The sequence below is a fragment of the Equus przewalskii genome, chromosome 32 (assembly GCF_037783145.1).
Source record: "Equus przewalskii isolate Varuska chromosome 32, EquPr2, whole genome shotgun sequence".
NCBI classification, from domain to species: domain Eukaryota; kingdom Metazoa; phylum Chordata; class Mammalia; order Perissodactyla; family Equidae; genus Equus; species Equus przewalskii.
In genome coordinates this window covers 2,693,577-2,765,665 of record NC_091862.1, presented here as the reverse complement: position 1 = coordinate 2,765,665, position 72,089 = coordinate 2,693,577, and the positions used below count along the sequence as shown (strand labels likewise).

The following is a 72,089-nucleotide window of genomic DNA, read 5'->3' as shown; positions in this document are numbered from 1 at the left end:
TGTGCTTCTGTCCAACTGTAGGGTAGACTTATGTTTGGGTTTTCTTGCTTGGGACACATACCTATAAAAAATTAGCTGGACTTTGCTTGCCATTTTGATGTGCGGTGTACCTTCCACTGGCTTTTAATAAAACACCTTAGATCCACTCCCGCTCCCTGTGAGATTTAAGTTTTAAATATTTTACCACGATTTTCCCCAACTAACAACAGTGATTCCTTGCCCCTCATGTGCAGTCTTACAACTTTTCCTTCTGCTTCTGTTCAACCTCTTTTTGAAGATGACAGCTCACAGCACCTAAATTATGGATGATTCTATTTCTCCTCATGCAAATTTCATTAGTTTTGCAGAAACACCAATCGTATCTCATGGGCAAATCTGAGAGTATTTTCTTAAAGTCTCAGCAATCTAGGAGAACATGATGGTTTTGCTGCTGTGGACAATCCTAGCGGGAGTGCAGGAGGGGGCATGACAGTCAGGAGAAACTAAACCGCCAGTTTGACCTTGAGAGAGAGATTCCTAAAGAGTCAATACTCACTGACATTATCCTGTCTCCACAGAAGGGCCAAGCGGGCCAGGGTTCTCCCTCCGCCCCAGCACACCCACCCTGAGACCCCAAGGGGGATGGAGCCCATCTGCACGTTTTTCATGGCGTTGTTGCCAAGAAAGAGGATGGGAGGGTGGCATGAGGACAGAAGTAAGAGGCCTACAGGGGTGGGTGTGAGCGCTAAGTCAGTCTGAGACCTAACTGTGTTCCAACCTGACAACGCAGCTCACCTTGGAAAGCTGAGTCGTGCAGAACCGAAGCTTGTACCTCGAGGGACGGAGGGAGGAACACCCGACCAACTTCTCCGTTGCCTAAACTTTATTGTCTTCTGGAAGTTTTAGGATGTTCTGGGCTGGTCTGCACCCCTGACATTTTATAAATGGAACCACATCCGAACGAAATGAAGGGTTCTGATTATGTGTAGATCAGGCACAGGGTATCATGAAAGTACTCATCATCAGCAAGAAGCAATGTAAAGTTTTTATAAGAGAAAAGTAGAAGGTGATTAAGCTAAGTAAATGTGTGCATGTATATATTCATGTGAGTATATATACGTGCACACACATATATACACACAAACACACTCACGGCGCACATGCATCTGTTAATACATAGTCACAGAAGAAAAGAGCATTAGCGTACCATGAGGGCCCCCAAACTGCCAACTTAACAGCACAGATGGTACATCCAGGATCTCGTGTTCTCACTTTGTTATGTAAGAAACACAGTCACGGCTCCGTGGTTGATGATATCACACAATGTGCTTTGTTCCACGACCAACATTTCCATGCGCGTGTGGAAAAGGCCCTTCCACACCAGTCTGTGTGCAGGAGGAGCCCATTTCCACTGCTGTCTGGGGTCACCTGTTGTGCTCATTGAAAATGACACCATCAGACTGGAGATGGATGGTGAGGATTAGAACAAAGGACCGCAGTGGAATTACCATGCCATTGAGTCAAGGGGAACTGATGATTTTAAAAGCACAGTGTAAAAATGCGCATATGATGAATTGCATTTGTAGAATGATTTATAGTTGATAAAGCACCTTCATATGTTGAATGGGCTGAATGTTTGCGTCCATCCAAAATTCCTGTGTTGAACTCCTAACCCCCAGTGTGACGGTGTTAGGAGGCAGGGCCTTTGGGATGATTTGGTCATGAGGGTGGGGCCCTCACAGATGGGATTAGCACCCTTATAAAAGAGACCCCTGGAGAACTCCCTATCCTTTCCCGCCATGGGAGGACACAGGGGGACGTTAGCACGCTGCAACCCAGAGAGGGCTCTCCCCTAACTGTGCCGGCACCCTGCCCTGGAAGTTTCAGCTTCCGGAACTGTGAGAATAAGCTTTTGTTGTTTACAAGCCACTCAGTCTGCTGTATTCTGTTACAGCAGCCTAGACAGACTAGGGCACATGATGATCTGTTTGACAAGTACGGATGTCACTGGAGTCTCCAGCTGCCCTATAAGGAACGCATGAGCATCTGCATTGTTCAAACAGGAAACTGACGGCAAGGTGTCTGTTTAATTGACTGGTCTCCCCAAAGTATGGCTGGGAGATGGTGACACTCTGGTCCAGTTAGGGTTCTTTGATGACAGGCAGTAGCTACAGACTCCTGCTAACCCACGTGTGACGGGCATTTGTTGGTGTGACCCCGCAGGATCAAGGGAGAAGTGAGAGCAAAGTCAGAAAGGATGGGAACTGGAGCACAGGAATTCATCATCAGCTCCTTTAGGACCCTGACATTGGAATACATAAACTCCGACAATTCTCTTCAGTCTTTGAGCCAAATCCCAGGGGGAAAGCTTGTGGTGGCCCCTTCCTGGCCCAGGGACAGCAGGTGGTCAATCCCACCAAAATGTATTTGTAACCACTACAGGCAGAGACAAGCTTTTATTTTTCTTCTTCTTTTTGACCTCCCATTTTCTCTTAAAATTGATTCTGTGATGCTTTTTTTTTTCACCATTCACCTGGATGAAATTTGGACAAATCCCAGGATTTTTCTGGTTACTCTCAGATTACAAAATGTTCTTCGGTCAATTTTAATTGCAAACACAGCCTGCTCAGCCATAAATATGCCCAGCCTAGTTTAGTAATCGAATTTTCACTCTTGATTTAACACTGGAGCTCTCCATGCCTGATGATGGTAGGGTGTCTCCGTCATGAGCTGATTGCTTTTTGTCTCTTAACTGGGCATTTCTTACACTGAGCAGGCAGAATCCAAAGATGTGCCTTAGGGGCGGAGATGAGGCATTTCCACCACCTGCCAACTGTCCCTTGTAACCAGAACTGCCCATAAATATCCCCAAAGACCTAGCATTGTATTTCCCCTGACTGGCAACTCCAGGCTCAGGGACCTGGCTGAAGCCGCAGAAGGAAGTCTGAAGTTCCAAAGCAATGGGGGCACGAGGGAGGAGGGACCGCTAACCAGGCATAAAGGAATGCAGGCGAACTTGAACCCCTCACCCCAAGGAGCATGTGCTGCTTATGCATGAAGTGTTCCAAAGTTGAACGGCCGAGTTCCAACTCTTCCTTGTGAAAATAATTGCTCATCAGCGCACTGGGGAGTATCTGTCGAGAGCTATGGCGTGTGTTTTAAAGCCCAGAAAAGAAGAGGAATCCAGTCTTGGCAGGAGGGGCACAGTTCCAAGAGTTACAGACAAGGGAGGAGTTCCATGAGCAAATACGGCCAAGTCACTTACGTCCGCAGAAAGGTAGTTGGGGCCTCTACAAGAATATTTCACAACGAGAGACATGAAGTCCCTGAAAAATGTACATCTTTCATGTCTATACTTTACTCTGGAGCTAAAGAGAGGGTGCTAGAATTAAATGAAAACCTTTTATCAAATATATTTTCAAAACAGATGTGGCCCACAATAAATAAATCGTCGTCAGCCACCCTGGCGTCTTCCTAACAAGGACTGGAACCGTGGATTGCAGCTCGATTCACAGGAAAGCGGTTGAGCCGTTGTTTCATCGCTGGCACTTGGGGCGTTCGACCTCCTCGATGACCTCGGTGGCAGTGACTTGGTTGGAAAAGGAGGTCAGCAGAGAAGGAATTAAAAACAGGGTGTCAAGCTGGATTAACTCACCTTTGAGGAGAGGCAGATTACAACTGGGGAGTTTGGAAGAGAAATTATAGAGTGCTATAAATTTCCTCTTAAGGAAAAAAACAACACCTCCCTTGCTGGAATGAAGTTCCCATTGGCACAGGCTCTGTTCCCGCACCCAATGGTAACACCCAGAAGTCAGGCTGGTCCTGAGCTGGCCTGGAAGTTTGGGTCAGTCTGAGCAGGGGCTGGTGAGCCATGGCGAAGAGAAGAGGGATGACCACCAGCAGTGGAGGTCTAAGTTGGGATCCAGAGGTCCTGGGTTCTGCTTCTCAGAGGATGACCGGAAACAATGGCGGAGCCCACCGGGGTCTTGAGCAGAACTGCCAGACGGCTCCAGTGCATCTCCAGAACCTCACCTTGCTCCTCTGCGCCTCTCCCTTTCCTTGAGACCTTCCTCCTGGTCTCAAGAAATCACCCGAGATTGGTGGAGCGAAAAGAGCCGGGGCCCGAAGTGAGCAGACCTGGGCTCACATCCCCAAGATGACACCTACCAGCTGTGTGGCTTTGGACACAGTCTCTGTGAACTGCCACGTTGTCCTCCAAGAAGGAAGATGACAACACCGGCCTATTTCACAGGGCGGTTGGAAGATTCCAATAGAGTCACGGCCGTGAATTCGCCTCATGCACCGTAAGCCCTGCAAAGATTCTAACCACAAGGATTTCGCTGTGGCATAAATATGTATCACTCAGCTCGGGCTGCCACTGCTGTGACAAAGAAAACCACAGACTGGGTAGCTTAAACAACAGACATTTATTCTCTCATAGTCTGGAGGCTGGAAGTCCGAGATCGAGGTGTCGGAAGGGTTGTTTGCTCTGAGGCGTCCCTCCTTGGCTTGTAGACAGCCATCTTGTAGACGGTGTCTTCACATGATCATCCCTCTGTGCGTGTCTATGCCCATTTCCCCTTTTCATAAGAACTCCAGTCATACCGGATTTGGGCCCACCCAATGACCTCATTTTCGCTTGACTACCTGTATAAAGACCCTACCTCCAAATAAGGTCCCCTTCTGAGGTACTAGGGGTTAGGACTTCAATGTCTGAATTCTGGGGAACACTATTGAACTCACGACAGAATGAATTTGCCCAGCAATGTTCATGATATATTTTTTTAATTGAAAAACTGGAAGCCATTCATTGCCCAGCTTTATAGGAATGGCTCTCAGTCTGGGCTACTGTTAGAATAATCCAGAGAGGTTTTAACATCTTGCTGCCTAGGCCACTGCCCATATCAGTTAAGTCAGAACCCTTAAGAGTGGGATCCAGGCATTGGTGCATTTTAACACTCCCTAGGTACCGAGTTCAAGAACTACTGCCTTAAAAAGACTCGAGGAACTGGGGTGATTTGGTTTTGATAGGGCAGACATTCCTCTCCCGGGGACTTCCCTTCTCTATTGGAAGTTTGGGAGCCCTCTAATTCTTGACTAGGTTTTAGATGAGTCAAAAAGTTGGAGTAGAAGCCAGATAACAGTCTCCATAATTAAACGAACGAAACTACTGCATGCACAGTAGCAACACAGCCCTGGGGAGAGATGCTCATTCAGTGCCCACCATCAGGGAAGGGGGTGGCCATCCAAGCAGAAACTGGATGCGGGACAGCGTCCCAGAGGCCTACAGAGGGGACTCGCTCTCCCTCGTCTTGTCAGCAAAGCCTTCAAGATCTCTCGGGGGCTCTCTGTCTGGTACCCTGCATTGAGATGCTGCTGCTTAGGGATCAAGGAGGTGAGGGGCCTTCGCAAGATGCCCGTGGAGTGGTGCCAGCCTTCAGGGAGAGAGCGAGGCTACCTCGGGAGGGTACGTGGAAAAGGCAGGCTGTGCACCATCATGTGGAACCTGGAGTTGTAAAAACCCAAGGCATGAGACATTTTCTACTTCCTGGGCCCCTAAGCCCTACCTTGATTTTTAGTAATTCTTTTTGAAAGTTCCAGTAATGTCAAAGGGAACAAAGAGAGGTGTTTCCGCCCACCCCAGGACCAGGGCTTCAAAGGGAAACGCCACCCCTGGGGACCTGTAGGGTGGCTGCAGCCAGGTCAGTGATGAACCCCGTGTTGAGGAACCCAGAGGACAAAGGTGGACTCCTTGCCCAACCGCCCCTCCTCAGCTGGACCTCCTCTCTTCCTTCCTTCCTTCCTTCCTTCCTTCCCTCACTCATTTATTCGCCCCATACTCACAGAGACCTCTCAACGTGCCAAGCCTGTTCCACACCCAGAGGGAAGGAGTGAAGCAGATGGACCAGATCCCGTCCCCTCGGAGTAGACGGACAACAAGCGAGTCAACGAATCAACAGACATCAGCTTCAGGGGGTGAGAAACACTGTGAAGGAAACTAGAACGAGGCAAATGGATAGAGAAAGGGCGGGTGGGAACCGGAGAGTGGTCAGGGAAGACGTGAATAGAAGGGTGACAGAGCTGAAGCGCATTGTTTGGGCTCCTTCTAGGAAGGGTGTTGGTGTTTCCTTAGCAGTTTACAAAGCGACTCCCAGCGTGCCGTGTGAGGTCAGGCCCACAGTGACCCGGAGCGTGGAGCAAGGCAGGTGCTGTCCTTCTCTTTGACGGGTGAGAAGCCTGCACAGACCGCTAAGGGACGGGCCAGGACTCAGCCCTGGGCTGTGGCCCCACCATCACCTCATGTTTCATCCAATCCTGACATCATGTCCCCCCACCAAATGGGGATGAAAGGAGAAAGTAGCCGATCGAGGTGACCGCAGCCTCCGGCTGCCCTTTCTGCCGGCAGACAAAATCCCTTCCGTCATTTCTTCTTTCTGACTTTATTGGGCTTTGTTCACAAGACCCCTCAAATATCTGAGCGGTTTCCTATGATTTGAGGAGCTGGCAAGCTTCTTAGCTGGCCATCAATTCTGACATCTGTGTGTTCTGTTTTGTATGTTTTTAAGTGGAATTTACATTCATATAACTGAATTAATCATTTTCCTTGATTCATGACATTTTTCTCATCCTTGGTTCATACTGGACTCTCCTGCCCTCTTGCATTTTATTTATTTGTTTATTTGCTTTTACTAATATAAGGAAAACCCAAGACTTACACCACTTGACCCGAGAACTTCCACACTGACAACTCACACCCGTGTGTCCCCCGCTCTCCCATTCTCAGCCCCACTGTTCTCTAACCCTCCACCTGCCCCACAGGTAACACTCTTCTGAATCTTGAGTTTATGGATCTCCCGGTGTTCTGCAGTGTGAGCAGGGTGTGTGTGTGTGTGTGTGTGTGTGTGAGTGAGCCTAAGGAGGAATATCGTATAGAAGATTTGGTTGCTTTGGGACTTTATGTTTTAAAAGGTATTCTTTCTTTCCTTCTTTTTTTTCTTTGAGGAAGATTAGCCCTGAGCTAACAGCTGCTGCCAATCCTCCTCTTTTTGCTGAGGAAGATCGGCCCTGAGCTAACATCCGTCCCCATCTTCCTCTACTTTATATGTGGGACGCCTGCCACAGCATGGCTTGACAAGCGGTGCCACATCTGCACCCAGGATCTGAACCGGTGAACCCCGGGCCGCCCAAGCAGAACGTGTGCACTTAACCGCTGCACCCCGGGCCGGGCCTAAAAGGTATTTTTAAAGCCAGTAGTCACCAAAATTCAGACTCTGAGCCTGTAGGAACTCATTAGAAATGAACTCATTAGAAATGCAAATTCTTGAGTTCTCTCAACCCCCCAGACCTACTGGATCAGAAACTGTGATTTGCATTTCTCTGATTACTAATGAGGCCAACAACCTCTTAATTTCCTTACTGGGTGTTTGTGTTCACTCTTCTCTGAAATGCCTGGCAGATTTTCATCCTTTTTTTCCTACTGGGTTGTTTATCATTTTCTTATTAATTTTCGTCCTTTATATATTCTTGACTCTGATTCGGGTTAAATGCATTGAGAGTAATTTCTCCTATTTATAGTCTGTGCTTTCTTTATGCTGTTTCATAATGAACAGAATTTCTAATTTTAATATAATCAAATGTATTATTTTTTTGTAGGTAACACTTTTTGGGTCTATTTAAGAATTCCTTCCTTACCCTGAGGACAGAAAGAAATACACCTGTATTTTCTAGTAAAGGTTTCAAAGCATTTGCTTTTGATATATAAGCCCTAAGACCTTCTGGAATTGCTTTGTATGTGGTGTAAGGTAGGGGTCCACATTCATTAGTTTTTCTAAATGAATAATTACCTTTTCTGGATCCATATGTTGAATTATTCCTCTTCTTCCATCTGAAACGCTATGACTCCTCTGCTGGATGTCTGAGCTCCTATAGCTGTGGGTTTATTTATGGCTGTCGATTCTGTTCCATTAGTCAATTTCTATATTCTTATATCATCAGCAACTGTGTCAATGACAATAGCTTCATAACAAATGTTGATATCTGGTAAGCAAGTTCCCTCTCCCTCTGTTTTGACTATTCCTGGGCCTTTAATTTTTTTTTTTTTTTTTTTTTTTGCTTAGTAAGATTGGCCCTAAGCTAACATCTATCACCAATCTTCTTCTTTTTGCTTGAGGAAGACTGTTGCTGAACTAACATCTGTGACAATCTTCCTCTATTTTGTATGTGGGATGCCACCACAGCATGGCTTGATGAGCAATACGTCGGTCCATACCCGGGATCCAAACCTGCAAACCCCGGGCTGCCCAAACAAAGCATGCAGAACTCTAACCACTACGCAACCAGGCCAGCCCCTCATAATTTGTTTTTCAAAATCAGTTTGCAAAGCTCCACAAAAAAAGTCTTATTGGGAGTTTGGGCTTTTGTTAAACTGATAGATCAATTTGGGGAGAATTACCACGTCTAGCATTACGTCCTGAGACTTCCTACAGTAACCCGATATTTCAGTTCAATCCAGCATCCTCATTTTCAAGCTTTTGCTCACGTCCTTTCTCACCCCATCGCCTAGAACACAGCTCTTCTCTCCTCCTCGTCCGCACTTCCCCGCAGCTCAGCTCTCCCTCCTTCCTGAGGCTTTCTCTAAGATCTCGACCCCACGGGATTTCTCCGTCCATTTAAGACGCAGCGGTGCCAGGCAAAGGGAGCTCTGGTTAATGTTAGCTGTTATAATTATTATGTCGAGAGTTTCCTGATTCATTGCGAGATTTTTTGGAAGGGCAGTTTATTTTCTCTTACCTTAAACATTTCCCCCAAATTACTATAATTCTTAAAATTGTCTATTATTTTCTGAAACCACAACAAGGAGGAGGCAGAGGAGTGACTTCTGAGAAGTCGTCCCACACATTCCCCTCCCAGGAGATCCTCCTGGGCTTAAAATGCGAGGCTGCTGCTTGCTGATGGACCCCGAGCCCAGTCCAGGGCATTTCTCCAGATCTCCGTCGACTTAGATTCTGAATATTTTCGAGATGAGAATCTAGTCCATAAACAACCAGTTCCCTTTTAATAACTGTCCTCTCTACATGGTATATAAAGTACCAGACCAGAGAATCCGGAGGGAAGAATTTCATGGGTCAGTTTAAGTGCACTGAAGACGCGTTAAAGACGACTCATAATTTTTGTTTCTGTCGGTGTCAAAATTCATAAATTTGCTGTTCTTGAGTCATTGGCTTTGTCTCCAAAACAAACTCACCTACCTTTTGATCACCTTATACACGATCTATGCGGGATTATCTGAAGTTATAAATGTTAAAACGGTCAAATTTTAAGGCATCAAAAGGTTATAAGAAATAAAACCTAGCAAGCGTCTGTGTTTTTGAGATGCATTTCGTGAGCCATAACAGAAGTGCCAATATCATTTAGTTTTCTTCAATTTAGAAATAAATTATTTGGGGGAAAAGAAAGTTGTGGGTTAAAGGCAGTTATTAAGATTCTTAAGATGGATTGTCATAGTAATTCATGTAATAAAATTTTTAAAAATCTCAAGTTTGAATCCTAGTAAATTTCACTTCCCCCAGAATGGTGGTTAGTAAAAAGTTGTCCTAAATGCAACATGGGTCACCAATTGTCAAGCAGTAAGAATTCATTAAATGCTCTAATGCTAAACTGAAAATAATTCAATCTCATAGAACTTTATGATTTGGAAACTATAACACGATCTCCAAAATGTAACTCAACTTAGTACATATTCACTTGAGGGTGGACGTCAGGTCTGAAGATGCTCAAATGAGCAGGACCCAGGCCTCACCTTCAGCTGCTCAGGCTGATGCTCCCAGGCCTCCTTCCTGACATCAATTATCATTATGCAATAATTAAAAATACCCCCATTCTTTCTTTCCGATGGTTTGGATTCTGTACCCACTAGAGTATTGATTAGCAATGAGTCTTGATTTATGGAGCATGTTGCGTATCTACTGAGCTTCGGTTATTTATCTAAAAGATAAGGGGCATCCGTGTGACCTTGGAGCGTTGATGGGGTGAAAATGCAAGAGCACTTTACAACTGTCTTAAAAACGAGGCAGACCCCACGCTTCTGAGGGATGGACTATCAATCCTTTATTAGCTGTGGTCTCATGAATCAGTCAGCAAACGCAGCCCTCCCTTGCCCAGGGGTGATGGATAGCGAAGGACCGAGGAATCCAGATGAAGAAACAAGGAGCTACTGCAGGAAAGACATTCCTGAGCAACGGAATAAAGAAGATGGATGGAGGAATGTCGCTATCAAAATACAATGTTTGTCTACGGTTTGGTAAGAAGACCCTTATATTCTGTTCCAGAAACCACAGAATACGGGCTTAAATTTGGTGGGCCCCAAGGCTGACTCAGACTGAGGCGTGAAATTCCCATTGGGTTGGATTAGGGATCCCTCTATGACGATCTTAATGCTTTACCCAAAGGGAATGACAGGTCTTGCTATATTTATGGAGATGCACATCCCAGCTCTTCTGGATTTCAAATATTTTGTTTGTTTTCAGACCAATCCTCCAACATACAAATTGAGACTTTGATTTGGATGCTCTACTCAGGGGCTATCACTTGTGAAAGGTTTAGTTGCACCATTGTAGCATTTGGTGATGGAAACATAGGAGAAAAGCCCAACACAGGTATTTTAAAAACTACGAGAAACGGGCAAGGAAGGGCAGAGCACATCTGAAGCAGGAGGTGACTATTAAAGCCGCTTTTAAAAATAGAGTATTTGCCCTTCAAAAGAATCCTTCCTACTGTGAGGTTCCTACAGTGAGGTGCCCCTTTGCATGCAAAAAATAATTCAATTTACCAAACAAAGAAAAGGTAGAGGTTTGGATATGGCCAGGACGCGGTCCCTGTAACAAGGAGACTGTGCACGTGGGAAAGGCCTCTGCTTTGTGTCTTTTCACTTCAATTCTGGATTGATTTTTTCAGACAAAGCAACAGCAACAACTATTAGAACGTGAAATCAATGTTGCTGCCAACAGAGCAAAACGTTTAAATCAGAATTTGGGTTTCTGTAAAAGGAAGTGAAGAAATACAAGGGTAGTATAACAAAAAGAACCGTGTTCCTGAAAAAAATTATTTTGTGGTGGAATAAGTCTATTTAACTCCATCCTATAAAAAAAGACAAATCTTTTACAGAAGTGTTCTAGGAACGGTGGTTGCTACTTTATAGTTGACTTATGAAAACAGCAGTGCAGGAGAAACGGTTCTAATTGTGTAGCCTCCATCAGTTATGGTCTCTGAAGCTTTTTATGACTTTGCCATTCAAAGTTCACACATGATCTCCTGTTTAAAAACACCCAGATAGGGGCTGGCCAGGTGGCATATCGGTTAAGTTCCCCAGCTCCACTTTGGCGGCCTGGGGTTTGCAGGTTTGGATCCCGGGCGTGGACCTAGCAGTGCTTGTCAAGCCACGCTGTGGTCGCATCCCACATCAAGTAGAGGAAGATTGGCACAGATGTTAGCTCAGCAACAATCTTCCTCAAGCAAAAAGAGGAAGAGTGGCAACAGATGTTAGCTTAGGGCAAATCTTCCTCACCAAAACAAACAAACAAAAAAAACCCTGGGTAAAAGTTTGACCACCTACTTAGTTACCCTCATACCAAGGTCCTCAAGAAGCAGCTGACAGAGAAATAGTGGTTTCACTACTGTATTGGACAAAGGACCATAAAAGTTCCAGTTCTTTGTTTTAACCTTAAGTACAATCCCTTCTTCAAAAAGTAGACCATGTGACCCGTAACGTAGCAGATGGCTATTTGTTGAAGATTTCACTGCCGCGTTCTGCCGGTGATCACGAAGCCGTCCCTCGTCATGATACGACAGAGCCACCTCCGAAGGAAATGAAATACCTTTCCTGACCTTTGAGAAGTAGAAACGGCCGTTGCTCGCCACCTTCTGATTAAATTAAGGCACGGAGACTAGACAGAAAGAAGGACGAAGCCGAAACGAGGAACTGAAACACTCAGTGCAAATACGTTTCCTCGAGGGAATCCGAAATAACAAGGACGCTGAACGCCTGCCCATCAGAATACTCCTCTTCCTCCCATTCCTACTGTGAGTCCAGAAATAAAAACCATGGCCATACGACAGTTCACGGGCTGCAACGGCCAGAGAGAGAAGAAACACGTTTCTGAATGCACACGGATGGGCCATGTAAGAGTGACATTAAGGATACTGATGTCGTGTCTTAAGCTTGTTTAAGAGTTTCCTTAAGTGTGTTAAACAAACAGTGATGTGGAGAAGGAGAAAGCTGGCCTCAAAGGCATCCTGGCCGCAGAGGGGAAGGACAGCAGAAGCCGAGCCTGAACTCTGGTCTCCGGGGCTGGAAGGCGAGGGCATAACTGCCGTCTCTCGAGGTTCTGGTAAACAGTGCCTGGAGAGAGCTGGCTGAGAGTGGCTGCAACGCGCAGCTACAGATGGCAGCAAGATCTTCAGGAAGGCAAGCTTCTGCAGGAACGACTATAAGAAATGCCTTTGATTACGAAATGCAATTTCCCCAAGAGCTCAGAGAACTACCACGTGTTTTCCTCCTATTCGTCCTCGTGAGGGATTTGGGAGTTCATTAGAGGCAGGTGTTCTGGTGCCTCCATTTGTTCATTTATTGCAAAATGAAAGCTCACGAAAGTTAAATACAGCCCTAAACAAGACAGTGTATATCTCAAATACAAACCCACCCCCTCCAGTTTTTATTTACTTTTCTACAGCTAGTCTATGCCTGAATATCCCGCTCGCCGAGTAACTGTGAAACCAGAGGTAAGGTTGCTGGATTTGTACAGGATACTCAGTTAAATGTGAATTTCGGATAAATGACAAATACATGATTAGTATAAATATGTCTTTTAGGTTATTTGGTACATACTTACATTTAAAAAGTTGCCCACTGTCCATCTGAACTTCACCTTTAGCTGAGTGTTCTGTATTTTATCTGGAAACACTAACAAGAGGAAGAAACCAGCCAAGGAAAAAGTCGATGTTCTCTTGTCTTTATCACCAAGAACTGATTCTTTCAAGCCACCAGCCCTTCATTAAACTCCCGCTGCAAAAACTCCGAGCAGGGCCTGTGATGTCTGGCTTTTCTCCTTGGAAGGCACGTGGATGGAGGGCCCTTCCTCTCTGTGTCCCCCATCTCGTGGGTCTGATGTGGATGTCTCTATAGCACAAAGTGGCTGCCACTTCACAGCACTTCCCCAGGGGCCGTGTCTGTCCTTCTCTCGAGGCTGCCCAGACTCTAGCCCCAAGCCCTTTTCCAGGGCTGAATGATGAAGCATAGATTAACTCAACCTAAGCTGACCCAACCCAAGTCTTCTTGTCACCAGATGTGGACCCCAATTCACTTCTCTTGTCCTGCCTAAACTCTAACCTTCATGTTTGACTTACAGCTCTCGTCTTCTTGAAAGGCACAGGCGTTCCTTCATCTGACACCTCAGGGCCTTGAGCTCATGTGGTTTTCAGCTGTGTTCCAGGAACATAGCTTTAAGTGACAACCTTCTGGACCCAGCAGCTCTGAACAGGACTAGGTCAGCCCAGACCACAACCACAGACTAGCACCTGCACAGATAGGCAGGAAGTTGTACTAAATTAACCTGCCCTCATTCACATCGTGAATTCCCCTCCTGTGGGAGGGGCGAAGCAGCCATTTTTAGGTCGCGGGATGAATACAGAAGCATGATTTCAAACCACGTATGCACAAGCATGTGCCCACCTCTGCATGCGATGATGACATTTCCCCTTTGAATATTTATCCCCCACCCCAAATAAAGATGCCCACCTCCCTGTGCTTGGGGCGGGGGGCACTGCTTTGTGAAATTATTCCCTATGGGCTCCATTTGTCTTTGCTGCATGCCGCAAATAAAAATTTGCTTCGTGAAACAACTACTTCTGGTGCAATTTAATTTAGTTCCCAAGAAGGGACCCACGCTTGGTCCTATAACACTTCCACCAAAAGCTCTGAACTTCTTGGCACAAGACAGCCTTTCTCTTCCGGTCAGGGAGCTGTTATTAGTTATTTTTAAACTAAAATATCATTATAAATTTTGATCTTTCAAGTAAAAAAAAAATACAGTGTTTTTCACTCAGTGCATAGTAAACGTTTATGGAATGAATGAATGAATAAATAAGTGGGTCAAATTAAGAAAGAGCGCAGTTTCCACTGAATCAGTAAGTGATGCTTCCTCAATCATATTGCAACCTCTTTTTAAAAATATGAACTGCTTCCTAGATGTTAAAATGCGGCTCTGGCTGAAGAATAAAAAACAGTCTGCTTGTTCGGGCACGCTTTCCTTTTTACCTGATTTCCAGTTTTCTCTGCTTGCTGCTGCCATGCTGGGAAGGTGGGCCAGCATCCTGTGTTGGGTTAAATTTGAGTTAAAGTCAATTGAGCTGAGAGTGACAGGTCAGAAGTGAAAGCCCCTGGTACACCCTTCCTAATAGATGCTGATTTTTACTGAATGAATGAATGAATGAATGAATGCAGAGAAGGAAAGTGACCAGCAGTGTCGCCACCAAGTAAACATCAGTTCATGCTTTCCAGCTCCACCCATTACCAAAAAATACTCCAAGTGTCACAAGAAAAGCCATGTATACCATGGTTATTAAGAAGTGTTTCACTTTGGTCATCTGGCTCTAGTTCTGAAATTAAGTGTATCCACTTCCTCCGGCTACTGTAACAAAGTGCCACAAACTGGTGGCTTAAAATGACAGAAGTGTGTTCTCTCACTGTTCTGGAGGCTGGAGGTCTGAAAGCAAGGTGTGGACGAGCCGTGCGCTCCCTGAGACTCTGGGTGGAACACTTGCCAAGTCTTGTAGCTTCTGGTGGTGGCTCCTTGCTCCTTGACTGACAGCTGCCTCACTCCCATCTCTACCTGTCACCACGTAGCTCCTTCTGTGGGTCTGTCTTCATGTGGCACTTTCCTTGTAAGGACACCAGTCGTATTGATTAGCGCTCACTCTAATGCCCTCATCTTCACTTCGCTACATCAGCAAAGACCTCACTTCCAGGGACCTTGTTATAAGTCCCAGGGTTAGGACCTCAACATAGCTTTTCTGGGGGACCCAATTCAACCCATAACACTCAATGTCGTAGTAATATGTCACACAATCCAGTCATTCTACAAAACGGAAAGATACAGCTAAATATTGTCATCAGTCAGTTACCTGTAGGTTACAGGAGACCAGGAGCTAATTTCCCATTAGAAAATGCACTGAACTCTGGGGCTGTAAGTTGATCTAATTCACAGCACCATCAACAATGCATAAGCAGACACTCACTAAACGTCTGCTGAATGAAAAAGTGCATGAATAAATGAAATACCAAACTAACAAGTGAGTGACAAGCGAATATGAAACAATTAACTATTGGCAAAGATGGGTTTATGCATAGATGGACCATAATCCATTGGATCTAAGACACCGCCAATTAAAATAATCACCACTATTCTTTGTGCCACAAGAAAGGAAAAACATGCTGCCAGCTGAACTATTCCACGATGAATTCTTATCACTTAGAATTGTGTGTGTATTGAGTCCTTTTATTTAATCACAGATAGTTATCATTTATGTCCTTCATGCATGAAAAGGAACACGGAAGCACTATAAGTGGTTGAGACATTTTAAAAGCTTCAAATTCAGCCTCTGTCATTCCTGAGTCACGCTTTGGCTCACCTTGTCCAGGTTTTTTCAGACAGAATTCCTTGGAATTTTTGCAAGCAGCTAACCTCTTCTGTAAATTTTGATGCTGCTCCTCTATAATCTTAAAAGAGAGCAAGAAAGTTTTCCAGAAAACTAACCTCATTTCATTCCTCAAATGGTCCAAGTTTTTGGGTGATTGAAAGCCCAGGGAAGGCGGATGTCCAGTCACAGCGCCAGGAACGGCAAGTCGCTCTGCCGTTCCCAGAGCATATTCTTAGCTACACAAGTTCTCGCAGATGCAGGAAAACTGCTTCACAGTTCGGGTCAGCCACAACTGGAATTGATTAGAAGCCACGTCTTCATGCTAGAGATGTAAAAACGTAAAAGAAAAAAATGTACCATTCGTGGTTGATGGATGACCTAGAATTGTCGGTGGACCAGTGGGGACCATCTGTCAGCTGTCTGCCAGCCATGTTCTCCTGTGGCCTCATCAGCACAGGAGAAACCTCTGTTAGGAAATGCAAGTGCCATCCTGTCCTTGTGACAAGGACACCAGGTGTCTCTTCATGAAAGGCAGCAATGCCTAAAGCAATTTGTGGTGGAAATAAGACATGAGAAAGAACCGTGTGAACACACTGTGCTCCGTGAATGCTTTATGATGTTTTTAAAGTCACAAGTCAATATGTTTTAGGCGTAGAATGGTAGAAAGAATTAGATCGACCGCTTGGTTCTGGTTGTATGTCTTGGCGGCCTTGCGTGAGCTCCGTCAGCTTTCTGGCTTCAGTTTCTGCGTGTGTAACACGTGACTCTCAGGTTTATTCCACGTTCAACATTCTCCTCTGTGTTTAGGAGAAAGACCCTATCGCCATTTACAGTTGGGCCTCTTGCTCAATACATTGCTTGATGTTTGTTCAAAGGATACACCAAACCCTTTCTACACAGGAGGTTTTGTTACAGACCACAGAGGGACCCCACGCCCTCTTCTGTGTGGGCAGCTTTGAAATTTGGAGGTGTACTTTGAGGGATTTTTATGATATTTCAAAGAACCTTAGAGTTCTTCCAGTTCAACTTCCTTTGCAAAACTGGAACTTTCGTCTAATATCTCAGCCTTTGCATACCTACTCCATTGAGAACAGGGCCGTGTCTTAGCAAGGCAGCCAGTTCAAGCAGTAACTCAAATGGCTAGAAAATTCTTCCATGCCCAGTTGTTGCAAACCATTGGAATAGAATAGGAAGTCCAGAAACACGTCTAATAAGGGAGGAAAGTGCATGGAAAAAAAATGCCTGGCCCATTGTAGATATTCAATAAGTGATAGCTGTTCAAAAAATAATAACAATATCATGAGATATACTAACTCGAGGTTTTGTTATGTTTAATTTCCAGATCGTCCCTCTTATTAGCACTGTAACCCTCAATTGTCTCAATGGAAAGTCGCGATTGTCCCAGGTCTGGGGGGAGCAGCACCATACAATCAATAGCCCTCTGAACCTGTTAAGCTTTTCTTTTCGATTGTTAAACATTTCCTGTAAATACTTTTTGGCAATCAGATCATCCTTGAAACAGTAGCTTTCCTTTTCCCAGGGGGCCTGACTAATCCCCATTAGAGAGAACTTTCCAAAAACCGAGGTCGTCATACCTGCCTGGGGCTGGGACGAGGAGAGTGGGTGGTCATCGATGGTGGCCTCGCTCTTGCGTTTTGGCTGCATTCCCTTTTCTCTGGGGATTTATTTCCATCTTGCTTTTGTTTCTAATACCTCCCACATGTGCTCTCCCTATGTTTGCACGCAGTAGCCAGGCCATTGATAAATATTTTTTGCTTGATATATAATAATTCATTATTCTGTTGCACTTGGTCTTAGACTTATAAGATTTTAGGCAACACCGATATTTCCTCCTGAATGTTATTCCATAATCACAATCTAGAATTAAGATTCAACTTATTTAGGGAAAATGGCCCACCCACCAAAAATTCAAAATTACTTTGTTCTGCATTTTAAACGGCTAAAGTGAAAACAAGTGCTTGACCATCACTACCAACTGTCGTGTGTTGGAGTAAATCAGGGTCATTTTGTGATCTCTAAGTCAACCATGGTGCTAAATCATGTCATTCTTTCACCAAGCTGCCAGTTAGTCCTAGAGTCTGAAGCCAGTTGACCATTGACTTACTAAGCCGCGTCCTCATGCCTGGTGTGACGTTTGCCCAGATTTCCGCTCTGTCCCGCTCAGGAATGCATTCATTCAAAAGATTCTTAAACCTATTGAATGTCTACTATGCAAGTCCTAGGGGGTGAACGATGAAGAGTAAGCAAGGACCCAAAGGCAAACTCAGAAACCATCCCAACTCAGGTTGCCTTTGAAAACCCCCTCTCCCGGCCGGAAAAAAAGCAGAATGTAGCCCAATAGCCCTTTTCTTATGCCTGTCTTGGGATAACTATACAAATACAAGCTTTCCTTTAATGTTATTTTGAACTTATAAATAAAAGAAATACTGTTATTGAAACCGCAGAAAAGCGAAGATATTTCTAGAAGAAAAGTTATCTTGATTTTTGAAAGCTGTATGTGATTGACTTCCAACAAGAATCAAAGTGAGGACTGATGCTACCTGCTTGCACGGCTTTTCTGGTTATCTCCACTGAAGTCAACTTCCTACGCAAGTCTGTTGTGCCCCCATGACTTCATTTGTGCCCTGGGTGGCTGTGAGCCCACCCTGACCGCCATCAGTGCAGCAGGACCTCCAATGGCTTATGCAGGCACCTGAGATGTGGCAGGTGGAAAGGCCTCTGTTGCCACAGAGGTGGGTTTCCCAGGTCAATTGTCAACAAAAACTAGGGTTTTCTTTTCTCTGGCATCCCAAACAGGAAACCAAGGGTGACACCTAGTTAAAATGTCCAATAATGATGAATTACTAAGTGTGGGAGAAAGTATTTGGAACTCAAAGGAAATTGTATGAGCAGCATTAGAAGTATCCCATTTGTAAATGTCAAGCAATGACTTTGCAAAACTCTTCTTGTGCCATTTTGAAATCGTAAACTCTCAAAATTGGATGTGAGGTTATCTGTCACTTCATGAAAGAATTTACTTTTTTTTTCTTTTGCTGAGGAAGATTCGCCCTGAGCTAACGTCTGCTGCCCGTCTTCCTCTTTTTCTACGTGGCTTGCCGTCACAGCATGGCCACTGGCAGTGGTGTAGGTCCACACCCGGGAACTGAACCTGGGCTGCTGAAGCAGAGTGTGCCAAACTTAACCACGAGGCCACCGGTGCTGGCCCAAGAATTCACTCTTTTAACTGATCAAAACTAGATTTATTTTTAACTTTTGGGAAGGTATCTACACATATAACAGGGTATCATGTACCTAGATTTGAGAGGATCACCAAAAAAACTGCTTTGGGGATGTGCAGAATTACCTTCACAAACTTCAGTGCAAAGAGTATTTCTCAGACAGCCGTGTCACCCCTCCTTCTGCAGAGTTGCCCGTTCTCCTGAAAACTCCAGGGCGACTTTATGTAACTCTGTGCAGCTGGATATTCTGCTTCTAAACTGGCGGCATAACTCTATGCAATTGTCCTTGTGTAAAGCCGATCACAGTTTTTAGGGATTTCCCACTTTTCTGAACAAGGCACCACCTGGCTGATTGAGCGCAGACTGCCCTCCCCAGGCTGTTTTCCTGGACTTTCATGATTGAGAATAGGGTGTATCCCATAGGGGTAACATCTATGGGCGGGGTGCCCGGGGACTCAGGTGCTGCTGGGGAGCACGTCCTGCATGACCCCCCCCCCCATCAGGACCTCTGATTTGGGTGGGGGCCGAGGCGCCTGCAAGCAGAAAGGCCTGAACCTGCCACTGTCAAGGGTCAAGGATGTGCAGATCCAATCAGGTGGCCTGGGGATGGGGCCGGAGGGGATCCCCATGGCCCTATTTCGTGGGACAGCAGGGGACACTGTGGAGCCAGACACCACAGCAGTCTCTAGGGCCAAAGGGAGGGTGGCTCTGAGTCTGGGTCATCCAACTTCCTTCCAAGGCCAGCTCCTTGTGGCCAGCAGGTGCCAGTCAGGCCTGACAGCCAGCGGTGGGTGGGAGCGCTGTTCCACCAAGTGCTGTGACACTCAGGGACCCTGTGGGACCCTGCCCGACTGACTGCAGGCATGGGAGTAGCCTCTTCCTCTCCACAGGGACACCAGCGAGCCTGGGGCCTGGGCCCGGTGATGTCCAGAAACCCTAGAAGTCGGAGCAGAATCCTGGCCCAGGTCCGAGGGGAGCCAGACTGGGGTTTTCGCTCAGCTGGTCCTGGTTGTGAACAGTCAGATCTGCTGTGGGCTGTGGGTGCCTATCAGAGCCAAGCGGCTCCTGAGAACATCTGGGAAAAAGACAGTGGAAAACTGGACTCTCTGTGGTCAGGCAGGCGGAGCTCAGGGCTTCCGACCTGGGACCTTGAGCCCTTTAGTGACTACAGGAATGTGACTGCCCAGCCCTTCACCTGGTGGGCCCTGTGCTCTGCGCTGTGCCATCTTCCCCCGAGGCTGACCCGCGGCACAGGGCAAGTTAAATTCACAGTGACTTTCTGACTCTTGATCCCAAAGCCGGCGGCTGGCCCTCAAGGAAAGACTGCTCCCTCTCATTCCTGGACCATGACCACTCTTTCTCTTCTCCGCCCTCCTGGACTTCTGGAAGCAGCCAGCTAGCCTCCCATTTAGAACTCTCCATCACAGGCGCTTAGCTTCCATACGCTCTAGTAGCCGCCTCAATGCCATCACAAACCAGTTCCAGCCGGACATCGCACCAACTCCAGGAGGCGCCGTCCACCAGCCCAGCCATCCAGACGCCCCTGTGCATCTCAGATATTTGCCTGATTATAGCATCTATGCTTCCCGACACAGCAAGGCAGCTTATTCTTGCCCAGAGTCTATGCCAGAGAAGACTACCGTCGGATATCTCTCCTCCATGAGACCACCTCCAGGGGGCCAGTGGCATCTTTGGGCCAATTGATGGATTACTTGTGGTCATTCTTCATCTGGCATCACGCAGCCCTCGTCCTCTATATTTCAGAACTTCTTGGCTGAAGTTGTTGGCTGGTCCAACCTGTCCTACTCACTGTGGCACACAGGACAATCCTGTACTGGGATCCAAATGGCCTCCCAGAGCACATGGAGTGGAAGCAGAGGCAGAGAAGCCATCAGAGGCCTGTGGGTCTCTCGCCCTTTAGTCCTTGGCTGGGCCACAGTGGCTCTTGTTTCTGTCACTCACTGTGGGCCTTCCTGCCCTTGCCCAGCTGACAGAGCATCCTTGGCTTGTTCTTGCATGTGCTAGAAGACATTCTGAGCCTCCGCAGTTTATATCACCCCACATTATGGGTCTCAGTCCCAATTCAAATTCCTCAGAGGAGAGGATCCTGCTGGTCCAGATTGAGTCAGGTGAGCCCCTAGTCCAATTACCTAGAATAAAATTCTTTACCAGGTCAAACGGTACCTACCCACCACCCCGAGCCCCCCTCTCACCCCACTTCCCCCTCCTTCCTAATCTCCAGCCACACTGGTCCTCTTTGTCTTCTCTACTTTGCCAACTCCTTCTCACCACAGGGCCTTTGCACTTGCTGTCCACTCCTTCTGGATATCAGGTCCCCCTTGATATTCAGGTCTCAGCTTAAATGTCACCTCCTCCAAGAGGCCTTCTCTGACCCATTTTCTTAAGTAGCGCCTCCTGCTCCAACACACAGTCATCTCTATCACATTAGACTGTTGCTTTCTTTGTACTTCCATCATAAGTGAAATTATCTTCTTCACTTATTTATTTACTTGTTCATAGAGTTCTTCCGTTAGAATTATGGTTTCCAAGGAAACAGGAGGCTGGTGTGCTGTTTTCACCCCCAAGTACTCAACGTCTGGCATGCAGCAAGCACTCAATAAATCCTTATAAAGCAGATGAGTGTGCAAGGCTGTTGAGGCCCAACCTTTATGGAAGGAGGCAGCGTTCAGGAAACAGGGTCATCCTGCTCTTGGAAAGTGCCCCCAAAATAAGTCTACTACGTGAGGGATTTTCTGAACTTGAACCCACGTGTTTAATTCAGAGGACAAGGAAGGAGTCTGCACAGAAAACACATCCTCCAGGCGCATTCCTGCCTCCTGCATCCTCCCCTAACACAGTTGTTCAACGCCCACATTCTCTATTTACATCCACTGACGCCCATCGGGGCCTCCCACGGTCACTCACTGTGCTGGGGGGCTTTCCATTCATTACTCCGTTTGTCTCTAAGAGAGCCTTCAAAGCTGTTTTTATTCCCCTATGGAAGATGAGGAAGTGGACCCCTGGAGAAGTTTCTCCTTATCCACGTTCCTATAGCTTATAAGTGGGTGGATTGTTAGTCAAACTCAGATCATCTCAAGTCCATACTCTCTAACGACTTCCTTTGAAGAAGTTCAAAATCTATTCCCATAATCCTTCACGTGAAGATGCCTTAGGCCCACCCCGATTTACACATCTGGAACCAGGAGAAGTCGTGTGAGCTGAGCCGAGGTGGCCAATGGAATCCTTGTGAGATGATGGAAAAAACAGAGGCTTAGGGCAGACAGGCCTAGAATCCCAATTTCTCTCCTTAACTAGCCATGTGGCCCCAAGGCCAGTTCTTCATTCCTCTGAGCCATCATTTCTTTTTCTCTAACATGGGGATGTTAATACCTACCTTACAGGATGGCTGGACAGATTAGTGACGGTAAGTAGGCATCCAATAGGAGGTGGTTATTAGCGTTGACACTGACATATTCAACACACTCAGTGCTTGGCCCTATATACGGGCGATGCGGTTAGCAAGGATCAGGCCTCCTTCTCTTTAGGCAAACCCTCATTTCAAAAACATATCGCCTGTGCAATTTAAACTGTTTTGAGTAGAGTGGTCACCATTTATTAATTCTGCTATCTTTCACTTTAGGTTTTCCAAGTTTCCAGCGTGTATATGTTTATCTCCTTACTTATCTTTATATAAGATCAGCAAATATATCTTTAAATATAATCTCTACACACTTGTGTTCTGTCAAGGACCCATCAGGCCCTTGGATACAAAAAGCAGAAATGTCGGGGCCGGCCCAGTGGTGCAGTGGTTAAGCATGCATGTTCCACTTTGGCTGCCCCGGGTTTACTAGTTTGGATCCCGGGTACAGACCTACACACTGCTTGACAAGCCATGCTGTGGCAGGCATCCCACATATAAAGTAGAGGAAGATGGGCATGGATGTTAGCTCAAGGCCAGTCTTCCTTAGCAAAAAGAGGAGGATTGGCAGCAGATGTTAGCTCAGGGCTAATCCTTCTTCCTCAAAAAAAAAAAAAAAAAAAAAACCCAGAAACGTCATAAGTGCTTTGTATCTTCCACCAAAAAATAATGAGAAAAGCTGTGGCATTTTCTTGGTAATGTACTACAGGCCAGGCATGCTGACTTACACTTTACCTAGACTGTCTCGTTTTAATCCTCATAAAAATCCTCTGAAGTAGATAGTAGCTCCATCACAATTTCATCCAGAGAGAAGCGGGGGCCCCATGTGGCTCAGGCTTGCTTGGTCCACATACAAAGAAATACATTTCAGTAGCCAAAAATAATGGAGAGAGTGCCAGCTTTATCTGCAGCTCTGGAAACACTACAGAGAATTAATTCACACCCCCGACGATTCTTCCTAAAATGCCCCTGTGTTTGTTTCCTCCGGCTGCCATGACAAAGTGCCACAAACCGGTCAGAACGACAGACATTTATTGTCTCCACAGTTCCGGAGGCTAGAAGCCCCACGTCAAGGTGTGGGCAGATCCTGGCTCCCTCCTAAGACCCCAGAGGAGAATGCCGTCCTGCCTCCTCCCAGCGTCTGGTGATGGGCAGCAATCTTTGGCCTTCCCTGACTTGTAAATGCATGTCTCAAATCTCTGCCTTCTGTCTCTGACCTCTTATAGGGACCCCAGTCATATCGGACTAAAGGCCAGCCCTGCTCCAGTAGGACCTCAGCTTACCTTTAATAATTCCGTCTGCAATGACCCAATTCCCAAATAAGGTCATATTCTGAGGTTCCAGGGAGGATGGGAATTTGGGGGGCGCTGCTCAACCCAGGACATCCTCTATCTCCTCTTTCCTGCAATCCTATATCCCACAGCTATTCCAGAGTCACTCACTTCTCAACCTCCGGCTCTTTCCTCGGCCCTGAGCGTCATGCTGCTGTCTCCCCTTCTCTGTCCTCGCTGCACGGCTTTATCACTGAGGCTGGCTCAGGCTCCCTGACTGCGGCTTCCCCTTCCTTCTCCCACTTTTGTCCATTACTGGAATTTTCCGTAGCAAAATCGAGTCGGAGAGTGACTGAGGGGGAGATCCTCTGTTAAACAGAACTCCCCTTAAACTGGGAAAAGGGGAGGATGGTGGGACGTGAGGGGGGTCGATGGCGATGGAGGAGAAACTGGATGAGATGAAGTCAGCTGGCCGAGGTCACAGGGGGTCAGCGCTGGCTCAGGACTCGGCCGGCATCCTCACTCCTGCAGCCTATACTCAGTATGTCCCCAGTACTTCTCAGGACAATTGTTCTCCCTGTACTTTTTCTCTTTTCAGGGTCGATCAGTACCTGTTTTCTGTCCTACCAGGAAAGGAAGCTGTGAGCCAACGTGGGCAAGTGGTGTCCCCTGGGCTCCGAACCCAGGGACCGCCCTCCTATGTCTTTGGGCGCTTCCGGAACGGCCTGAGCTCCTGGCACCTGGCCGTGCACTGCCGCATGGCTGCTCCGTTTCTTACGAGGCCCGGGCTGGATCAAGCCAGTCCCGGTGTGGTTACCTGTGCTGAGTGTGATCCAAGTTGGGAGGAACTCTTGTCATTCTCTGTGCCAAGAGTGACAGTGCTGCTGGAGCAAAATCGTAAAAGAGTGTGTGAGCGCTTTTTCCCATCATATGTCAATCCAGTATTAATACTGGCATTTTAAAACTAGTGTTCAGAATCCATAACAATAAAAAAAGAAAAGAAACACACTTAAAATGCAAAATGTATAAACATGACAAAAATCAGGAACGTACATTTATAAAAGTAGTGATATTAAACACATATTCTCACTTCACAATGACCTTGTTGCTAGATAATATTTTTAAAATAGTTTTTTAAAACGTGAGAAACACTCCACCAAAATGAACAATAAGCTATTACTGAAAAATGAAAATGAAATATTGTTACATATTTCTCAACAATGTGATCTTGAAAATCAGAGTGCCTCCATGCTGGTATTGTGGCAACGTACATATTTGTGTAAATTGTTCACAACTATGGAAAAAGCCTTTCCAATATGCTCAACTGCTCAAATAAAGCGTTGATGATTTATCTTCATCCCTTTTAGTTTTCTCCACGTACAGGTAGGGATTCTAGAGCCGATGACTGTCACTTTGACATTCAGCTCCTCCAGCAATACCGTGAACCAGAGTAAGCGTTTTTCTTGTGCTAGACGTTCTGCTCATTATCATTTTCTTCCTCCTCTTAAGGATTTCAGAGGCACAGAAGCTTGCTTTCTATATAAACGTTTCTTGGTCTGATTTGAATTTTAAAATCAGGGTTTAGCATCATTGGCAGGACTCAATAAAAAGTTAGCATTTCTGGACTCAGGGAGATGTCCTGCATATTTGACCCCAGAGTCCAATCACAGCCAATGCCAAGGGCAGCTGCAGAGTACCAGGTGTCACTCAGGCACCTACGCTGGCCTGAGGGCTGGCTCTCTTCTGACAATACACACAGATCGATGCCATCCTGTACAATGTCATGACATCCGTGACACTAAAATGCTGAGAACTGGGGCCAGGGCACAGATCGATGCCATCCTGTACAATGTCACGACATCCGTGACACTAAAATGCTGAGAACTGGGGCCAGGGCACAGATCGATGCCATCCTGTACAATGTCACGACATCCGTGACACTAAAATGCTGAGAACTGGGGCCAGGGCATGAGTGGTCACCTTTAGCTTCTTCAGAATCAAATCTCCTTCACCCTCATGGTTGGCAGGCACTTCGTGGCACCCTTCTTTCTAGAATTCCGCTGTGGCTCTGTGATTTCATAGGCAGTCTGAGGACCACCCTGCCCTGCCGTCTGCTCCTACGGCCCTTTGTTCCCCGCTGTGCTCTGGCATGGATCTGCAGTTGCGTTTTTATGTCAATTCCCCCTCGCCCCTCTCCGTGATACTGTTGTCCCCTTGAAGGCAGAGACGCGACAATATTTTCATTTGAATCCAGGTCCCTAACATAATGCCTGGCATGTTGAAAGATGCTCTGAAAATGTTGGCGTTATATTTTGAAAAGTTCAGGAAAATTCCAGGAAGACATTTTTCAGAGCCCCGAGACAGCCTGTTGAATAAAAGGAAGGTGAAAAATAGGGTTTCCATTATTTATGGAAGTCATGTTTCACTGCTGCTTAAATCACCATGACTAAGATAAGGTATAGATAACCCACCATATCTTGCTTCCAAAAACAAAACAAAACCCTCTATCCCCTTGGGGAGGGAGTTATTCCTACCCTCGATTATTGGCTTCAGAGGAAACTGAAAAATTATTTCCATGGAGATGGAGTTTTCTAGACTGTCAAAGAGATAATGACTTCCAAAGCTACGATATGTATGTACAAAATTTCAGGAATCACTTAGGCATCAAACGCTACTGTTCCAGAAGAGTATTGACAAGAAAGGACACAGCACGTATCTCTGGTGGCAGAGACCCCTGGCTGGTGAGATCCTGTCAGAGTCATCACAATCTTGCCAGGTCTTGCTCCGGGCCTCGCCCGAGCAGATTCACCAGCAGCACCTCCTCTGGGGACATCTGGTGGTTCTGAGTTTAACTTACAGTGAACAAGCCCATCTTCTCTGCCCCCTGCCACTGCTGAAGGGGCCACACCAGCCAAAGGCAAGGAGCCCCTTTGCTGGTTGAACCCACCAGGACTGCTGGTTGCTAAATGCCGGTTCCCACCTTGAACTGACTTTAGCAGGAAGAGTGGAATGCCTTCGCTCCCGTCACTGAGAGTCTGGATATATTCGGATCCCTGAGCTCAAACAATGTCTGCAGGACCCGGATTTACCCTCTTACTTCTCTTGAGTCTGTTTCACTCTGTTCTTAAGCAGGTTATTTCCTCGAGGTGTCCTCACGAACTCTGGGCTCACGCTTCTTCATCTTTTTCCTGGTGGCTCCAGACAAGGTCCCAGGGCCAATGCTGATTGGATCTACTTGAGTCACATGACCATTTCTGCATCAAGTGCTGTGGCCAGAGCTGGGCTGGCAGAGCTGGGCTATGTGTCCGCTCCCAGATCTGGGACGACATGGTCACCATGAGGGTGATTCCCCAAAGGAATTCAGGGTGGTTTGATAAGAGGATGGGAAAGTTGATTCCAGATAAGCAAAAACAACATATACCCAGTACACTAGTTACTGAGCTAAATCAGAGGGTGTCATGTCTGCCAGTAGTTTTTATGGGTCAGTGTTAGTGCCTCTTCCTCCTAATAATTCTCACAATATTAGTAGCCTGCCTTAAGGTTTTTTCAGGGGGAGCAGGAGAGAATGGATAGATGGATGGATAGATGGAGAGAGGGATGATGGATGGATGGATGGATGGATGGATGGATGGAGGGAGGGATGGATGGATGGATGGATGGATGGATGGTTAGATGGATGGATGGAGAGAGGGATGGATGAATGGATAGATGGATGGATGGAGGGAGGGATGGATGGATGGATGGATGGATGGATGGATGGTTAGATGGATGGATGGAGAGAGGGATGGATGGATGGATGGATGGATGGATGGGTGGATGGATAGATGGATGGATGGAGAGAAGGATGGATGGATGGATGGATGGATGGATGGAGAGAGGGATGGATGGATGGATGGATAGATAGATGAATGCATGCATAATCAGACAGCCATCAAGATAAATGCATTGTTTAGTATTTCAGTCACTGATGCAGTGTTTAGCCAATGAGTTATAAGTCTAACAAGTTTGGCTGAAAGGCATAACTTGTCACTACCATACAAGAGAGTCACAGTGGAGTCTGGCTCATTGTTAGCAAAAGATCCCAGACAAGGAAAGTCTCCCTCTGAGGCTGCTATTGAACTCTTGAAGCCTGTTTTCTGGAATCATCTTGAGTACTTTCTTTGGCAAGAGAGAACATTTCTTTTAAGAGCAAAACATGACTTTATAAGTCTCTGTGTATTTATGTTCTTTGTCACTGTGCAAATGTAATATTTGGCAGCCGAGGCAAGCTTTAGGGCAAAGAATCTTCTGTGATTCCTTTTTATTGGCGGAATATAAATTGCGCTGCAAATTGAAATATAACTTGCAGACGCTGATTCCTTCTCCAACACAGCTTCGCTGTGGCAGCCTTAATCCTCGAAAGGAAACAGCAAAATGTGGAAGCAGGATTTTTGAAATCCAGACACCGAGACCAGGCTGGAGCTCTTCACAGAGCACCATCTATATGAAAAGTCTCTGACGCGTCTGCTGGTCAGTGTGTCCTAGCGATCGTAGCAGGTGCGGACCAGCCAGCTGCGTGTCCTGCCTTACTCTGGGTCCAAGGGCTCAGGACATGCACCTGTGCCAGACGCCACAGAGAAGGGGGCTCCTGCGATGGCAGGCCCCTTCTGTGTGGCGAAGCATGCTCTCCCTACAGCATCGCACTGCTGTGTTCTGCTTGAGCGAGCTCCAGGAGGGAGGCGGCTGCCAGGGAGGCTGCTTTTCTGGCAGCCTCAGTGACTGATTTCTTTCTGATGCTTTTTGTAAATAATAGAACAAAGCCTATTTTCAGCCAGACGCCTCCCACCCCCCTGGATGCTGAAGGGGCGGGTCTGCCAGTCTCCCCCAGAGCTGCTGACCAATCCCACTCATTGCACGCTCCCTCTGCATAGCAGCAAGCTCTTTTTCTAGTTGGGGGACAATGACGGTGTGCGGGAGAGGCTGCCACGTGGACAGCACTCAGAGTGGGGGCCCCCTGCTAAGGGCCGGGGCTTCGGAAGACTTTGTGCCCGACCCTCCGAGCTGTAGAATTAATGAGACTGATGAGGACACCTCGGGATGTGGTTCCCTACCCTGGGCTTCAGATTTCTATTTCTGCTCTCATGTTTCATTCATGTCCTTTAGTTCTTTCTAGCACTCTGGGTCTTCCTCCCTTAAGAGAAAAGAGAGGGTGAGTCTCTTTAAATATTTCCTGCATTTTCTGCTGCCCCCTCGCCTGCCAGATGACAGAGAAAACCCCAGCTCTTGGAAGGGAGGGGCCCTCTGGCCTAGTTTCCACCAGGCAGGCCTCATGTTCCTACAACTTGTTAATGAAATCCTCGTTATGAAGCCAGCCACCCAGAGCAGAGTGTTTTCCCATAGGAATCAGATTATAATTGGGGTTGGCTCTGCTGTGTATGCTCAAAAAGCATCGCCAGGACTAATAATGGAACAAATAGACAAAGATACAAATGCTATAAATTTTTAGAACCATTTAAAATAGCAAGGGGTGCTCTAACTCCTGTAAAAAGTAGTCATTTATGAACTGCACACATTCTTTATAAATCAGGGACCCAAAACGTAAATCTACCACATTAGACATTTAACCCCAACTAATGAGCTGGCGAGAATAAATTTCAATTACGCATTGAACCAACTGCTGTTTTTAATTCTTCGTTAACATTTAGGTGGATAATTTTGGAAGTGGATGGTTTGGCCCACCGTGGTACAAAGGAAGCTAAAACTAATCTTTTCTCCCAATAGACTCTCTTATGAGGTAGATACGCCGGAAATACTTTCTTTGTACTTTCAATTCCAAGTTAGAAAATTCTCAAAACATACTATTACAGTGTGGGGATATCAGAACCTTCAAGAGGACCTTGTTCTGGTTTGTCTTTTCCTGCTTCCACCAAGAAAGCCTTGAAGATGCACAAGCTCCTTGTGGAATTTCACAACCTATCAATGCCCTCATTTGCTCCCTTGCCCTCAGCTTGGTTGTCCTTGTCAACTCAAGGATTCTCAAAGCTTTAAATGTCAGTCTCAAACCAAGGAAACAACTTCCTGTAAATTCCACTGGACTTTCATCCTCTCAGGAATCCTACAAGGCATGAATATGACGATTAAGATTTTCCAAATGAGGACACCGAGGCTCAGAGAAGTTCAGTGCTTTGCTCGTGGTCACACAGCTTGAAGCAATGGAGTCAGACCCTAAGCTCAGGTTGATCTGAGCCGAGAGCAGAGAAGGAGGCAGTCTACACCTGGGCAAGGACTCCAGCAGATGGCCACCCAATGGCAGCTGCCTGCCCAACGGGACCAGGGGAAGGTGGCAAGAGCTGGGGCAGAGAAAGAGGAGGGAGCTTGGGAGGGGACAGTCAGGCGGTGCATAGATTCCAGAGCCCTGCTGTCCTTGGGTTTCCCTCACGCACTCCTCCTAGCTGGCTCGCTGTTATTTTTGCAAGGAGCTATTTCCCTTCAGGGTCTGTCTCCGGGTTGCTCCTCTGTTGAGTTTTAGGAAGGTTTTTAATTAAAGGGACTGTGTGAATTTTACTGGACTCCAGCCTGCGAGTGGAGGGTGAGATGCTCCGACTGCTTCCACAGCCTGTTAACTCTGCAAACGACATCTTGGTCACGCTGTCAAGCTCCTCCAGAGTTGCTTCTAAGAGCGATGAGCCTTTTTCCAGTGGGAGAGTCTGTAAGGGATTCAGAGATTCAGGAGTGGACCTCAGATGGAGCCACGTGTCCCCTCCAGGTGCCTCACCAGCAGCTTTCCCCTCGCTGCCGCTTCTAACGGGACAATCAATACCCCAGTTCTTACCCTGGTTCTGCCGCTAGTCCAGGTGGATTGTTAGCTGCCATCGCTGAACCTCCTCCTGCATCAGTATCTCATCGGCTCCCTGAGAGGGACAGCCTGGCTCCTCTCCAGCTGTGGCCTCCTGGAGCCTGGCTCCTCTCTGGGGTCACGGACCAGCCCCTCGGCATCGCGACTCTTGTTGGAAACGCACAATCTCCAGCCCTCCAGCCCTTCTGACACAGACTCTGCGTTTCCACACCGTCTCCAGGACGTCCACGTGCGCGTCAACCTGTGAAAAGCCCCGTCCTGGTTTCCTAGGTGTTCTTGCATCAGCAGACAGCAACTTTGACCGTTTCTAGAAGCAAGAGAAATGGAGCCATCCTTTCCTCAGAACACACAGGGTGAGGGCTGCTGCCTGGAGACTCCCCACGAGCTCTCCTCGGGCCGGGTCTGCGACTTCTGTCCAAAGTTACATTTCACCTGCCGCTTCTCTCCTGCACGACCTCCACGACCTCCTTTCTTCTGCCCTGAAGACAGACTATTTCTCCACCATCTGCTCACACCGTCCTCCTCCTCAGCTCACCCCCATGCTCCCCCCAGCTATGCACATCCGGGTCGCCCTTAACGGCTGGCTTCATCCTCCTCCCGCCTCTGCTTCTCACCTGGTCAGTTAGGACACGTTTCACCTTTATACCCCTGGACCTTTGTGCAAAGCTGGACCCACAGGTTACACTCCCTGGAGTCTTGTTGAGTGAGGAATGGGAGTCCTCACAAAGCCTGGAACAGCAAAGGCGTCTGGACCAGAGCTCATTATGCTCAGACACGGGGACACTGTTCGGTTGTTTAATAAACTCCTCCATTAACTCGGCTATTTCCTGATGAACAAATGAGAGCAGATCTGGAAGACGTCACAACATCATAAAACAACCAGGACGGAAACACGTCACGGGAATTTATCCTTTTCTCCCACTCAATCCAAGACTGCCATTGAGACACTTGGCCATTTCCACGTTGGCATGTGGGACACTGCATGGCATCTCATTTGCTACTACCATAGCTGGTCTCTGTCTTTCTTTTTTTTTTTGAGGAAGATTAGCCCTGAACTAACATCTGCCACCAATCCTCCTCTTTTTGCTGAGGAAGACTGGCCCTGAGCTCACATCCATGCCCATCTTCCTCTACTTTATATGTGGGACGCCTACCACAGCATGGCTTGACAAGCGGTGCCATGTCCACACCTGGGATCTGAACCAGCGAACCCCGGGCCGCCAAAGCAGAACGTGTGAACTTAACCACTGAGCCACTGGGCCCGCCCCCTGTTCTCTTTTTAATAACTGGTAATCAAAGCCACCTCTTTGACAAAACTCATCTTTGGTTGCACTGCGTCCCCCAGAAAGATAAGCCCCAGGACTTGTGAATGTGAGTTATTTGAAAATCGGGTCTTTGCAGATGTGACCAAGTTAAGATGAGGACATTAAGGTGGGCCCTAGTCCCGTGTGACTGGCATCCTTATAAGAAGAGGAGACACACACACACACACGCACGCACACATGTGCACACACGGAGAAGACACCATGGGAAGACAGAGGCAGAGACCAGAGTGATGCCACGCTGCAAACCAAGGGACACATGGAGCCCCTAGAAGCTGGAACTGATGAGAAGATCGCTCCCAGGCTTCTGAGAGCGTGAGGTCCTGGTGACACTTGGATTTCGGACTTCTCCAGAACTGTGAGAGGACACATTTCGGTTGTGTTAAGTCACTTAGTCTGTGGGACTTTGACATGGCAGCCCTAGGAAACAAATTCACTCTCCGGCTTCCAGTGTGGTCCAGAGATGACCCACTCGGCGAGGTCAGTGCTGGTCTCCTGTCCAGAACTGCACCCCCAGCTCCCTCTCTCCTTCTCAGGCCCTGCGTCCCCACCCACTTGCGCTGTCACCTGTGTGTCCTGTCTGAGGCTGCTGTCTGTCTCCCTGCCCGACACAGCTCTCACAGGGGCCCCGGCTGTCTCTTCTGATCACAGATGCATTCAGGGGTCGAGAACGGTGCCTGGTATATAGAAGGCACTTGATAACACATCTTTTGGGTGGAAAAGTGGTTTTTTTCCCAATGGTAAGACTGTATGAACTGAGGAAATTTGCCCCATTTAGTTAACAAGCTAAATAGGCAGAAACACATTCTCAGCTCTGCTCACAAGCTGGCCTCGGTGAGGAGGACTCGACGCTCGTGCATCCGGTCTCCTCCAGGCCCGTCCGCGGCTGGCGCTGTCCTTGCTGGGTCCCTGTTTGTGTGTTGCTGCTCTCCCTCCTCCCTTGGCCTGTGGGACCCTCACTGCCCTCCGTCCCCCTTTGAAGGATCTTGTCACATCCTGGGGTCTAATTGCCCCTCCCGTGCTGTGGAGTCTCAGATCTGAATCTTCCATGTGCACCCAGAGCTGCGTATTCAACCAGACCAACTGATGCCATGCAAGCTCTTGGTACTCAATCTGGTTAAACCTCAGCTCAAATTCTCCTGTTCCCGCCCTGTGCGTGTGTGTGTGTATGCATGTGTGATGTGTATGCACACGCATGTGTGTGTCGTGTGTACATACATGCATGTACTTGTGACGGTCTAGCCAGTTTCCAGAAGTCGTGCCATGACTCTTCCCCTTCTCAGCCCCCATGTATTCGTCGCCAAGCTGCACCACTTTTATCTCAGGTCCTTCCTGGCAGGTGTGGCTCTGAGTCATAGAGAGCTGAAGGAGTGTCCCTTCCACCATTATAACAAGGAAAACGCTGGGAAAACTATAAATTAATGACTTTTCTTGAGCCCTTTAGAGGACTGAGGTTAAGGCAGCCACCTAACCAAATCTTTCAGGCTCTTCACCTTGTTCATCTGGGTGTACTCCTACGCATGCTTCAAAACCCCGCTGGAAAACCATCTCTAACACCACGAAAGTTCTTCATTCCTCCTCGGTGTCACTTATGCCCCTTACACATACTCTGGATCGGCAAATCCTCCATCTGTACTGACTTTGAGTCCCAGGGCTCATTTCCAGGGACCTCACAGTCAGGCCCACCTGGGTTCTGTTCCCAGTTCGCCACTTCATCACAAGGATTCCGGGAATTCACTTCATTCCTCTCAGCGTCAGTTTCATTTTCACATAGGAAAGGAGATTAAAAAATGCCACACAAGCTTATTTTCGGCATTACGAGATAATGGATGAGCAGGGCCTTGCCTCCCTGACTGGATCCCGCCTCCCGCAGGAGAGAAGCTGTGGTCTGAGCCATTCGCACTTAGCACGTGGTGGGGGCCCGGGACATTGTGAGGAATCCATCAATCAATGAGTGGGGTGGCCATTTGGCAAGGAAGGTTACGACTCTAAAGCAATGTGGCTAAAACGCTGGGACAGCATGTGGATTCACGTACGTCTCGGTTCTCCTCTTGGCGTTGAATCTAAAAACATTTTTGGGGATAAGGACCATTGGGTTTTCCCCAGCACAGGCCTGACCTCATAAAACGTACTCACCTAAGCGACGGATGGTGTTAGAGCTTTTCCGTCCTGAAGTAAGCAGTGTAGACATCTGTCTATAACCGGGCCACAAAGCTTGCTTCTACCCTAACTTGGAAATTGAAATTAAAAAAAGCTTTTTATTGGACACATTTTTTAAGAGCTCAAAATCTTTAAGGAATTCTTTCAAATTTGTGTTAGTGGCGTTTCTGTGAGTTACGGCCGAGCCAAGAGTTGGAGCAGAGTCGTGTCTGTTCACACCGTTTGGTTCTCATTGCCTATTAGGTTGTCAGACTCTGGTCGTGTGGTCGTTCAACTCATCGAGGAAATCCCACTCATTGGCCCTGTGCAGACAAGGAGGTGAGCAGATGAACCGGCTGGGGACCCGAGGGAGTCAGCAGCCATGAGGAATCAGGGTTACTTCAGAGAGGGACCACACCGTTTCCATGCCCCCACCAGACAGGAGGGCGATGGGAAGGTTCCAGCCCTGACAAGAGAGGCTGGCATCCTCGCACGGGGACAGACGCCCCTGAATGTTCCGTCTTCAATGAGTCATAGAACCTGGAGGCAGAGATTCGTGGTGAGAAGGGACCTGAACACCATCTCATCTAACCGAGTCTCCAAATTCTCCAAATGTTTGAAAGTCTTCATGGCCCCCAGCAAGGAAGCCCCACTGTGCTCGGCACCTGTTGATACGGGCTCAGCACGAGGTTGACCTGAGGGAAGCCATGTTGTAGAAAAGAAACCATATTGAAACTCGGAATGACCTCTGATTCACTAACCTAGCTGTAAGTTGACAACTTTGTTCTTTCGAGGTCCTTAGGAATGTGGCCCCCAAGGCAGAGAGTCTGTGCTGATAGCCATCATCTATGATCAGCATATAGACCATTGCTCCCGTCTCTGATGCATGTGCAGTAAAACAAAAGATTATCATGAACCAAGACCAGATGCCTCCCCCACCTGGATACCACTCCCCTATATAACTGGCCTGTCGTCTTTCTTCTGTAAGATGGTCCTTTCGGACATTAGTCAACCATCTTCCCCCTTGCCAGCAAGCTGTACTAAAACCCTTTCTCTCCTACCACCTTACCTCCAGACTATTGGCCTGCCTTGTGGTGGGCAGATGAGCCCCCTTGGGTAGTAACACTATGGGGTAGAGTGTTCCCCACAAAAGGGGATCCTCCTACCACACCAGAGTCACACCTGCACTCACTCACCTCTCGCTGCCCCTCCCCTCGCTCACCTGCAGGCCTTCACACCTCAGTGTAGACGCCAGCCTTTGCCGGCCCCACACAGCTGGGTCAGTGTCTCATCAATGTGCTCTTAATGCATCTTCTTCTTGCCTTGGATAGAATTTCTTTTACATTTTTTATTTTTGAAATAATTATAGATTCACAGGAGGTTGCAAAAAAATTGCAGTGAGAGTTCTCATGTACTCTTCGCCCAGTTTCCTCCAATGGTGGCATCTGGAGTAACCATGGCACCATATCACACCCAGGAAATTGGCATAGATGCACGCCATGGTTTATTCAGATTTCACAAGTTTTACATGTGTGCGTGTGTGTGTAGTTCCCTGCAATTTTATCGCAAGTATAGATTCATGAAATTACCACCATCATCCAGATTCAGAACTGTGCCACCCCCACAAGGCTCCCTCGTGCTGACCCTTTGTAGCCACAGCTCTTACGTCATCCCTCACTCCTGGTGGCCACTAATCTGTTCTCCATCGCTGTAATCTTGTTATATCAAGAATGTTATATAAATGGAATGATACCATATTTAGCCTTTCTAGACCAGATTTTTTCACTCCACATAGTTTCCTTGAGATCCATTCAAGTTGTTGTGTGGATCAAAACCTTCTTCCATTTCACTGCTGCCTAGTGGATGGACCACACTTTGTTTACCCCTTCACCTGTTGAAGGGAATTTGTATCGGTTGCATTTTGGGGTAATCATGAAAAAGTTTCCATGAAGATTTTGTGTGAATATAGGTTTTATTTCTCTGAGACAAATGTCCAAGGGTGCAATTGCTGAGTCTGATGATGTCACATAGTAACTGCCAAACTATTTTCCAGGGTGGCCGGCTGGTCCGTTTTGCTTTCCCACTCTCCCCTCTCCCTCTTATAAGGACTTTTGTGAGAGCATTGGGCTCACCTAGATAACCCAGGACAATCTCTCCATCTCGAGATCCTTAACTTGATCACATTTGCAAAGTCCCTTTTGCCACATGAGGTAACATAATCACACGTTCAAGCATTAGGGCCCCCATGTCCTTGGGGGCCGTTACCTTCCCACCACACATACTGCCTTATCATCATCTGTTTACCTCACTGTATTGTTCTGCATTATGTCCCCAGCATCCATCAGAGTGCCTGGCACGCAGTACGGGCTCAATAAATAATTGCTGGCCCACTGAAAGGGCCGCTGAGTAAACATTCCTCCTATACCGCCCTGGGGAAAGCATAAAGTGCGCTACTTTTCAGCATACGAACAGCGATGAATTTTCTTGGAACAAATAAATTCACAACATGGGCTCAGACGCAAAGCAGTAGATTTATGGAGATCCTAGCACAAAATATTTGAAAATAGGCCTCAGAAAAACCCAGACTGTAGGTTTCCTACAGATATTCTCATGGAGCAAATACTCATCGCTCTCCAGAATACTCCCCTGGAATTCATAACCGGACAGATGGAGGCAGAGAAGAACAGAGAGCTGTCCTCGTGTAGGCCCTTCCCTCTGCAAGGCCACGCTCTGTGTGGCCCGTGCTTTATGTCATCAAAAGCCAGTAGTTCCTCTCCTGTAAGAAGGAATTCGTGTCTCTGCCTCTTTTCTCTTCCTCCTTCCTCCCCGCCCTTCGGAGCACCTGCTGAGAAGCTTGCTCAGTGTCTGTGCACTTTCTCCCTGCGGGGACTTGCCTTACGGGGGGCCCCCCACCATCCCTCACCTGTTCTAACAAAGGCTGCAGCCTCAGAGACAGCCGCTCGGGGCGGAGCAGACGAGATGGAATTTTGTTGGTTTTTCTAGGATTAGTTCATATCAGGTTGTGTAGCTGAGGCCCCGTCACAGGTAGATCTGGCCTGCGGGACCATCTGAGGTTTCACTTCACGGGCAGATCTTTCAACCATCGTGACAGGACTGTGGAGTTGTCACTGAGCCTTTCAAAAGGAAGGCGAAGCTGCCCCAAGGGCGGATAATGGGGAACTAAAACTCCAGACCCAGTGAGGTCTGGTGGCCTTGCCTAATGCGAGAACTTTCTTGTAATGAGAGAAAAAGGCAATGTTTTTTTGTTTGTTTTGTCTTGCTCCCTTTTTAAAGAAAAACCAGTGTTTTTCCTTAGGAGCTCAGTGGGAGCTTCTGGCGGACAATCCTTCATTTTGCAGAACATCCCTGGTGTGCAGGACGGTTGATGTCCCTGGGGGCTGCCATTACTTGTCTGTAGATCCCTTGGTTCTTGTAAAAGCTAAAACACCCCCCAGAAGTTTCCAAACGCCCCCAAAGGGAGCAGACTGCCCTCCCGTGGAAACCCAGCCATGGATTATCTGAAAGGCCTGTTATTCATTTTTAGTGAAAACTTATGCTCCAAAAACACGTTTTTCTAATAAAGGAAAAAGAGGGAAGATATTAATTGAGATGCTGATTGACTACAGCATGAACTATGTCGTTTCCATCCCCCAGGTGGTGGCAATTTGCATCAGACAGCTCTGGATATTTCCTGGTGGCGGCCCTTTGAGGCTCAGTTGATGGACTCAGCTCCGGCTGAGGGCCTCTGATGGGCGGTGACCAACAGGACAACCGGAAATGATCAGGAGCTGCCACAGAGCACACATCCCCAGCGTCTGCTTGTCCGAAAAAAATCACTCATCTTACGTGTTCTTGAAAAATGAAACACACACACACACTTTTAAGAACACACCCAACTCCCTATGAGATTTTCCCTAGAAGCGGCAACAGGAAGGTTGGGGACGAATCAGGCAACTGACACAACACCATTCTATGAACCAAAGATGGGAATTATTGACTAACCTCCCTCCCTCATTTGTCCCCAAACCATTCATTTTGCCACACGCTCTGGTTTCAGGCAGTGGGAGGGTCTACACACATTCGTGTATTCTGGAAAGGGGCACATATTCCACCTGCGTCCCCTTGAATCCTGTCTCTGCAAATCAGCTTAGAGGAATGAGGTCCATCACTGACTGATTCGGGCCCAGCCTGGTCGCGGGGTGTGGCCTGTCCAACTCTCGCAAGGACAGGCTAACTCTGAGCACTGCCCCACCCCTGCAGTGTAGGTGACACCCCTCCCAACCAGAGTCTGTTCACATTCTTCGGATTAATGGGACTCTTACATCTTTGTTATTATAACTGGCGGATGGAGCAGACTGGAAGAGAAGGATGGAGTGGACTACGTGGTGTCTCCTTCCGTCAAGCTTCCAGGCCTGGGTTGAACCGCCGTGAGCAGTGTGCGGAGGCCAGAGTGGACTGAATAGACCGCTGGAGACTCTCAGGGGCCTGCCAGCTCCTTCAGGGCCCAGCGGGCACAGAACTGGCCGGAAGTCCTCTGCTCTGTCCCAGCCCTGCTTTGGCTGGCCAAGGCCCGGGGGAGTGGAGAGCACCAGAAGAAGCACCTTTGGCTTCACAGGGCTCTTCTCCTGGGTTGCTCCATCCCCACGGCAGCCAGGAGGCTCCTTTACACAGTTTTGTGGGCACAGACATGACTGCAGCCGAGAGTCAGCCAGGAACAGCCGAGAGATCCTCCATGGGTCTGGGATGGTGGGGCTGCCTTGGGATGCTTGCAATTTGGACCCAAAGGCACTGCCACTAATAGGATAATCCCATAACTCGGGGTAAGACTGAGTCTGCATGGAAGGTAGAATGGATGAGAAGTGAGGTGGATTCCAGTTCTTTCCCCCCTTGGCTAGAAATAAAACTTGACTCTTGAGCCGAATCACCACGACCCGGCAGTGTGGCGTCAAATGCTCAGAGCCAGGTACAGTCCAGGGACCGGATTTTCTTCTGTTTTCCAGACCTGGGGCTTCTTTCATTTTTTTCCCTCTGAGTTTCATGAATTCATCAGTGTCCAGGCACAAGGACATCAAATGGCACCAAAACACTAGTAAGGGGTTGCACTTTCTGTTTGAATTGAAACCCTTTTCCCTGGTCTGATTTCTCTAGCCAGCCGAATTTATCTCTGCCTAGGGATCCGGGGAGCTTGCCGTTGGCACGGCCACTGTGCTCCTGGGCACACTTGGGTCACAGGGTTCTCCCAGCCTGGGGCACATCTCCAATCCAGGCATCAATCAGCTCACATCATCCCTGAGCAAAATGTCCCCCCGAGCCTTAAATGATTATTGGGCAAAAGCTCCGAGAGTGGGACGGTCACCAGGTTCTGCCCAGCTTGATATATCACACTGCCTTCTCTCTTGTAGCCGAGTCTCGGCTAGGAAGCCTAGCAAGATCTACACAAGAAGCTTCCACCACGAGCTCTGCCCCTGTATCAGTAGCGAGCCAGGGGCCCTGGGCAGCTTCTTCGATCTCCAGCCACCTCAACCCCCACCTCCTCAGAGTCTTGACATCATCTACAATTTGATGCTCCTTTGTCATCTTGAACCTCTTCTATTGGAAATATGGGCTATCCACATACAGAATTTAAAAACAAATCTACATGAGGCCATCACCTTGATGTAAAAGAAAATAATTCATGAAAAAAAATCTTGTTGACATATTTCATATGTAAATTCTCATGCGCGATTATACTAGAAGAAAGGTTTGTAAATCTCTTATCTGAAACCCTCGAGCTGAGCTGTATTTGGAGATTCACATTCTTAAAGACCATTTCGTGGTAACGCCACGCTTGTTCTCTACGTTTCATGTCAACCCCATTAAGACCTAGGCCAGTACCTTCTAACCAAATATGTTAACATTTCTGAAGTGAAATCTGTGAATAGTCACACAAAGTAGGTTTTCAAAAAGGCTGTTACTAGCCTCACATGAGTTCACAGTGCTGTCCTTGAGTGGGAATCCAGCCTTGGGCCCCGGACCTCATCGGCCCCCGCCACATTGGAGCACATCCTTTGAAATGTTCTGTTCTCCTCTGGTGACTGGGATCACCCCAAGGCCCACACAAACAATGCCACCTGGATGGAGCACCCGCAGCCTGGCTTAACCCCACGTGGGCCCTGGGTCCATTTCTCCCTTTTACGGCGCCCTCTGACCCTCCTCTCCACATGTGGGGTTGACCAGATGCCCCGAGACACTCTGGACCTTGCCCTTGGGGGGTTGTCCCAGGCTCCTGGGGCTGAGCCTCTGATCTAGGCAGGCAGCCTGGCCTCAGATCACTCCCACCAGCAGGCCCAGCTTCTGCAGAATAGCTCGTGAGCCAGAATGGTGCAGACATGCCCATTTGGGGTGATTCATGTGGTTTGTATGGTCAGGGGCCCAGCAGAAAACTTTTTCCTGGGGCCTTGCACACTCAGGAGGCACGCTGTTGATTCAAGTCAGATTTCGTCGCTAAATGGACTATGAAAATAAAAAGTTGTTTTTCAGAGCTTTCTGGATTTCCGAATTGCAGATCGGGGCTGAGGATCAATAGACATATGGTTTTACCATACAGCTCACCTCAGGGAGGGCAGAAGGGACGGTGTGAGAGCACAGAGTGTGGTTGATCAGATACGGTGATGACATGCATTCCCCAAACAGTAAGCAATTCCCAGAAAATTTCCAAACAAAGTAAATTTCAATCCTCATAGTAGTTACATTCTTGGAACATTAAAACTGTGCAAAAAAAATACTTTAGGTTTTCATGTGAAATGGAGTCAGGTTCCCAGGGCCAACAACTACACGCAAGTTTTGAGCTGCCCAGTGACCCACTGAGATCTTGGAAGGGCCATGTAGGGTACAAGACACAGGCAGCTCTTCCTTCTAAGCGATGCTCCTGACTCGGCGGGATGATAACACCCCAATCTCCACCCGCTAAATGACAGGCGTGCACCCCACTCAGCAGGGCAGCCCAAAACACCCACACAAATTGCCACAAAGCACCTCTGTGCTGGCTCTGTCCACCCCCACTGCCACCGCAAGGCCACAGGTTGAAGCCCATCAAGACAGTCTGTGCAGGAGAGAGTTTGGAGACCAATGACCAAACCCCCAGGTGTCCTCACGTGGGCTCCTGTTATGGATTGAATTGTGTCTTCCCAACTCCCAGCACCTCAGAACGTGACTAGGATTGGAGACACGGCCTTTATAGAATTAATTAAGTTAATGTGAGGCCATTGGGTGGGCCCTAATCCAATGTGACTGGTCTCCTTACAAGAAGGGGAAATTCAGACGCAGAGACCGACAGACACAGAGGGATGGCTGTGTGGGGACACAGGGAGAAGACGGCCATTGACACACCAAGGAGGAGGAACCAACCCCACCGACAGCTGGATCTCGAACTTCCAGCCTCCAGAATGGAGAGTCCACGTCTGTTGTTTAAGCAGCCTTGTCTGTGGTATTTGTGACCACAGCCTCAGGAAACAAATGCAGCCCCATTCATCCGCCTTTCCCCGACCCACTCCTCTGAATCTTGGCTGCGTGTGCTTCTCATTTGTAATTTTCTTAGAACTTATAGATACCCAAGTCCTTGGGCCAACCGATGCTCCCATGTGATCCCGGCTGAGGCGGTGGGACAGAAACCACACCTTTCCCCAATTTCTCGCCCACAGAATAGTCTTCTACCTGGCCACTGGGTCCCAAACAGTGTGTCCCCAAGACTCACAGTTCCTGAGACTTAAGAAGAGCCCCACACAAATAAATAAGATTTGATGGTAAGGATTATTTGTGCAATAAATAAATAAATATATAGAAAACACAAATAAGAGAATATCTAGGTACAGATCTATAGATTTTCATGCTATTATCTACCACTAAGAAATAATTGTCATAACGAGGTCATGAAAGACCATCTACTGCCCAAACATCAGGATTTCAGGAAGCCCATGACACACACGCTTACCAATTAATCTAGTTACACTTTCCTTTTAATCTTTTTAGAGATTACGCTGTACCATCTTCTGATGTCAACATATATTCATGATATTATTCAGTATAATATATATGAGTCAAATTCTGAACGTTGCTCGCAGCCATTTCTTCATCTATGATCTTTACCCCCAATTCCTGTTCTAGCCCGTGAGTTCCTGCAGGCAAGCTCTGTGTAAGTTTTAAGTACCCCTCAGCTGTAGGTAAGGGCAGTGCTGTCCTGAGCGAATCTCTGCCTCTGGGTCCTCCGAGCCTCAGCTGTCAAAGCCACCCCTGGACCTGGCCCTGGACTAGCCCAGGAGTGACCGCCATCGCCCATGCAGGGTGCATCCTGCGGGCAGACCATGGTCCCAGGGATGGGGGTCTCCATGTCACTCCCATTGTGTCAGCCCCACTCACTGTGGGCTGACCCTCCCTGTGCACACAGCCCAATCTGAGCCTCGGGGGTGGGACACAGTTGTGTATGTGTGTATGTGTGTGCATGTGCGTGTTCTTTCTGTGTTTGCAACTCGACCTCCCTAGATGCCCCCTCTGGTGTCCACTTCCATTGGGCAGAGGTTGGAACAGGGCCTTGTTTGTCTGGTACGGGTTAGGTGCACTTTGGCACAACCATCTCTGCTCCATTCTCAGTTGTGGCCAGAGCAGCGGGTCACTTACTGCAAGGCCTGGCTACTGTGCGCAGAAGGAGCAGCCTCTGGGAGCTGGGCACCGTGCAGGTGTGCGGGTGTGTAATGTGTAATCACAACACGTGTCCAGATGCTGGGGGCAGCCTGGCCTCAAGTTACCCATCCCAGGTTGCTGGGGGGGACCCTTGGCCCTCGGGCTGTCACCCTCACAGTCACATTCAGCCGGGCTGCCACAAGGGGAGCCATCCTGAGCTCTTGGAAGGAAGCCCGAGCCTTGGACAGTGCTGCTGTCCTAGGGACTGTCATTTCTTGTCTCACCATCACAACAGTGTTCAAGAACACAGTGTAGGGCATATGGAAGATACCAGAAGCTCCACAGCCCAGAGGCCTGGTGCAGCCTCACACTCCAGGCTCAGCTCCCCTTGGCCCAGCTTTGGACGTGGACGAGTTACTCGACTATAAAGTTTCTTGTCTATAAAATGTAAAGACAAGGACTCCCCTACTGCCCCTCAGGCAGCTGTGAGGGAGGAGAAGAGGGATGTCAGGGTGGTCTTGGCCCAGAGTGCCGCCAGCTGGCACCATTACCCACCCTCTGACCCATCCATCCCCACCCACGGGCGCCCAGATTCACCTGTCTCCTCTGCGTCTTCCTCTGCATCCACCCAGAGATCTCGCCCTGGGATGCGCCAGCCCCCAGAGCCAGAGCCCGCCGTGGAAGCGGTTTCCCAGAGCTGGGCTCGCAGAGGAGGCTGGCCAGCTCCCTGCAGTCAGAGCCTCTCAGGAGAGGGGAGGAGACAGACGCAGCTGCTTCTGGAAGCCCACCCAGCTTGCTCCCCAGAGCCCTGAGCTTTCCAGTGGAGCCTGGAGGTTGGAGGGGACCCAGTTCCCAGAGTGGAGGAGGCAGGGGCGAGGAGAAGAGTGCTGAGAATCAGAGGAATTGATACAGGAGCTCCCCTCCAAAGGCCTCCTCCTCACTGGCCTCGATTGTCCTTCAGGGAGCCCTGGGCCATCCCTACCCTGCCAATGGCACCTGTCAGACCTCACGGAGGCGTCCATTGGCAGACAGGCAAGGACGCACTGACGCATCCCCTGCTCTCCGGGCCACAGTGTGGGAGGTCTTGCACAGCTCCGTAATTAGGGGCTGTGGGCTCAGCCAGGGCCCCAGCCCCACCTTCCCCGGCTGTTACAAGATTTCTTTCCCAGACAGGGCGGTGCCATTTGGGGAAGATTTTAGATAAAATTCTCTTTTTTTAACTCAAAAGACAATAAATACAAATTTTAGGTCTAATCAAAGCCAGAAATGTGTCTCCAACTGTTCCTAACCTCGGGCTGCAGTGAACAAAGTGTGATGATGGGGATGAAGGGCAGCACCCAGCCAAGCTTCGCTTCTCTGCCCTTGGCCAGGTCACCTCTGCTCCCAGGGGCCGAAGTTCCCGTGAGCTAACGTCTTCTATGTAACCCATGACCCACATTTTGGAATGAAGCAGCGTTGGCCCCCAAAACTTGGGAGAACACGAATTAGGCCTCCAGTGTGCCTCAGGAGCTGGCCTGAGATCCGGCACTCTGGACAAAGCATTGCTGAGAGCCCCTCCTGCCAGAATGGGCAATGGAAGGCTGGCCCCTAGAACGCCATCTTGTCCACACCCGTGGCTGGTTTCCTACTGAACTCTCTCTCCTCCCCGTGGGCCAGACTCCTGTGGTGCACATGGCATTATCCCCTGGTGCAGAGTGTCCAACCACCACATTTGACTCAAGGCGACTGTCCCTTGTCAAACTTGCATGACCCTACAGCCCATGACCCCATAGGCCTCACCCCCTGTGCCTGGATCCCATGGGTCATAGCTGCATGGAGCCCCGTGTTGGGAGGACATCCGGGTGGGCATGGAGAACGTCAGTGGAATCTGTGGTGCACAGAGAAGCTGGGAGCAGGGATCCAGGTCCTGTCATGCGTCTGAGGCTACACCGTGATGTCATAGTTAGGGGAATCCAAAGTGTGCAATGATTTGCCCAGCATGGAGTCAAAAACAGTTATTTTTACTTAGAGATGTTTCTTGCACCTTTTACATCAGTGCGATGGGCTCAGCAGACCAGAAGTCAGGCCCCCAGATTCTCACCTGGGCACCTGCCATCAAAGTGTGGGGGGTGCAGGGTGGGAGGGGAGCAGACGAGAACAGTCTCAGTAGTGGGTTTCCAGATCTCTAGCAGTACTTACAACCTGGTGGCATCTACTGATGTTTCTGTGTTTGTTGGGTATTCTGCTGTGATCCAAGTGCACACGGTAATTGTTGGTTTTTTTCTTTCTTATTCTTTAATCTTTATATCCTTCCAACTCTCTGCAAGGGTCTGCAGGTAAGGAGGTCCCTGAGTAGAGGCCCCCCGGCAGTCATCCTGTCACCCGCCCTCTTCCCTCCATGCTGGCCCTCCCCCTCCCCAGCGCCCTCGGTCCTGCCTGAACCGCTGGCAAGTCCAAGCGTGCATTTCAAGCAGCCGGTAAACGTGTCTGCACGGTGTTCAACACCACACGCTCCCTGTGAAGCCCGTGAGTCCACTAGGATGCACGAGCCCTCATTGCTCTCAGCTTCCTGCTGTTCCTCGGGGGTGGTGTTTGTGGCGCTAATCAGATTTCTGTGCCATCCGGAAAGCCACGGGTGCCACAGCCCTGGAAAGTGGATCTACACTCTACGGTCATCCTGAGAAAGACTTGGCCTCCAGCCGGCCCTTTGTGGGATTCAGCTCACACTGTCCGAGGGGGAGCCTGAAGACCCGATCCCGTCAATCCTACAATCCAACACGCAGGTGTCCTGAACATAGCAGCAGCAGCACAGGTCGGAGAGGCACGAGGCAAGCATTCCAAACCTTGGACGTCCACTTACTCTGCCGAGGTCTCTCTCCTCCCCTGCCAAGTGGGGGTGGCAGTGGTCTCCTTGGGAAGACTTAGAGATCACAAGTCAAGTCCTTCTTAAACTCTTATCACCAAACAGCTCTGCAAGCAAACACGAGGGCCATCAGCCACGTTCCGTCCTGTGTGTCCATTTGAGGCAAGAGTCCCCTAGATCAGGCAGGGACATTGGCAAGAGTGACAATTTGGCCAGGTTTGCTCCTTGCCCTCAGATAAAGGTAGGATTTTCCCCTTTCTTTTTTAAAACCCTCAGATTTTCCAAAATGAGCTGCATCCAAAGGACAACCTCCTGGTGACAAGTTTTGTCACAGAGAAAAGAATACATTGTTGCCAGAAACGTCATTCCCAAGGATCCATGCCCGTGCTGTTCGAGCAAACTCTGGTTTGTAAATTGACTCTGACCCCAGAGGAGGCTCCAGAAATCTCTTGATCTTGCACTCCCTAAAGGACAAGGGCATCTTATCCCCACGCTTTACTTTGAGATCAAGAATTTAAATAGAGGCCAAATGGTTTGTGCTGTGAAGTGGGTTTAACACCTGTCAGGTGGGAAGGGGGTTAAAACCACTAGCTTTATCCATCTCTTCAGACCAGAAATTTGGCCATAAGCACAGAAGCTGCACCTGCAAGAGCATCAGGGGGCCCAGCCCCAGTCAGCTGCAGCCACCATGCTGCCCCAATCCACACTCTGCCCCGAGTCCCTGCCCAGCCTCTCCTTCCCTGTCTCTGCAAACTCACAGCTCTCCACGGGGTGGCTGGTGTGTTCTCAGGGGATCTCCAGCCCCCTCCACTCCCTCCAGCCTCCTCCACTCTCCAGACCTTTTCCTCCTGGGGGCAAAGCACACAACCTACAGGCTGCTATTTCCATACGATGCTCCAAGTCCTGGTGCTTCCCACCCGCATGGCTGGGTTTTCTCAGGGTTGAATCCCCGTTTCTGACACATCCATTTGAACGTGTCATACAGCACACCTTCTTGAAAGACTATCCACAGGTATTTGGGGGAACATCCACTGAACCAGGTGCTCGGTTTGGTGGTCAACAGAAACATCTAGAAGACTACTCCTGCCCCCAGGGTGCCCACAGGATGGTAGGGCCTGATCTTGGGACTCAGTGTCTGCTTTCAGCAGGTAGCCAATTCCAGAACCTTCCAAACAGATGGAGAGCAGCAATGACAGGTGCAGCCTCCTGTGGGAGAAAACAAAGCTGGGACTCTGAGCTACACTGGGATTTTAGGAACAAACTGCCAGGACCCTCAGGGTTTGCAGTAGTGGACAGCAGGCAATGACCATGGGCATTGTTCACCCTCACAGCACACAAGCGAGGGGATGGAGGGTGAGGGAGCCAGGAGGGGGAAGGGCTGGGGGCCCAGCTAAGGGGTGGCCACGGTGACCTGTGTTGGGTGACCGCCCAGCAAAGACCCAAACGAACAGGGGAAGCCGGCTGTGGGGTTATCTGGAGGAAGTGTGCTCCAGGAAGACAAAGAGACCCAAAGCCTCGAGACGAGACGGGTCAGGAAGTCAGGCTCTGCTCAGACGGCTGCGTCCGCCCACCGACCTCTCCTTGACCAGCGCTGGTCTTGTGCCGAGCTCAAAGTCGGCAAAGCGGAGGCTCTGCTTGTCCCATGGGACACACAGGCCACAGACAATGGGCGGGGAATTCTAGTCCTGTCAGGGAGGAAGCAGTGGTTGGGAACGGGGATTCAATCCACGCTGTGTGTGTCTGTCGGTGTGTGTCGGGGCGGGACAAATCCCCTCTCTTCCCTTCTTGTGTTCTTCTGGCTGGACTAATAATAAAATGGACACAAGACCACATTAACAAGAGAAAAGCCCAGTTTAATACGTACATATTGCAGATCATGAAGAAATGATGCTACGAGAAGGAACAAAGCAGGGAGTATATACATATCTTTTACACAAAGAAACAAATTTGTAGAGAATGACTGGACAAAGAAACTCAGGTTTGGGGTAGGTAGTTAGTGAGGAATCTAGCAGAGTTTAGACTTGAGGCAGTAAACCAGCAAGGCTTGTCTATGCAGCCTTCTCGGCCCGGAATCCCCCAGCTCTGGTGATGACAATGCAGGAGAGCACTTTCCCCACGGGAGACGGATTTCCTGCTTTCAGGGGGAACACAGACTGCAACTTTAATCCAAAATAATCAATATGCTATTGTGGGATATTTTGGGGTGGCCTGCCCTGGGCCCTAACACATGTTAACCTGGAGATGCCTATTGGAGAGAAGACCAGGGACCACATGGTGGCCCAGTCCACTCTGCTGCCAGCAGGGGCCACCTGGGGAGGATGAGGCTATCTCAGGACCTCAAGGGATCTGCGCAGGGGTCCCTGACCTCAGGGGCTGTGGGCTCCCAAGAGGTGCCACGGATGCTGTTAGCAGCTAGTGCAAAGCCTGGGGCCAGGGCACCTGGAGCCCAGCCCCTGGTTCCTTCCACGATGCCGAGATGGGCATAGCCACATCCCAAGCTGCCGTACAACAGTCTACATCAGCATACGGCCTTTCCAGTTTGCCTCACATCAACCCCAGAAGAGCTAGAAATGCCTAGTGCCTGGAAAGGTCTATGTGGGTGTGCAGAGGCTCGCCCCACGTCACCTGGCAGCTCATGTTCCATTTCTTTCACATGATCCCGTGCGGCACTGGGTCAGACTAAACCGACTCTTCGATTTCTCAGAAGAGAAATGCTCTTGCCATGCCCCTATGTGGATGCCCCTCCTGGGAAACTTCCCCTGCTAGGGTCATGACCTCAAGGGCCTCCTCATCATCCAGGTCGAGCTCAGCGGGTCAGGATCTTCATCTCTGCTTGCCCCAGGGGTGGGGTACATGGAGTTCTGCTCACAGGCCACGGCCAGGTCTCCTGCTCTGGAGAGGGACCCCATACCCAACCCCAGTGGCCCCCGTTCCCCTCCCTCCCCTCAACTCTGTCCACACAACTCAGGTGCACAGCAGCATGACCGTTTGCCTCATGAGCCTGTGGACGAGGCCACCCATCCTCATAGCCCCGTGCTGGACAGAGAGGGGCTGGGGTCCATGTTTGCTGAGTGAGAGCCCAGGGCAGGTATACATGGTGCAGTTAACATTTATGTCGCTCCCTTGCACGTCCTGTCCACAGAACGCCTGACAGTCCACTTGTCCGTCTAGTCTCCTCCCCCGCCTCCCCTCAGACCACAAGAAGCAGGGACTAGAGCGTACCCTCTGCCTCCTCAGGACCACAGCAGGAAAGGAGGACAAGGGGACTGTGGTGGGCGTGTCTGGATCCGAGCAGATAGTTCTTCCTGCCACACCTGCCCTTGTCCCCCACTGGGTCTGTAGGGGCCTGGTTGGGAGAAGAGAAGGGAAGAGTGGACCCTGCAAGGAAACAAATGACAAATGTGTATCTTTCTGCTCCTAGAGCCTGGATCCTGAGGAAGTCAGCCACAGAGGTCAGGCGGGGATCCTTGCAGCAGACTGGCCTCCCATGGCCGTGCCCCTACTCCATGCCTTGCCCCGGGGAGGACGGGCCACGCATGCTCCCAGCAGGGCAGGACTCGCCACTTGTACCATCCAGGCTCCAGGAGAGGGGGCAGCAGAGGACGCTGGAGCAGCAACCAGCTTAATAAGGACCGGGATCCAGAAGGACTTCAAAGGGCGGAGCCTGGGAGAGGGGGTTAGGGAGCTGGGGACCGCAGCCGAAGATTCCACGGTGGAAGGACATCAGGGACAAGGGAGCAGGTCATCAAAATGAGAAAAACTGCCTTTCCTCAAGTACCCCCACACCCCGCCCACTTTGTGGGTCAAAGGTCCCGCTCCAGCCCCATCTTGCAGATGAGGAAACAGAGGCATGAGGGATGCGAAACAGGACAAGGTCATGCCGCCACAGCAAGGAGCGTGGATTCAAACACAGACGCGGTTTACCCAGAGCCCAGGCTCTCCCAGGGGTCTCAGATCACCTGGGCTGGTCTTGGTGCTGGCCCCTGGGCCTCACCCCTGGGCTCCTGACTCCATGGGCTTATTTGGGTGGAAAAAAGGTGCTCTAACCAGCATCTCGAGGGAGAAACATGCACATCCACACACACACTCACACACACACCCACACACACCACACAGGCCCCCACTGCTACTCCAAGTCCACCGCGAGAACCCGCCTGACAGCAAGCGAGGGGTTCTTTCAGTGTGGAGAGACTTCTGGGATTTTCCTGCCCAAGGATATGACCAGATGTCCTGTGTCCTGTCCAGTCCCCCCCTCATTTGGCTGTGACAGTCCATGCTGCTGGTGCACAGAGGGAAGCTGCAGACAGCTGGCTTCCTCGTTACCCGGTGCTAGTTTCGGGGAGAAACACAGTTCACATCTCTGGGAGCATCTCTGGAAAAGGTCTGCACAGCTCCACCTTCTGGGGCCTCACTGCCCCGGCTGCGATGTGGGGGTCTGAAGTGTGCTGGGCTCATGGTCACCACCGGCAGGCGCTGGAGGCCTGGGGTGCCCCAGGCTGCCACAGTTGGTTGGGACCTGGCAGGGGACAGTGCCAGGAGGAATCAGGATGCTGAGTGGCAGGCCTGGGAGGCCCCCTGCCAAAGCCAGCCACCTGGGGAGACGGCCCCTAAGCCCCTTGACTGCCCCATGACAAAAGCCACTAGCGAGAACCCGCCCCACCCTAACACACACACCACTCTCTCCCTCCAGAGTAGTGCTGAGTGTGCAGGAGAGCCGGAAGGGAAGAGAGCTGGAGATGGCAACAGCTCCCACGGGGAGGGGCTCGGTGGCACCCGGGTCAAGGCCTCCACACCCGAGCCTGGCAGAGAAACCAACGCTTTTTTTGGTCTAATGATTAACCAAGGAAAACAACCGCCTGGAGGCTCGAGATCTGATTTTTACCAAATGTGGTAGGAAAAAGTTCTGAATCGCTGGTCTTCATCCCACTCCACTCCCTCAGGAAGCTGAAATGCTTTGGTTTCAACCCACTCCAAGTAAACCTTGTGTGTCTCCAACAGCACACTAATCGCGGAGAGATGCAGTCTTGTTCTGGGGCTTTGACTTGCCATGTGATGCAATCACCTAGGTCACAGGATAGCAGGGGAGGGGGATGGGCAGGCCAACGGGGGTCTCCCACTCCAGCGCTGTTTTCCCAGCCGGAACTGCTCCCACGGATGTGTCACCTACCTCCAATGCCTCCCCAGATTCCGAAGGGTTAATCGTCTATGGCTGGCTGATTTTCAACTAAATGCACCCACACCCACACAGGCTGATGTCGGTGGGCCCTTACGTGGAATGGAAGTCTTCCTGTTTTTCTATTTTTAATGATTAATCATATGACACATAACATATTAACAAATAAGGCAGAAATTGTTTCTCAGACCCTGGGATACCGTAACCATGTATCATGTCACTTCTTTTTGTATGGACTTTAAAAATGCATTTATTGAGGCATATTTTACACATTGTATAATTCACCTATTTCAAGTGTGTGATTCAATTATTTTCTAGTCAGTTTACTAAGTTGTGCAACCATCACCATAAATTGGTTTTAGAACATTTTTATCCCCCAGTGTGATCCCTCACGCCCATTTGCGGTTGAACCGCATCCCTCTCTACTCCCTACTCTAGGCGAGCTTTCTATCTCTGTGAAGTTGCCTTTTCTAGACCTTTCATATAAATGGATCCATGCAGTAGGTGGTCCCTTGTGTCTGGCATTGTGTCCTGAGTGTTTTTTCATGTCACAGCGTGTAGCAGTAATTCATTCCTCTTGTTGCTGAATAATATTTCACTGTATCACTCTGCCACATTTTGTTTATCCATTTCTCTTGATGGTTAATGTTGATGTTTTCATTTCTCTTGGGTGGTATCTGAGACTGGAGTTGCTACGTCGGTCGGTAAATTTATCTTTAACTATTTAAGAAACTGCTAAACGTGTTTTCCAAAGGGGCTGCATCATTGATATTCCCACAATGCATCAGGGTTCCGTTTCTCCACATCTTCAGCAATGTTTGTTCTTGTCTGTTCTTTTTAATAGCCATTTTGGTGGTTTGTGAAATTATCTCTCATTGTGGTTTTAATCTGCATTTCCCTGGTGACTAATGATGCTGACCACCTTTCCATATGCTATCGGCCTTTCATATATGTTCTTTGGTAAGTGTCTGTTCAAATCTTTTGCCCATTTTTTAATTGGATTACTCTTATTAAAACATAAGAGTTATTTGTATATTCTGGAGACATATATCCAATAAAGGATATGTGTTTTGCAAATGTTCTTTCCTACTCTGTCACATGTCTTTTAATTTTCATCATGTTGTCTTTTGAAATGTGAAAGGTTTGAATTTGGATAAAGTAAAATTTACCTATTCTTTTCTTTTTTGAATCATGCTTTTGGTATCATTTTTAAGAACTCTGCCTAAGCTAATATCTGGAAGATTTTCTCCTATGTTGTCTTCTAAAATCTTTATTGTTTTAGCTCTTAGATTTAAGATCCATTTTCTGTTCATTTTTGTGCATGGGGTGAGGTATAAGGTCTAAATCCATCTTTTTCCATGTGACTATCCAGTTGTCTCACCACCATTTGTAAAAAGACTATTTATCTTTCTTCAATAAATTGCTTTGGCACTTTTGTCAGAAATCATTTGACCATAAATATAAGGATTTATTTATTTCTCGACTCGATTCTTTTCCATCGATTTATAGCTCTATCCTTTGGGCAGTACCACACTATCTTGATAACAATAGCTTTATAGTAAGTTTTGACATTGGAAACTAAAAGTCCTTCAGTTTTTTTGGCTTTCTTTTTTCAAAATTAATTTGGTTATTCTAAGTCTTTTGTAATTTCATATTAATTTTAGGATCATCTTACAAATTTCTACAGAAAACCCTGCTGAAATTTTCATAGGGATTGCATTGTATCTATAGATCAATTTTGGGAGAACAGACATCTTAACAATGTTGCGTATTCCAGTCCATCGACATGGAAAGTCTTTCTATTTATTTAGATCTTCTTTAATTTCCCTGAGCAATGCTTCATAATTTTCAGTGTACAAGTATTGCACTTCTTTTGTTAAGTTTGTTCGTTAAGTATTTTGTTCGTTCTGATACTATTATAAGAGTAATTGCATTCTTGATTTCATTCTCAGACTGTTCATTGCTGGTACGTAGAAATATAATTAATTTTTGTATATTATTCTTATATCCTGGGTCCTTGCTGTACTTTTTCACTAGTTCCAATAGTTTTTGTGCGTATTCCTTCGGATTTTCTAAGTGCGGGATCATGTAATTTTCAAATAAGGATAGTTTCATTTCTTCCTTTCCAATACGGATGCCTTTTATTTCTTTTTCTTGCCTTATTGCCATGCTGGAACATCCAGTGCAGTGTTAGCAAGAAGCGGCCAGAGCAGAAGAGCAGGATCCTTGCCTTGTTCCCAGTCTTGGGGAACAGTCATTCCTTCACCAAGGACTGCAATATCTGCTGTACATTTTATGTGGATGCCCTTTATCAGGTTGAAGAAGTTCCTTTCCATTCTAACTTCCAGAGCTTTTTTTTTTTTTAAATCATGAATAGATGTTAGATTTTCTCAAATGTTTTTTCTACATCTATTAATATAATCGGGTGAATTTTGTCTTTAATTCTATTAATATGGTACATTATAGTAATTGATTCTTGGCATAAATCTCACTTGTTCATTTTGTATGATCGTTCTTAGATGTTGAGCTCTGGTTTGCTCATATTTTGGGGAGAATTTTTATCTCTTTATGAGGGATATTATTGACGTATATTTTTCTTTTCTTTTGATGTCTTCATCTGGCTTTGGGTCCAGAGTCATATTGGCCCCACAGAATAAGTTGGAAAGTGTTTTCTTTCTTCCTCTATTTCCTGGAAGAGTTTGTGAAGTATTGGCTATTTTTCTGCTTTAAATGTTTGATGGAATTCACCAGTAAAGTCATTTGGGACTGGCATTTCTTTATGAAAGATTTTTAACTACTAATTTAATTTCTTTACTTGTTGGGGATCTTTTCAGATTTTCTATTTCTTCTTAAGTGAGTTTTTATAATCTGTGTTTTCCTAGGAATTTGTCCATTTCATCAAGGTGTAGGATAAAGTTGGTCATAGAATTATAAATCCTTCTAATTTCTGACCTGTCAGTGGCAGTGTCCCCTTTTTCCTTCCTCATTTTGGTGACAAGTGTCTCCTCTCTTTTGTTCTTGGTCATCCCAGCTAGAGGTTTGCCAGTTTTACCGATCTTATCAAAAAATAACTTTTGGTTTCATTCACTTCCTCTGTGGTTCTTCTGTTTTCTATTTCATCAATTTTCACTCCTATATTTATCATTTCCTTTCTTCTGCTTGCCTTGGATTCAGTTTGCCATTATTTTTGAAGATTCTGAGAGTGAAAACTTTGATTATTGATTTAAGTTCTTTCTCCTTTTCTAATATAGGCATTTAAAGCTATAAACATCCTTCTAAGCATTGCTTTAGCGGTCCCCCATAAATTTTGGTATGCTGTGTTTTCATTTTTATAAAGTTCAAAGTTATCTTGTCAATGAAATTCTACTTTGGGGAGAAGAGGTCCCATAGGATGTGGTCCTGGGAGGTCTGCTGGTTATGCTTCTTTCCACCTTTGGAGCCTGTGCATTTAGAATGCTTCTTGTTGGCTGTAGGCAGAGTTGTCACAGGCCCATGATGAAATCTCCCACGAGGGTGCGTGTCATCTCATCAGAGTTAACATATTATTCCTAAAAGAAAGAAAGGTGCCTTTACAACTGTATTTGCACTGTGACTAATTGCACTATATCTTCTGAAATAACCAAAATAAAACTTCAACGCACAGATACATGGCCGGTCGGTTCCAGCCAGCATCATAAGTCAGTTAGGCGTTGCCTTTGGGGACGTCATATTACTGTAGCTTGGGCTAATGATGTAGTGAGTTCTGGCTCCTGCCAATTTGTAGGATGGCATCCTGCCTCAGGGGTCCCGATACCAGTAAGGAGTGAAGCTAGTAAATCAGAAGAGAGTCAATTCAGAGACCCAAATCTTCAGAGAGGCAGGGAGAAGTGAGGAACGCTCTCTCCGCGGGACTCCATCCTTATGGAAGGAGCAGAACTGGATAAAGTGCAGCAGGGCCCAAGCCCGGGAGAATCTGAGACACACAGATGAGGCAGGAACCAACCCAACAGGTGAATCGCAGAGAGGACCCAGATAGCTGGAACCCAAGGTCAGAGTGGAAAGCACTGAAGGATCCTATGGGATCCTGTGCACCCAGCCAGAGGTGGCCCAGCCTCTCCTCCCAGTCAGGGGTGGTCAGCCTGGGTCAGCCTGGGTCTACAGGCGGCTGCGAGGCACACCCCTGTGGAGAGGAGGAGCACAGAGGATGAAGCCAGGATGGCCAGCGGCTCCAACCTGGGGCCTTATCCATCACTTCCAGGCTCACATAATGCTTGCGGGAAGAATGGATCAGAAAGATTCCTCCCCCCTCCCTGGCCACCCGCCTCTCCTCCTGAGCCTGGTGTTGCTCCCTGGCCCAACATGGTCCAGGTTTCTGGCTCAGTTTGGACAAAGCTCTGTAGCGTGACTGCTTGGCACACATGTGGAATTCCTCTTCCACACCCATATGCCGTGGCCGTGGCTAAGAACCCTCCCACCTTGGCCCGCCCCGGGCCCCAGGGGGTTTGGGCTTGGCAGATATGCTCCATAAGGCTTCAAAGGGTGGAAAGACGGCAATTGTTCAGTTGGCAAGTGGCTGCTGCCCTGAGCCTTAGGGAGCAGACCCTCGGTGCCCACCACCTTCACCACTCCAACTCCCCCCCAGGCGCCCCTGACCTCCCACTGTCTACCAACTGAAGGTCAATGCTGGGCCTCCTGCTCCGGTCATTCAGCCACAGTGAATCTGGGTGGTCAGTCCCCAGGACAGAGCTGTTGTTCATTATTTAGGATCCCACCCAATCAGCTGTCAAGGCTCCCCCAGCAGGTGGGGAGATGGGGTTGGAGGACCAGACAGTAGACAGTGAGCATTTACGGGCATATATGGTAGGAAAGAGTAGGTGCTGGGGATGACCAGGAGGCCGGAGGGCTCTGAGGGCTAGAGGGGGCAATCTTGGGTATGTAGGAAATGGGATATGCTTTGAAATATTACCTTGATGTACTGGAAGTATCTCCTTCTTCTTTTTCTTTAAGAATAGCTCTCTGTCATTACTGTTTGTATGGCTGAGGCTTTGCGCTGGAGAAGAAAAAGTCATTTTCTTGACTTTGGAGGTCTTCAAGAGCCTGGTAGACTTTTGTACTTGTATGGCTGAGGCCAGTCTAAAAAGTAAAGCACTTTGGATTTACAAGACCCAGGCTCTGTTGAGGGAGAAAAGGTTTTTCTTGGAAGTCTGAGAGCTGTTCTTCGAACATAAATAGCAACGTCAGACCGCAGAGGTCGCAACACAACCAGAGCCTTGGGAATAAAGGAGGACGCCACGTTGACCGCATTCCTTCCTCCAAGGAGATGGAGAATGAAGCTCGTGTGGGGCACCCTGAGGAGGTGCCTGGGAGGGTCCCCGTTGCTTGCCCCCTTCAGGACTAAAGCCCTGGGGTGAGAAGGGAGCCCCCAGGGAACAGGACACTCACATGTCTTCCCCAGGTGGGGTCCCGGAGGTGGTGAGCCTCAGAGAGAAGTGTGGGTCCAGCATGGCTCCTGAGCAGGAGATTAACAAGGGCCCCGGGGGGTGGCGGGGGAGAATTGACAGTTCTCATCTCCCAGGTTCCCTCAGAACCTGGTTCCATGTTCACATGAGGAACAAAGTGTGGTAGGAGCCAGATGTGACCATGGACAGGAACAACATAGGCCTTACGATGAAGAAGGATCAGTTGTGGAATGTCTTAAACACCAGACTTGGACGTGTAAGCTAATGACTTTGAATGACTTTCATCAACGCTGTCGACCCAGCACCCCGAGACCAGGATGGTCCCCTCCACCACACAGAGAAGGGTGGAGTGTCCCAGAGCAGCCCCTGAATGGGCTCTGACTCCCCTCCCCTGACTCGCACGTCCTGTCCACCCCACAGTGGATCAGAGGCCCGCCTTCCTTGCTTCCTGTTAGAATTGGCTTGGGTTCCCGTGCTGTGTTTGACAATAACAAAACCCACAGTCATTCAAACAATACTGAGGTTCTTGTGTCCCAAGCCAGAGCCTCTCCTTGGCCCCCATGTTCTGTGCTTAGATTTTTTTTTTTTTAATATTTTTTTAGTAACTGAAGCCAAATTTCAATGAAGACAAATGGTGACAAATACACCACGAACAATTTGCCATCTTTGAAAGATTATCCCAGCCTTTATTTATCTTGAGCACAGATCCCCATGCTTGCTGTTTTCTGGTGTTCTCATTGCTCTCATTTCCCTTTATGCATTAAAAGGAAGCAGACCCATGTAGAGGATGAGGAGAAGAGAGGGACATTTGTATTAGAAAGTAGATTTCTTTCAACTTCCTACTTCTTCAGGACTGTGTCAAAGAAGAGGTATTGACGGGTTCCAAGTCACACATTTTCTGTTAGTTCAATTAATGCAAAACAAAGACTGGAGACAATTAATTCATGGTGGTATTTGTTATCGATTGTTGTGTAACAAATAACCCCCAAATCTAATGGCTTAAAACAGTAATAAACATGAATTAGCTCTCTCAGTTCCTGTGGGTCAGGAATTTGGGAACAGCTTGATAAGGCTGCCCTGGTCTGTGGTCTCTCAGGAGGTTTCAGGGCTGTAGTCATCTGGCCAGTTGCTGGGACTGGAAGCCCCACTTCCAAGATGGTTCACCAAGAACACGCATTCCAACGTGCTTTGGGGTTGGAGGGGTGCCCACACCACCAACAGCAAGCATTTCTCCAGATACCTGCGGGGTGTCCTACAGTTCAACTCAATTCTACCACTCCCTGGAGATGGGAGCAGACCCCATAGGTTAAGGGTTCAGTCCTACAACACTGCCTCCTCACGCCCTACTGCAGACACAAGTCATGAGTCCAGGTTGTCACCTGTGCTTCTGACTAACTGGTCATAGACTGGAGGATCCCACAACCCCCTCCTTGGGTTTGATTAATTGGCTGGAGTGGCTCACAGAACTCAAAGAAATATTTACTTACATTTACCAGTTTATTGTAGAAGGATATGACAAAGGATACAGACAACAACCAGAGGGAAGAGATGAGTAGGGCAATGTGTGACGGAATGCGCACCTCCATGCGTTCATCAACCCAGAAGCTCTCCAAACCCATACTACTGGGATTTTTATGGACGCTTCATCGCTTAGGCTTGATCCATCACTAATTCTATTTCCAGTCCTCTGTTCTCAAGAGAATGGGGGGTGGGGCTGAAAATTCCAAGCTTCCAATCATGACTGATCTTTCCAGTGACCAGCCCCCATCCAGGAGCCCACCCAGAGTTGCCTCATTAGAATAAAACACACTCTTCTCACCCAGGAAATTCCAAGGGACTTAGGGGCCCTTTGTCAGGAACTGGAGTCGGAGACCAAATATTAGAATGAAAGACGCTGCTAGTGCTCTTATCACATAGGAAATAACACGGGTTTCAGGAGCTCTGTGCCAGGACCCAGGGAGCAGAGACCAATGTGTATTTTTTATCGTCTCCCACTCACTCTCATAGCAGCAAGCGGTGCTGGCTGTTGGCAGGAGGCCTCTGCTCCTCTGCGTATGGGCCTCTCCACAGTGCTGCCAGAGCATCCTCATGCATGGCAGCTGCTTTCCCCAAGTCCCTGATCCAAGAGATGAAGGTGGGGCTCAGTGCTCTTTATGACCTACCTTCCAAAGGCACAAATTCACCCCCCTACGCTCTGTCGATCACACACACCAGCCTCAGTTCAGTGTGAGAGGGAACTACACAGGGCTTGGATTCCAGAAGACAAGACCATTGGGGACCACCTTGGAGGCTGCCTTCCACAGGGTTTCCTGCTCACAGATGTGATGCGTGCATAAACGACGGTGTGCAAATAGCTGTCGTTACTTTCATCTGCAATAGACGTATATTCAAGTCTTGCTCTGCTGCTTTCATTTCCCACCCACCTAGTGTAACAACAAAAAACCAGCCTTCTCTTCCCTTTAAGACCAAACCATCATTTGGGAATTGAAGATCTTGATGTCTGGCAGGAATCCAGGATCTGAAATTTACACCAAATTGTGTCATAGATTTATCTTAATCCCCAGAATCCAATGAGATCACGAAAATGCTGAATGATCCTCAATGGCACCAATGGGTCAGTGTTGGGGTGCAGAACGAGGGGTGTGGGGGTTGGAGATAGAGTTGACCCAACGAGGAAAGGAATTTGAGGATTTCAGAGAAGCAGAGATCGACTCAGCACAAAGGTGGGTCCAGGGGTGAGAAGGGGCAAGAACCACAATTCCAACTTGTACAATAATAATAAACAACAAACACTTCACTCTGTGCCAGGCATCGTTTCAAGGACTTTGGGTGTATTTACTCATTGAATCCTCACAGTAGCCTTCTAGTTGATGTCGTTATCACTCCCATTTTACAGACAGGGAGACTCGGGCACAGAGAGAAATGTAGATGTCGTGGATATGTGAAATCATGAGTGGATATGTCTCCCTGGGCCTCCTTCAGTCCTTACAGCTTGTGTACCCCAAAATCTGAATGTTCTGATGCACCCAGCTTAGAGTGCATAAGAGATTGCAGAGGACCACGTTCTAGTCTTTACCATGGGGTCTTCTTTCTCACCTTAGAAAGAGTCCAAGTCATGTCATAATGACCTAATAGCCTGTTGACTCAAATAATCCATAACCAATCTATAAATCAAAATTGGGATGAGTTTATTTTGAGCCAGGTCTGAGGGCCATATAGCCAAGGAGTATCCTTTCACAAAGGGATGGAGTTCTCCAAAGAAGTGAGGTGTACATAACGGTTATATACCATCAAAGAGTGTGTATCATGTATGATTGGAATGTCCCTTTTACAATAGTCACAAGATTGCTTTGCCGGCACAGCGATTCAGTGAACACATTAGGTCAGTGGCCTCAAGGTGAGTGGTCACAAGGTGAACACAGCAGGTCGGTGATCAATCCTTAGTTTAGGGAAAGATGCTTATCCTTAAGGAAACCCCAATATAGGGGAAGTTACATCCTTATCTTTAAGAGCATAGTTCTTGTCTTTGGGACATAGTAAATTCTTAAGTAGATATACAATGCACGCTCAACGGCCACATCAGGCCCTTTTGGAAAAACAAGTTTGGGCTGAATTAGTTTTACACCAAATGGCTTCCTCATACGCTCCAACATATCCTATTGTTTGCCATTTACTTATCAGGCCTAACATCAAATTCTGATTTCATAAAGTTTTTCTGTGCCCCAAGTGGATAATCTAGTTACACAAGGCTTACAAACATCTTATTATATCCAGGTTACAACTGCATTTCATTTCTTGCCGCACCATTGAGCTTGTGTAGCATTTCAATGAGATGGGCGAGGCCACGGATACAATAAATTCCTGAGAAAAATGCAGAGTGAGGTGATTTTGATCAAAACTCCTATTTACGGCCTGGGGTCTGAAGACAGGGAGCCTAGGTTCAAATCTCAGCCTTGACATGTCCCAGCTTTGTTACTGCCCAAGGAGGGTCTTCTATGGGCCACAAGACATGCCAATAGCCAGGAGGCAAGGTGATAGGAGAGAAAGAGTTTCTTTATTACAGCTTGCTAGCAAGGGGGAAGATGGCCAACCAATGTCCAAAAGACCCATCTTCCAGAACAAAGACTTCAGGCCAGTTATACAGGGGCTGGTCTCCACGTGGGGGAGTCATCTGGTCTTAGTTCTTGATAGTCTTTTGTTTTACTAGATAGGCATCAGAGACCAGAACAATGCCCTATCCCATGATCTTTCAGTTGTCATTGATGATGGCTATCAGCATAGTCTCTCTGCTCTGGGGTCTTCACATTCCTAAGGAACTCAAAAGAACAAAGTTATCAACTTACAGCAGCTGGGAGGGGCCACAAAATCTACAGAGCATGTACATCTCCTGGAGGGTGCAGATCCAGCTGAGTTAGTTAGTCAGAGGTCATTCAAGGTTACAATATGGTTTCTTTTCTACAATATGGCTTCCCTCAGGTCAACCTCTTGCTGAGCCATATCAGCTTGGTGACCTAGCAAAGGTAAGAAATTCCTTCTCCTCTCCCAGCCTGAGGCATGGTCATCTGTAAAGTAGGGATGAAATGAATATATGACGTAGGCTTGCAATGCAGTTTCAACTAGTTCAAAAACTTAGAGTGATGCCCGGCCTATAATAAACAGTCGACAAGTGTGAGTCATGACAGCATTTCATGAATCTCAAGCAGCCGTCATTTATATGACACCATTATTTTGCGTGCCATTAAGAAAGAAAACAGAAAAAATACTGGCAATTAAACAATGCCACTCCGTCAGCTATGAGAGACACCCCCATTTTGGAGATGGTAGAACAGGGAAAAACACATACGTCCTAAAATGGGTGAGACACAGTATTACTGTTGTGCTTAATCAATCTGCCAGAAAAATAAGGGCAGCAGACACTGGCCGTGCGACTGTGCATAAGATAATTTGAAACAACATCTTTGAACATAATAGGAGGGTTGCGCTGGACCTGAGATGATAGGCTAGAAACTGGAAAACAGAGCTTGGACCTGAATTACATCTCACCTTCACGTGAAAACACGTGTTTGCCGTGAAGCTCAATGAGAAAAGCAGAAGCAGGAATCCGTCAACTGTTTAGATGTTGATTTTAATTCCATTTATTCTAATAAAAACTATTGATCATAGCCAATATACTGGATAATTTTGTCAGGCTCTCTGGATGAGAATAAGTCATCATTTCTGTCCTCAAGTAATTTTCTATCCAGCACAAGAGGCAAACACGTAAATAACTCACAGGACAAAAGGAACAAGACCTGGAACAGTGGGATTTCATCTGGTGTGGGGATTCCCAGAAGACGTGGGATGAGGTAGGTTTATTATCAGAGGAACGCTGACATCAGCCACTCACTGTGTTTCACGGTGACCCAGCCTCCAGTGTTGTCATATTTCTGTGTCCTTGTGTATTCTTTGCCCCACTTTCCCCAAATTATTTATTTTTACCTTACCAAAGTCTATGTATTTTTGTAAGCCTCTTTAAACCTTCTCTGGGACAATGTGGAGTATTAATACATAAGCAAAGCAAAGTAGCATCTACTATGATGCTTCTTTTAAGGTTTTTAATGCTAGAAAAATTCTTCCTGTATTTCTAGTATTTCTATCAAGAAAAAAAAAAAGAGGCAGCGATGGAAGTGATAAGCACACATAGAAATAGGAAGAAGGAAATATTACCATATGTTTCAGTTATGAGTTGCTCCCTAACAAACCATGTCAACTACTGGTTATTTCCCACCAGTCCGTGGCTGGGTAGTCCTTCTGCTGGTCTCACCGGCTCTCTTGTCCCGTGTTCTGCAGGGGGGTCTGCAGGGGCAGCTGAGAAGCCTTCTCCTCCCCTCCCTGGGCTTCTTCACAACACAGTGGCCTCAGCTCCAAGACACGCATGACATCATTTGGCTTGACATTCTGCTGTCAAGCAAATCATGAGGCGAGGCGAGCCCAGCCTGACCGAGTGGAGCGGAGAGAGACCTCTCGGCGGGGGGAACTGCAAGATATTGTGGTCCTGTTTGTCCTCTGCCACGAGAGACAATGGAGGGCCTGCGGGCTAGAATCTGGTGAAGATGGAGAGAATGAAAACAGACTGTTTAATCCTGATTTTCTCCTCTTCGCATTCCCTTCAATACTGTTGATAAATCATTTTTCTTAAAAAAGAAAAGAAAAATGTATTCCCCCAAGATGTACTCAATCAACGCCCCATGTTCCCAGCAGCTGAGCTGTCTCTGGACATCAGAGCTGCGCTCAGGCTTCTGACAAAGGACATGTTGGTGAGCAGATGGCAGGGGTGGGGGAGTACAAGCGATAAGGGTGCAGAGGGGGCCGAGGGAGAGGGGGGAACAGGCTGTGCATGGCCTGGGGCTGCCCAGTGGACTCAGGAAGGAGGCAAGGGTCCACCTGTCCACTACTGCAGTGCAGAACTAATGTGACTTTCATGATGGACCAATTTGTACACCACATTAATATAGATTGCTTTCAAAGAGCCTCAATCAACCCACAGTAAGAAGGACCCAATCAAACAAGGGTTTGCAGATACTGAGGGGGTCAAAACTCTAACCATTCGACAGGAGGGGGTCAGCTTCAGAAAGCGGTGAGTCAAACACAGCCCATGTACTCTTCCCCAAAAGGAACTCTCCTTTTCTACTTCTTACGTGGGGTCACTCAATATGTATGACTACCCCTCAAAGATGGCCTAAGCTCAGGGTTATCTTTAGAGATTCCAGCATGGTAGGATTGAGAAAAGCAAGAGGCCTAAGGAAAATAGAATCACAGTGGGAGCACCAAAGTTTCAAACAAATGGCAAATATTATATCCCAGATGTATGCTATATACAGTGGGAGGTGTAAAAATCTACTTGTAAAAAGTGATCTATCCTTAAATCATCAGTTGGAAAGATGATATTTATACTGATAAATATTAGAAGTCAAAATGGCAGCCTATGATCTAATTCAAGCTCCTGTGCAGATGTTAAATACGTCATCACTATCATCACATCCCCATCAGCATCATCACCATCATCACATCACCATCCCATCATCACCATTATCATCACTACCGTCATCACCATCACTGCCACCACCATCACTTCACCATCTCTGTCATCACCACCACCATCACATCACTATGCCCAACACCACCATTACCTCCATCATCACCATCACCACCATCATCATTACCATCACCATCATCATTGCCATCACCTTCATCATTGCCAACATCGTCATCATTACCATCATCATCATCACCATCACTGTCATGCCAACATCCCCATCATCACCATTGTCTCAATTCTCACATCACCATGACGATCACCTCTACCACCAATACCACCACCATCACCACTCCACAATGGCATGAGCACCTCCCATTGGCAGGCACTGTGCCCAGTGCTTTGCCTGTGCTCTGTCATCTGGGCTTCACAAGGACCCCATAGCTTTAGCCAGGCCTTCTATAGATAAGGTAACAGAGACTGAAGGCGTTAACTACTGGGCCAGGATGACCAGCTGGTTGATATTCACCCTGGGACTTGAGCCAGGGTTGGACTGACGCCAGAGCCTGTATTCTAACCACTCTGCTTCCCTGCCCTCCAGCCGGCAGTGCCCCCAGGAACGCTCAATGCTCAAAGCTGGTAAAAATGAAAAAACAACAGCAGAACTGTTCCTCCAAATATCTAAACAGTGCACATCTGCACTGTTTTTTATTTGCTAATTGTTTAATCTTTGGAAAAAAAATCCATTTGCATCTAAACGATTTATTTTTAAAAATCCTATTCTTCTGGTAAGTGGCACATGCAAAGTCGAAACCAAAATCAACGTGAAACGATTCACAAAAGACTTGAGAGAGATGAAAACGATCAGTTCTTACGAGGCTGGAATTCAAGACGCCTTTGCCTGAGTTGCCTCCATAATACCACCCCGCATCAATCATCCTTGTTTTCTGCCATCTTGGGCTTATCAGGGACATTCTTGCCCTGCAATTCATCCTGAAAACATCAAGCTTTACCTCTGGAAAAGTAATTAAGCGCCGCTCAGCTAAAAGAGATCAAGATTTAGGACACATTAGACGTGGAGATTAGAATATAAACAGAAATCTCAATTAACCTTCTAATCTGTAGGTCAGAAGGAGGGGGTCTCTGAGTTACAAGAAAAACACAATGCCCATTTCCTACAGACCCCATCCAGCTGGGGACATAATTCAGGTCACAGAGATTAGCCCTAATAACAGGAGGGAAACAAAAGGTCGTGCAGTGCATTTCTGAAAGACCAGTGCCCAGCCAAAGCTAAGCCCGAACGGCGAGCCCAAGATGGGAGCAGAGATGCCCTTCTGGCCAACTGCAAAATAATCTTTGAGTGTCTGAATAATCACTTCTATTCTAGAGGAAAGGATACATTGAGGGAGCGAGGATGATGTCGTTAACAGCACTGAAGCATCCCAAACCCACACGATAATGTGATAGCATAGTTCAGCATCACTTCAAGGTACATGGCAGCTGGCAACAGAGGAGCAGCCCAGCTGGGCATGGTGCCGTGGGAACCAGTAGAGACAGCAGGAGCACTGTCTTCCAGCCTCTGTCTATGTATCCTGGGCTAGGAGACCCCCATGAAGGTCACTGGGAGAGTACCATTGATCACAGTCACTCATTGGAGGTTGGAGGGGTTCTTGAGATGTACTCCGTCTTCTAAGAGCTCTCAAGGCAAACAAGGGTATAAGGCGGCCTCTTTTCAACCCTTTCTTCTCTTCCTCCCTCTCCCCGGACCGAGGCAATCTTCTGAGCAAAAAGTGAAAATTGTGGCCAAGCTTCTGAACGTTGGGTTGGAAACTTACAATCAAAAAGTTATGCTTCCAGGTGTTTTTATGAAAACACGACCTATTTTCGCTCCATCCATCCTTGAAGTGAACTCTCCAAGAAGAGAAGAGCTCAGCAGGAGGCAGCCAGCATGCATCTGCCTGGTCCCCCACGTGGCCTCAGGGGTTGGTGGTGCTTCTCTTCTGGGACTGTGACCTGAGCTTTCGCCACCCCCTACTGTGCCCCACCCAACACACACAGACAAGCAGTGTTTATCAGCACATCCTTCTCCTGGCCAGACCTTCAGAAAGCAGAACCTAATTCACTGGCATCTTCATAACCTTCGGTGAAACCATACACATCCACACTGGTTGAATAGTGTCCCACCAAATCCATGCCCCTCCCAGAAGCTCAGAATGTGACCTTATTTGGAAATAGCATCAGTACAGATGTAATGGGTTAAGTTAAAATGAGGTCATGCTGGAGTAGGGTGGGCCTCTAATCCAGTAGGACTGGAGTCCTTATAAGAAGAGAGGAAGAGACACACACACACACACACAGGGAGAGAAGTCCAAGTGAGGACACAGTAGATTAGACTGATGGCTTATAGGCCCAGAACACCAAAGATTGCCAGCTACCGCCAGAAGCTGGAAGAGGCAGGAAGGATCCTCCGCTGGTGCCTTCAGTGGGAGCAGGGCCTTGCCCACACCTGCGTTCAGACTTCTGGCCTCCAGAACTGTGAGATAATAAATGTCTGTTGTTTCAAGCCACTGAGTTTATAGCACTTTGCAATCGGTGTCCTAGGAACCCATAGGACATCTAAAGCAGAGTTTCAGAGTTCATCCTGGAATGAGGCAAGATAAATGTCACCCAGCGTTCCAGCTGTTTTTTGTTCAAGCTGGCAGGACGGGGTCGCACCCCTCGGGCTGACCAGTTGAACTCAGAGACCGTGGCTTGCCCTTGGCAATCCTCTGAGCGCACTGCCTTCCCTGTACCCTGTTCCCAGCACTTCTGCAGAAAGGCTGGCCTCTAGGCCACGGGGCCTAAATTTAACGCCTTCTCCCCCGCCCCGTGCTGTCAACCTACAAAGACAGAAGCCAATTTCAGAGGCAGAGCATTTATTTGGGATCAAGGAATTGTAACTGGGGAGCACGGTTTCTGGCAGAAACCCAAAAAGTGGTCCATTTACAGGAGAGGGGCTCAGGGCCTTTATGGGAAAAAGGGAGGCTGAGTTGAATTGTGTTGAGGAAGAGTTCATGGGTGTTAGATGTGCTAAGGCTGGACTTGTCCTTCGTTGACTGGTTCAGATTCGGTCATCAGCAAAGTCCAGTTCCAACAGTCCTTACAAACAGAATGTCCTCATCCTTGCTGACTTGTTGGAATGTTGGAGGTTTGGTCCAGTTTGGAAAACAAAGAAAACAGGACACGCGAGGCAATCTGCCTGAAATGGCTGCTCTGGCTTGGGTTTTTTTTTTTTTTTTTTTGGTAAGATTGGCACCTGAGCTAACATTTATTGCCAATCTTCTTTTTTTTTCTTCTTCTTCTTCTTCTTCTTCTCCCCAAAACCTCCCAGTACATAGTTGTATATTCCAGTTGTGGTCCCTCTGGCTCTGCTATGTGGGACGCCACCTCAGCACGGCCTGATGGGTGGTGCCATGTCCGCACCCAGGATCTGAAGTGGTGAAACCCTGGGCCACAGGAGTGGAGCGAGCAAACTTAACCACTCGGCCATGGGGCCTTTCCCCCGGCGCTGGTTTAATATGGCTCCACTCATGTCATCTTTCACCACTGTCTCGTTCTTGACCTCCTTCCCCTTATCTGCAAGTGTGGTCCCCATCCATGCCCCTATAACTTTGTAACTTCCTATCCTGGCCCATTAACCACTTGCCAATTAGCCTTGAGTTAATTTTAAAATACCATTTCAAGAGGCCTCATTTACTGGGAATATTGGTATCCCCGTGCCTGGGTCATGGTAGATGTTATATTTGCTGAACAAATGAAGGAGTGAATGAACAAACCAATGAGTGAATAACATAATACTCTTCTGGGCCTGGCCAGTGGCCGAGTGGTTAAGTTTGCGCTCTCTGCTTCAGTGGCCCAGGGTTTCGCTGGTTTGGATCTTGGGGGTGGACATGGCACTGCTCATCAGGCCATGCTGAGGTGGCATCCCACATAGCAGAACCAGAGGCACTCACAACTAGAATACACAACTATGTCCTGGGGGCCTTTGGGGAGACGAAGAAGGATAAAAGAAGATTGGCAACAGATGTTAGCTCAGGTGACAATCTTAAAAAAAAAAAAGATAATACTCTTCTGTGTCTAAAATAAGCTAGTTCAGTACTCACATGGCATCAACACAGTGCACTTCCTTCCCAGTCTCCTGCCCACCTGCCCCCCTCACACAAGTTCTAGTTGCAGGGCACCCAGCCCAGTCAACTGCAGAAGCGAAAAGAAAAGGCAGAGCAGGGATACACAAGCAAGAAGGAAGGGGAGAGGACAGTGTTGTGGGTCGCGCACTGCATCAGTGCAAAGGAACGAGGTGAAGAATTGTTCAAAGGACTGTGCGGTTTCTTATACAGGATTACACGCTGTCACGGCTTTTTCAAGAGGAGACAGCCCCATTGCTGTAAATGAACTTGTTAAATGTCCTTGCTTGAGTCCTGTACTAGAAGAACGTTGTTTACACACAGGGGTCAAGGAGTCTCAATCCACGTCTCTTTCACCAGCCTGTCACCAGCATGACATTGGGCAGCGTGCCCTCCTGCCTCTGTGCTTGCTCCTGCACCAAGGCTCCATGATGGCCATGGTGACCGCACTTCTCCCCAGGGGGGCTCCTCATTATTTCCTGCCTCAACATCCCCTGAGTACCTGTCATGTGTCAGATACTGGAAGAGAGGTACAGGGGGCTATGATTCTGTCACCCCCTTGAGGTTATTACAAGCCAGAGGAGAATCTGTGCATGTCATCAATAATTACAACATGGTGGGGGGGGGGTAACAGCTCCAGTGAGGGAGAGCTGTGGGAGGAGGACCCCCAGAACCGGTTCAGGATGTGGCCAGGCCATTCATACAATCGCTGTGGAAACCCTCATTGTCTAGAAGCAGTGAAATGTCCCCGAATCCATGTCTCCCCTGAGGACCCATCACATTGCCTGAGATGCCCCCAGGAGCCTTGCTCCTTGAAGGCACTTCCATAGACACGTGTGCTTCACGGCTACAGAAAGGCAGTGAGACACCAGACACCAGCAGGCCGTCCCTGCCCACCAGCCAGTCTGAAGGACCGTGGGACATCACGGAGCTGGCCTGGGCTCCAGGGGCATGGAAGACACAGCAGGCAATGGAGGAGGGTGGAAGGGAGATGTCAGGCAGGGAGTGCTTCCCTCTGGAAACAGCAAACTGAGAAGTCCGCTCGAGTTTATAGCAAAAATGAAGTGACCAACGGGGACAGCAACCTCCACTGCAGACGCTTCCTGGGACCCGTTCTGCGTGTCCCTCTAGGACTACAGCAAACTCGGTAGCTGCCCCGGTAGGCAAGCCTGCTTCTCCAGCATGAAGAATGCACTAACAGCCGGGACTCAGCTGTTTCAGTTTCCCAGCCCCTCGGGGAGCCACACAGAGCATGGCCAACGTCCTTCATCCCCCACCAGACTCTTCCCATTGAGTGGCAACCTCAGAGCTATTGGTATCTGGGCTTCTGTGTTTCTCAGTGGTTTGCTTCAGTCCTCTTAGGGTCTCTTTGATGGTTAATTTTATGTGCCCACTTGGCTGGGCCGTGGTCAGTCACCCATCCAGATGTCCCCTGAATGTATTTTTTGGATGAGATTAACATTTAAGTCAGTCAACTTTGAACAAAGCAGATGCCCCTCCATAATTTGGTGGGCCTCATCTAGTCAGTTGAAGGCCTCGAGATAAAAGACTGAAGTGGCCTGGAGAAGAAGGAATCCCGCCTCCCGATGGCCTTCAGACTCAAGCTGTGGCATCAACTCTTTCTGGGTCTGCAGCCTGCCGGCCGACCCTGCAAATTCCAGATGTGCCACAATCACATGAGCCGATTCGTTAAAATAAATCTCTCTCTCTCCCTCTCTCTCCCCTACACACACCTTATTGGTTCTGCCTCTCTGGAGTATCCTAACACAGTCTCCTGATATTAATTTCCCTACAGCACTGGCTCAACTGGATGATTTAGGATAAGGTTACTTATCCCAACCCTCAATTTGCTCATCTGCAAAATGGGAATAATAATTTCTACCTCACGGAGTTAATCGATGGAAGAACTGTGTAATAAGTTATCTCTGCAAAGTTATTATTTTCAACGTTCAACTTCTCAGGACAAATTAAAGGCTGTGTTGCTTTCCCTCAGGGCAGGGCTCGGTGGCGCCGGTGGCAGTCTCTTGACGGTCTGGCGGCTGCTCTGCCCTGCTCCTCTGCCCCCTCCAGACCTAACACACTGACATCCTATTGTCGTCCGGTCCCCCCACATCCATCTCCGACAAGATCCAGTTGCCTTGCACGTGAGATTGTGAATCAGGACACAGTGACCCTGCGAGAAGGGTCAGGGCTAATTGTGGGTGTGTTTAAGCAAGCCTCTAACTCTAACATCAAAAACAGACGCTTCTCAAGGCGCTGTTATCTGTCTGCGAGACACCGTGTCTGCCGGGCACCTGCAGGGCTGTTGAGCTCGCAGGTGACCATCTCAGATCCAAGTCCGGCCGGGCAGACGGAGCTCCCCCGGGCCCTGCTGAGCCATCAGCTATCTCCCAGGTGACCGCCAGGAATGCAATGGCATGCTACCGCCACATCGCTAGCCCCACTGGCCTGACTCAATCCAGAAATGTGTTCACCGCTCTCTGTGCTGTCCTGGGGATCCCCTGAGAGCAGACGCAGATGGGTCCCCGGGACAGACACAGCAGAGGAAAAGCTGAATCCTGCACACAGAATCCTGCTGTCCACTCCGCCTCACACCTCACTAGGACGTCAGCTTCCCGACTTAAAGATGATGGAGAAACAGCAGAAGGCTTTGTCCCAAGTATGCATTTCTGGGCTGTGAAGTGGGTCTCAAATCCTCACTTCGCACAAGCCCTCAGTGCTGTGGAGCTGGTCACCTGCGAGACGGCCCCAGAGGGTGGGTTCCTTCTCTCCATTTCCTGCTGACGAGAGGATGCAGTCAGCACAGAATCGTAGGCTGCTAGTCTGGGAGGGGTCCCTGGAAGCACGGGAACAGTTCATTTCAAATCTGGAGAGAGATGATCACAGAGAGGCTTGTGTTCAGTTAAAACCTTCCCCAGAAATATAAATGAGTAAAACTCACAAGAGCACTTGGAAAGTGGTGGCTGGAGGGGTTGGTCAAGGAGGGGGAGAAGGACAGCAGCCCCACGGGGGCTCCTCCACACTGGCTTTGAGAGGCACAGTCTGAGACCCAGTGACCCAGCCCTCAGCTGAAGGATGAGGAGGCTGAGGCCTGTGGCCAGCACTAGGTCTCACCTCTCGCTGGTTAGAAGCCGACAGCACTCGACTCCAACACAAAGCAACCATGGGCAGGAACTAGACAAACCTGCACGCCGCCCGAGAGCTCCTGGCTCAGAGCGGGCAAGCGTGCAGGAGCCCCCACTCCATCCCCACTTCTGAGATGGCCACCCCCCTCCCCCCACCGCCCGCAATTCCAACGGGAAGATATTCTGACAAAATTTCCAAACCAACGCAACCAGAAAACAATCATTTTTCCCTTTCTGAAGAAGTTCCTCCCTCGCATCTTTGTCTGTCTCTAACCCACCCTCCTTGAGCCTGGGGCCACAGAATTTGCTTGGCGGAAGCGTTGTGGAGTTTTCAAGAGCGCTCGTTTTCGAATCAGGACAATCTCGGCTCCACCGGTTGGCTCTGGGAATGATGACAAGTCACCCAAATTCTCTGGCCTTTAATTTCCTCAACTGCAAAATGGCATCAATAATACCATGTTCATAATATTACTGTTAGCATATACTCCACCGATATTTATCAAGCACCCAGAGGTACGGTGGATGCAATCGGAAATGCTTAATAAACGCGATCTTTCGTGCCGTCCCTTCATTCCATCTGTTTCATCCCTGGGTTTAATCAATTCTTCCTCCCTATTATCTGCTCATTCCCTTACTCTCCAACATCACGGCTGCTTTAGTAATCCACATTCCTATAAGGCATTCCTGGGTGAAGGCAATGGCATTGGAACCCATGGCCCTGGCTTCAAGCCGCTCCATTTCCATCATAGCCCCTCACCATTTAAAATTTTCAAATGGGTCCTCATCACCTGCTGGTTGAAAACCAACTACTCAACCAGGCATTCAAGGAGTTCTGGAATCTGATTTGACCTTTAGACCAAATTGACATCCCCACTCCCCATCCATCATCACTGCCCCAGCTACGCAGCCTCCTGTTTTCCCCCAAGCAGCCTCTGTGGATCCCCAGCTTCAGGCCTTTGCTCATGCCAGCCCCTCCTCCAGAAACGCCCTCCCTGCTGCCCATCCGTCCTCTTACCCTCCAACATCGGTTCAGGTTCGTCCCCTCCGTCCTCACGGATTTCCTTTTCTCTGACTCCAGAGAATGTATATTCTCAAGGCCTCACGTGCATTATTTCAGAACAGCGAGGCATTGCAAAAATGGTCCAGCATCCAAGTTAAAACTTGGTTCCTGTCTTTATTAATGGCTCTCAAAGACCATGAAAGGAATTCCAGTTCACAGCCATAACCCTTCTAAAAGACTCCCTTTCTGTCCTGCCCAATTCCCTTTCCTTCCCGAAGCCTCCAGACCCTCCTGCTCTCAGAGCATCTTCTCAGCTCTTTGCCGTGACCTCAGTTATTTTCCATGCAGACGCGGCTCCTTCCTCCTCCCCTGCCTCACACCTCCAGCCTTCAAGCCCAGAGTCCGCAAATGCCTGCCCCAGGCCCCCAGGAGGGCTAGTGGACATGGAATCTCCGTGACTCCCTGGTACCACCAGCCTCTACTGGGATGGAGCCGGGGGCTTCCTGGAAATTGTAGTGCTAGCAGCTCATGGAGAATCCTCATGGAGAATTTCTAATAAATAAAATTCCCCACCTCATTACGAATTTGTATGTAACCTTCCGTTTTGGCTGAATTCCACACTGTCTTAAGGCGATTTAACTGATTCTTGCTGTGTCTTACCTTCCCAAGCAAGTGACAAGCTCCTGAAATGAGCAGGATGGTCTTGTTTCTCTGGATGTCCCTTCACAGCCTTGCCCAGCAGGTCACAGGGGCTCCATAAATACTCAGCAAATGGATCCAAA

At 48.2% G+C, this 72,089-nt stretch overlaps 2 long non-coding RNA genes across 2 annotated transcripts in view; both read right to left on the bottom strand.

Moving 5' to 3' along the window:
- Positions 1–24,612: 24,612 nt before the first annotated feature.
- LOC139080787 (uncharacterized) lies at positions 24,613–43,269 on the bottom strand. Its single transcript, XR_011535565.1, has 2 exons — positions 43,149–43,269; positions 24,613–25,965 (listed from the first exon to the last, which is right to left on the bottom strand). It is a non-coding gene; the product is annotated as an uncharacterized lncRNA (long non-coding RNA).
- Positions 43,270–65,917: 22,648 nt separating this feature from the next.
- LOC139080746 (uncharacterized) overlaps positions 65,918–72,089 on the bottom strand; it is a 25,283-nt gene continuing 19,111 nt past the window's right edge. Inside the window, exons 3-4 of the long non-coding RNA XR_011535485.1 lie at positions 71,968–72,089; positions 65,918–70,048 (exon numbers count right to left, since the gene is read on the bottom strand). The exon at positions 71,968–72,089 is cut by the window's right edge and continues 418 nt beyond it. This is a non-coding gene — a long non-coding RNA (uncharacterized lncRNA). The remainder of the gene's footprint in view (positions 70,049–71,967) is intronic.